Below are 72,089 nucleotides of genomic sequence, written 5' to 3'. Positions count from 1 at the left end.
CTATAAACCTGGAAATATCTACACCGCTAACTGTATGAACATGGAAATATCTACACCGCTATCTGTATGAACATGGAAATATCTACACAGCTATCTGTATGAACATGCAAATATCTACACCGCTATCTGTATGAACATGGAAATATCTACACTGCTATCTGTATAAACATGGAAATATCTACACCGCCACCTGTATGAACATGGAAATATCTACACTGCCATCCGTACGAACATGGAAATGTCTACACCGCCATTTGTATGAACATGGAAATATCTACACCGCCATCTGTATGAACATGGAAATATCTTCACGGCCATCTCTATGAACATGGATATATCTACAATGGCATCTGGATGAACAAGGAAATATCTACACCGCTTTCTGCATGAACATGGAAATATCTACACAGCTATCTGCATATACATGGAAATATCTACACAGATTTCTCTATAAATATGGAAATAACTACAGCGCTATCTCTATGAACTTCGAAATATCTACACCGCCATCAGTATGAACATGGAAATAACTACACCGCAATCTATACGAACACGGACATATCTACACCGCCATCTGTATTAAGATGGAAATATCTACACCGCTATCTGTATAAACATGGAAATATCTGCCAAACTATCTGTATAAACATGGAAATATCCGCACCGCTATCTGTATAAACATGGAAATATCTACACCGCTATCTGCATAAACATGGAAATATCCACACCGCTATCTGTGTAAACATGGAAATGTCTACACCGCTATCAGTATGAACATGGAAATATCTACACCGCTATCTGTATGAACACGCAAATATATACACAGCTATCTGTATATTAATGGAAATATCTACACTGCTATCTCTATAAACATGGAAATAACTACACTGCTATCTGTATAAACATGGAAATATCTACACCGCCACCTGTATGAACATGGAAATATCTACAATGCCATCCGTACGAACATGGAAATATCTACAACGCCATCTGTATTAGGATGGAAATATCTACACCGCTATCTGAATAAACATGGAAATATCTGCCAAACTATCTGTATAAACATGGAAATATCCGCTCCGCTATCTGTATAAACAAGGAATTATCTACACCGCTATCTGCATAAACATGGAAATATCCACACCGCTATCTGTGTAAACATGGAAATGTCTACACCGCTATCTGTATGAACATGGAAATATCTACACCGCCACCTGTATGAACATGGAAATATCTACAATGCCATCCGTACGAACATGGAAATATCTACACCGCCATCTGTATGAACATGGAAATATCTACACCGCCATCTCTATAAACATCTAAATATCTACACCGCTATCTGTATGAACATGGAAATATCTACACCGCTATGTGTATGAACATGGAAATATCTACACCGCTATCTGTATGAACATGTAAATATCTACACCGCTATCTGCATAAACATGGAAATATCCACGCCGCTATCTGTGTAAACTTGGAAGTGTCTACACCGCTTTCTGTGTAAACATGGAAATATCTACACCGCCATCTGTGTAAACATGAAAATATCTACACCGCCATCTCTATAAACATGGAATTATCTACAGCGCCATCTGTAGGAACATGGAAATATCTACACCGCCATCTGTATAAACGTGGAAATATCTACACCGCTATCTGTATGAACTTGGAAATATCTACAGTGCTATCTGTATAAAATTGGAATTATCTACACCACTATCTCCATAAACATGGAAATATCTACACCACTGTCTGTATAAACATTTAAATATCTACACCGCTATCTGTATAAAAATGGAAATATCTTCACCGCTATCTGTATAAACATGGAAATATCTACAACGCTGTCTCTATAAACTTGGAAATAACTACACCACTATCTCTATAAACATGGAAATATCTAGACGGCCATCTCTATAAACATGGAAATAACTACACCACCATCTGTATAAACATGGAAATATCTATACCTCTATCTGCATAAACATAGAAATATCTACACCGCCATCCCTATGAACATGGAAATATCAACACCGCCATCTGTACGAACATGGAAATATCTACACCGCCATCTGAATGAACATGTAAATATCTACACGGCCATCTGTATGAACATGTTAATATCTACACCGCTAACTGTATGAACATGGAAATATCTACACCGCTATCTGTATGAACATGGAAATATCTACACCGTTATCTGTATGAACATGGAAATATCTAAACCGCTATCTGTATGAACATGCAAATATCTACACAGCTATCTGTATATCAATGGAAATATCTACACTGCTATCTCTATAAACATGGATATAACTGCACTGCTATCTGTATAAACATGGAAATATCTAAACCACCACCTGTAAGAACATGGAAATATCTACACTGCCATCCGTACGAACATGGAAATATCTAGACCGCCATCTGTATGAACATGGAAATATCTTCACCGCCATCTGTATGAACATGGATATACCTACACCAGCATCTGGAAGAACATGGAAATATCTACACTGCTATCTGCATGAACATGGAAATATCTACACAGCTATCTGCATATACATGGAAATATCTACACAGATTTCTCTATATATATGGAAATAAATACAGCGCTATCTCTATAAACTTCGAAATATCTACACCGCCATCAGTATGAACATGGAAATATCTACACCGCAATCTATACGAACATGGACATATCTACACCACCATCTGTATTAAGATGGAAATATCTACACCGCTATCTGTATAAACATGGAAATATCTGACAAACTATCTGTATAAACATGGAAGTATCCGCACCGCTATCTGTATAAACATGGAAATATCTACACCGCTATCTGCATAAACATGGAAATATCCACACCACTATCTGTGTAAACATGGAAATGTCTACACCGCTATCTGTATGAACATGGATATATCTACACCGCTATCTGTATGAACACGCAAATATCTACACAGCTATCTGTATATCAATGGAAATATCTACACTGCTATCTCTATAAACATGGAAATAACTACACTGCTATCTGTATAAACATGGAAATATCAACACCGCCACCTGTATGAACATGGAAATATCTACAATGCCATCCGTAGGAACATGGAAATATCTACAACGCCATCTGTATGAACATGTAAATATCTACACCGCCATCTGTATGAACATGGAAATATTTACACCGCTAACTGTATGAACATGGAAATATCTACACCGCTATTGGTATGAACATGGAAATATTTACACCGCTTTCTGCATGAAGATGGAAATATCTACACAGCTATCTGCATATACATGGAAATATCTACACAGATTTCTCTATAAATATGGAAATAAATACAGCGCTATCTCGACAAACTTCGAAATGTCTAGACTGCCATCTGTATGAACAGGGAAATATCTACACCGCCATCTGTATGAACATGGACATATCTACACCGCCATCTGTATTAAGATTCATATTTCTACACCGCTATCTGCATAAACATGAAAATATCTGCACGGCTATCTGTATGAACATGGAAATAATTGCACCACTATCTGTATAAACATGGAAATATCTACACCGCTATCTGCATAAACACGGAAATATCCACACCGCTATCTGTGTAAACATGGAAATGTCTACACCGCTATCTGTGTAAACATGGAAATATCTACACCGCCATCTGTGTAAACATGAAATTATTTACACCGCCATCTCTATAAACATGGAAATATCTACACCGCTATCTGTATGAAAATGGAAATATCTACACCGCCATCTGTATGAACATGGAAATATCTACACCGCTCTCTGTATAAAATTGAAATTATGTACACCACTATCTATATAAACATGGAAATATCTACACTGCTATCTGTATAAACATGGAAATATCTACACCGCTATCTGTATAACCATGGAAATATCTTCACCGCTATCTGTATAAACATGGAAATATATAAAACGCTGTCTCTATAAACTTGGAAATAACTACACCACTATCTCTGTAAACATGGAAATATATAGACCGCCATCTCTATAAACATGGAAATAAATACACCACCATGTGTATAAACATGGAAATATCTATACCGCTATCTGCATAAACATGGAAATATCTACACCGGCATCTCTATGAACATGGAAATATCTACACCGCCATCTGTACGAACATGGAAATATCTATACCGCCATCTGTATGAACATGTAAATATCTACACCGCCATCTGTATGAACATGGAAATATCTACACTGCTAACTGAACATGGAAATATCTACACCGCTATCTGCATGAACATGGAAATATCTACACCGTTATCTGTATGAACATGGAAATATCTGCACCGCTATCTGTATGAGCATGGGAATATCTACAACGCTCTCTGTATGAACACGGAAATATCTACACCGCTATCTGTATGAACATGGAAATATCTACACCGCTATGTGTATGAACATGCAAATATCTACACAGCTATCAGTATATCAATGGAAATATCTACACTGCTATCTCTATAAACATGGAAATAACTACACTGCTATCTGGATAAACATAGAAATATCTACACCGCCATTTGTATGAACATGGAAATACCTACACCGCTAACTGAATGAACACGGAAATATCCACACCGCTATCTGTATGGACATGGAAATGTCTACACCGTTATCAGTATGAACATGGAAATATCTAAACAGCTATCTGTAAATAACATGGAAATATCTACACAGCTATCAGTATATCAATGGAAATATCTACACTGCTATCACTATAAACATGGATATAACTAAACTGCTATCTGTATAAACATGGAAATATCTACACCGCCATTTCTATGAACATGGAAATATCTACAACGCCATTTGTATGAACATGGAAATATCTACACCGCCATCTCTATGAACATGGAAATGTCTACACCGCCATCTGTATGAACATGGAAATATCTACACCGCCATCTGTATGAACATGGAAATATCTACACCGCCATCTCTATAAACGTGGAAATATCTACACCGCTAACTGTATGAACATGGAAATATCTACAACGCTATCTGTATGAACATGGAAATATCTACACTGCTATCTGTATGAACATGGAAATATCTACACCGCTATCTGTATGAACATGGAAATATCTACACCGTTATCTGTATGAACATGGAAATATCTATACCGCTATCTGCATAAACATGAAAATATCTACACCGCCATCTCTATAATCATGGAAATATCTACACCGCCATCTGTATGAACATGGAAATATCTACACCGCCATATCTATAAACGTGGAAATATCTACACCGCTATCTGTATGAACTTCGAAATATCTACACTGCTATCTGTATAAAATTGGAATTATCTACACCACTATCTCTATAAACATGGAAATATCTACACCGCTATCTGTATAAACATGGAAATATCTACACCGCTATCTGTATAAACGTGGAAATATCTTCACCGCTATCTCTATAAACATGGAAATATCTACAACGCTGTCCCTATAAACTTGGAAATAACAACACCACTATCTCTATAAACATGGAAATATCTAGACCGCCATCTCTATAAACATTGGAATATCTATATCACCATCTATATAAACATGGAAATATCTATACCGCTATCTGCATAAACATGGAAATATCTACACCGCCATCTCTATGAACATGGAAATATCTACACCGCCATCTGAACGAACATGGAAATATCTACACCGTCATCTGTATGAACATGTAAATATCTACATGCCATCTGTATGAACATGGAAATATCTACACCGCTTACTGTATGAACATGGAAATATCTGCACCGCTATCTGTATGAAGATGTAAATATCTACACCGTTATCTCTATGAACATGGAAATATCTACACCACTATCTGTACGAAGATGTAAATATCTACACCGCTATCTGTATGAACATGGAAATATCTACACCGCTATCTGTGTGAACATGCAAATATCTACACAGCTATCTGTATATCAATGGAAATATCTACACTGCTATCTCTATAAACATGGAAATAACTACACTGCTATCTGTATAAACATGGAAATATCTACACAGCCATCTTTATGAACATGGAAATATCTACACCGCCATCTGTATGAACATGGAAATATCTTCACCGCCATCTGTATGAACATGGATATATCTACACCGGCATCTGGATGAACATGGAAATATCTTCAACGTTATCTGCATGAACATGGAAATATCTACACAGATATCTGCCTATACATATAAATATCTACACAGATTTCTCTATAAATATGGAAATAACTACAGCGCTATCTCCATAAACTTCGAAATATCTACACAGCCGTCTGTATGAACATGGAAATATCTACACCGCCATCTCTATAAACGTGTAAATATCTACACCGCTATCTGTATAAACTTAGAAATATCTACACTGCTATCTGTATAAAATTGGAATTATCTAAACCACTATCTCTATAAACATGGAAATATCTACACCGCTATCTGTATAAACATGGAAATATCTACACGGCTATCTGTATAAACATGGAAATATCTTCACCGCTATCTGCATAAACATGGAAATATCTACAACGCTGTCTCTATAAACTTGGAAATAACTACACCACTGTCTCTATGAACATGGAAATATCTAGACTGCCACGTCTATAAACATGGAAATATCTACAACACCATCTGTATAAACATGGAAATATCTGTACCGCTATCTGCATAAACATGGAAATATCTACACCGGCATCTGTATTAAGCTGGAAATATCTACACCGCTATCTGTATAAACATGGAAATATCTGCACCACTATCTGTATAAACATGGAAATATCCGCACCGCTATCTGTATAAACATGGAAATATCTACACCACTATCTGCATAAACATGGAAATATCCACACCGCTATCTGTGTAAACATGGAAATGTCTACACCGCTATCTGTGTGAACATGGAAATATCTACACCGCCATCTGTGTAAACATGAAAATATCTACACCGCCATCTCTATAAACATGGAAATATCAACACCGCCATCTGTATGAACATGGAAATATCTACAGCGCCATATCTATAAACGTGGAAATATCTACACCGCTATCTGTATGAACTTGGAAATATCTACACTGCTATCTGTATAAAATTGGAATTATCTACACCACTATCTCTATAAACATGGAAATATCTACACCGCTATCTGTAAAAACATGGAAATATCTACACCGCTATCTGTATAAACATGGAAATATCTTCACCGCTATCTCTATAAACATGGAAATATCTACAACGCTGTCCCTATAAACTTGGAAATAACAACACCACTATCTCTATAAACATGGAAATATCTAGACCGCCATCTCTATAAACATGGAAATATCTATACCACCATCTATATAAACATGGAAATATCTATACCGCTATCTGCATAAACATGGAAATATCTACACCGCCATCTCTATGAACATGGAAATATCTACACCGCCATCTGAACGAACATGGAAATATCTACACCGTCATCTGTATGAACATGTAAATATCTACACGCCATCTATATGAACATGGAAATATCTACACCGCTTACTGTATGAACATGGAAATATCTGCACCGCTATCTGTATGAAGATGTAAATATCTACACCGTTATCTCTATGAACATGGAAATATCTACACCACTATCTGTACGAAGATGTAAATATCTACACCGCTATCTGTATGAACATGGAAATATCTACACCGCTATCTGTATGAACATGCAAATATCTACACAGCTATCTGTATATCAATGGAAATATCTACACTGCTATCTCTATAAACATGGAAATAACTACACTGCTATCTGTATAAACATGGAAATATCTACACAGCCATCTTTATGAACATGGAAATATCTACACCGCCATCTGTATGAATATGGAAATATCTTCACCGCCATCTGTATGAACATGGATATATCTACACCGGCATCTGGATGAACATGGAAATATCTTCAACGTTATCTGCATGAACATGGAAATATCTACACAGATATCTGACTATACATATAAATATCTACACAGATTTCTCTATAAATATGGAAATAACTACAGCACTATCTCTATAAACTTCGAAATATCTACACAGCCATCTGTATGAACATGGAAATATCTACACCGCCACCTCTATAAACGTGTAAATATCTACACCGCTATCTGTATAAACTTAGAAATATCTACACTGCTATCTGTATAAAATTGGAATTATCTACACCACTATCTCTATAAACATGGAAATATCTACACAGCTATCTGTATATCAATGGAAATATCTACACTGCTATCTCTATAAACATGGAAATAACTACACTGCTATCTGTATAAACATGGAAATATCTACACAGCCATCTTTATGAACATGGAAATATCTACACCGCCATCTGTACGAACATGTAAGTATCTACACCGCCATCTGTAGGAACATGGAAATATCTACAAAGCTATCTGTATGAACATGAAAATATCTACACAGCTATCTGTATATCAATGGAAATATCTACACTGGTATCTCTATAAACATGGAAATAACTACACTGCTATCTGTATAAACATGGAAATATCTACACCGCTACCTGTATAAACATGGAAATAACTACACCGCTAACTGAATAAACATGGAAATATCCACACCGCTATCTGTATGGACATGGAAATGTCTACACCGTTTTCAGTATGAACATGGAAATATCTAAACAGCTATCTGTATATAACATGGAAATATCTACACAGCTATCAGTATATCGATGGAAATATCTACACTGCTATCACTACAAACATGGATATAACTAAACTGCTATCAGTATAAACATGGAAATATCTACACCGCCATTTCTATGAAAATGGAAATATCTACAACGCCAATTGGATGAACATGGAAATATCTACACCGCCATCTCTATGAACATGGAAATGTCTACACCGCCATCTGTATGAACATGGAAATATCTACACCGCCATCTGTATGAACATGGAAATATCTACACCGCCATCTCTCTAAACGTGGAAATATCTACACCGTTATCTCTATGAACATGGAAATATCTACACCACTATCTGTACGAAGATGTAAATATCTACACCGCTATCTGTATGAACATGGAAATATCTACACCGCTATCTGTATGAACATGCAAATATCTACACAGCTATCTGTATATCAATGGAAATATCTACACTGCTATCTCTATAAACATGGAAATAACTACACTGCTATCTGTATAAACATGGAAATATCTACACAGCCATCTTTATGAACATGGAAATATCTACACCGCCATCTGTATGAACATGGAAATATCTTCACCGCCATCTGTATGAACATGGATATATCTACACCGGCATCTGGATGAACATGGAAATATCTTCAACGTTATCTGCATGAACATGGAAATATCTACACAGATATCTGCCTATACATATAAATATCTACACAGATTTCTCTATAAATATGGAAATAACTACAGCGCTATCTCTATAAACTTCGAAATATCTACACAGCCATCTGTATGAACATGGAAATATCTACACCGCCACCTCTATAAACGTGTAAATATCTACACCGCTATCTGTATAAACTTAGAAATATCTACACTGCTATCTGTATAAAATTGGAATTATCTACACCACTATCTCTATAAACATGGAAATATCTACACAGCTATCTGTATATCAATGGAAATATCTACACTGCTATCTCTATAAACATGGAAATAACTACACTGCTATCTGTATAAACATGGAAATATCTACATAGCCATCTTTATGAACATGGAAATATCTACACCGCCATCTGTACGAACATGTAAGTATCTACACCGCCATCTGTAGGAACATGGAAATATCTACACCGCTATCTGTATGAACATGAAAATATCTACACAGCTATCTGTATACCAATGGAAATATCTACACTGGTATCTCTATAAACATGGAAATAACTACACTGCTATCTGTATAAACATGGAAATATCTACACCGCTACCTGTATAAACATGGAAATAACTACACCGCTAACTGAATAAACATGGAAATATCCACACCGCTATCTGTATGGACATGGAAATGTCTACACCGTTATCAGTATGAACATGGAAATATCTAAACAGCTATCTGTATATAACATGGAAATATCTACACAGCTATCAGTATATCAATGGAAATATCTACACTGCTATCACTACAAACATGGATATAACTAAACTGCTATCAGTATAAACATGGAAATATCTACACCGCCATTTCTATGAAAATGGAAATATCTACAACGCCAATTGGATGAACATGGAAATATCTACACCGCCATCTCTATGAACGTGGAAATGTCTACACCGCCATCTGTATGAACATGGAAATATCTACACCGCCATCTGTATGAACATGGAAATATCTACACCGCCATCTCTCTAAACGTGGAAATATCTACACCGCTATCTGTATGAACATGGAAATATCTACAACGCTATCTGTATGAACATGGAAATATCTACACTGCTATCTGTATGAACATGGAAATATCTACACAGCTATCTGTATGAACATGGAAATATCTACACTGCTATCTGTATAAACATGGAAATATCTACACCGCCACCTGTATGAACATGGAAATACCTACACTGCCATCCGTACGAACATGGAAATGTCTACACCGCCATTTGTATGAACATGGAAATATCTACACCGCCATCTGTATGAACATGGAAATATCTTCACGGCCATCTCTATGAACATGGATATATCTACAATGGCATCTGGATGAACAAGGAAATATCTACACCGCTTTCTGCATGAACATGGAAATATCTACACAGCTATCTGCATATACATGGAAATATCTACACAGATTTCTCTATAAATTTGGAAATAACTACAGCGCTATCTCTATAAACTTCGAAATATCTACACCGCCATCAGTATGAACATGGAAATATCTACACCGCAATCTATACGAACACGGACATATCATCACCGCCATCAGTATTAAGATGGAAATATCTACACCGCGATCTGTATAAACATGGAAATATCTGCCAAACTATCTGTATAAACATGGAAATATCCACACCGCTATCTGTATAAACATGGAAATATCCACACCGCTATCTGTGTAAACATGGAAATGTCTAAACCGCTATCTGTATGAACATGGAAATATCTACACCGCTATCTGTATGAACATGGAAATATCTACACCGCTATCTGTATGAACATGGAAATATCTACACCGTTATATGTATAAACACAGAAATATCTACACCGTTATCGGTATAAACATGGAAATGTCTACACTGCTATCTGTATAAACATGGAAATATCTATACCGCTATCTGCATAAACATGGAAATATCTACACAGCTATCTGTATATCAATGGAAATATCTACACTGCTATCTCTATAAACATGGAAATAACTACACTGCTATCTGTATAAACATGGAAATAACTACACCGCCACCTGTATGAACATGGAAATATCTAAACTGCCATCCGTGCGAACATGGAAATATCTACACCGCCATCTATATGAACATGTAAATATCTACACCGCCATCTGTATGAACATGGAAATATCTACACCGCTAACTGTATGAACATGGAAATATCTACACCGCTATCTGTATGAACATGGAAATATCTACACCGCTATCTGTATGAACATGGAAATATATGCACCTCTATCTGTATGAACATGGAAATATCTACACTGCTATCTGAATGAGCATGGAAAGATCTACACCGCTATCTGTATGAACATGCAAATATCTACACAGCTATCTGTATATCAATGGAAACATCTACACTGCTATCTCTATAAACATGGAAATAACTACACTGCAATCTGTACAAACATGGAAATATCTACACCGCCATCTCTATGAACATGGAAATATCTACACCGCCATTTGTATGAACATGGAAATATCTACGCCGCCATCTCTACGAACATGGAAATATCTACACCGCCATTTGTATGAACATGGAAATATCTACACCGCCATCTGTATGAACATGGAAATACCTTCACCAACATCTGTATGAACATGGATATATCTACACTGGCATCTGGATGAACATGGAAATATCTACACGGCTATCTGCATGAACATGGAAATATCTACACAGCTATCTGCATATACATGGAAATATCTACAGAGATTTCTCTATAAATATGGAAATAACAACAGCACTATCTCTATAAACTTCGAAATATCTACACCGCCATCTGTATGAACATGGAAATATCTACACCGCCATCTGTACGAACATGGACACATCTACACCGCCATCTGTATTAAGATGGAAATATCTACACCGCTATCTGTATAAATATGGAAATATCTGCCCAACTATCTGTATAAACATGGAAATATCCGCACCGCTATCTGTATAAACATGGAAATATCTACACCGCTATCTGCATAAACATGGAAATATCCACACCGCTATCTGTGTAAACATGGAAATATTTCCTCCACCATCTGTGTAAACATGAAAATATCTACACTGCCATCTCTAAAAACATGGAAATATATACACCGCCATCTGTATGAACATGGAAATATCTACACCGCCATCTCTATAAACGTGGAAATATCTACACCGCTATCTGTATGAACTTGGAAATATCCACACTGCTATCTGTATAAAATTGAAATTATCTACACCACTATCTCTATAAACATGGAAATATCGACACCGCTATCTGTATAAACATGGAAATATCTACACCGCTATCTGTATAAACATGGAAATAACTTCACCGCTATCTGTATAAACATGGAAATATCTACAATGCTGTCTCTATAAACTTGGAAATAACTACACCAGTATCTCTATAAACATGGAAATATCTAGACCGCCATCTCTATAAACATGGAAATATCTACACCACCATCTATATAAACATGGAAATATCTATACCGCTGTCTGCATCAACATGAAAATATCTACACCACCATCTCTATGGACATGGAAATATCTAGACCGCCATATCTATGAACATGGAAATATCTACACCGCTATCTGTATGAACATGTAAATATCTACACCGCCATCTGTATGAACATGGAAATATCTACACCGCTAACTGTATGAACATGGAAATGTCTACACCGCTATCTGTGTAAACATAGAAATATCTCCACCGCCATCTGTGTAAACTTGAAAATATCTACACCGCCATCACTAAAAACATGGAAATATCTACACCGCCATCTGTATGAACATGGAAATATCTACACCGCTAACTGTATGAACATGGAAATAACTACACTGCTATCTGTATGACATGGAAATATATACACCGTTATCTGTATGAACATGGAAATATCTACACCGCTATCTGTATGAACATGGAAATATCTACACCGCTATCTGTATGAACATGGAAATATCTACACCGCTATCAGTATGAACATGCAAATATCTACACAGCTATATGTATATCAATGGAAATATCTACATTGATAGCTCTTTAAACATGGATATAACTACACTGCTATCTGTATAAACATGGAAATATCTACACCGCCACCTGTACTAACATGGAAATATCTACACTGCCATCCGTATGAACATGGAAATACCTACACCGCCATCTGTATGAACATGTAAATATCAACACAGCTATCTGTATATCAATGGAAATATCTACACGGCTGTCTCTATAAACATGGAAATATCTACACTGCTATCTGTACAAACATGGAAATATCTACACCGCCATCTGTATGAACATGGAAATATCTACACCGCTTACTGTATGAACATGGAAATATCTACACCGCTATCTGTATGAACATGGAAATATCTACACCTCTATCTGTAAAACATGGAAATATCTACAATGCAATCTGTACAAACATGGAAATATCTACACCGCCATCTCTATAAACTTCGAAATATCTACACCGCCATCTGTATGAACATGGAAATATCTACACCGCCATCTGTACGAACATAGACACGTCTACACCGCCATCTGTATTAAGATGGAAATATCTACACCGCTATCTGTATAAACATGGAAATATCTGCCCAACTATCTGTATAAACATGGAAATATCCGCACCGCTATCTGTATAAACATGGAAATATCTACACCGCTATCTGCATAAACATGAAAATATCCACACCGCTATCTGTGTAAACATGGAAATGTCTACACCGCTATCTGTGTAAACATAGAAATATCTCCACCGCCATCTGTGGAAACTTGAAAATATCTACACCGCCATCACTAAAAACATGGAAATATCTACACCGCCATCTGCATGAACATGGAAATATCTACACCGCCATCTCTATAAACGTGGAAATATCTACACCGATATCTGTGTGAACTTGGAAATATCTACACTGCTATCTGTATAAAATTGAAATTATCTACACCACTATCTCTATAAACATGGAAATATCTACACTGCTCTCTGTATAAACATGGAAATATCTACACCGCTATCTGTATAAACATGGAAATAACTTCACCGCTATCTGTATAAACATGGAATTATCTACAATGCTGTCTCTATAAACTTGGAAATATCTACACCACTATCTCTATAAACATGGAAATATCTAGACCGCCATCTCTATAAACATTGAAATATCTACACCACCATCTGTAAAAACATGGAAATATCTATACCGCTATCTGCATAAACATGGAAATATCTACACCGCCATCTCTATGAACATGGAAATATCTACACCGCCATCTCTACGAACATGGAAATATCTACACCGCCATCTGTATGAACATGTAAATATCTACACCGCCATCTGTATGAACATGGAAATATCTACACCGCTAACTGTATGAACATGGAAATATCTACACCGCTATCTGTATGAACATGGAAATATCTACACCGTTATCTGAATGAACATGGAAATATCTACACCGCTATCTGTACGAACATGGAAATATCTACCCCGCTATCTGTACGAACATGGAAATATCTACACCGCTATCTGCATGAACATGGAAATATCTACACCGCTATCTGTACGAACATGGAAATATCTACACCGCTATCAGTATGAACATGCAAATATCTTCACAGTTATGTATATCAATGGAAATATCTACACCGCTATTTCTATAAACATGGAAATATCTACATTGCTATCTGTATAAATATGGAAATATCTACACCGCCATCTCTATGAACATGGAAATATCTACACCGCCATCTGTATGAACACGGAAATATCTACACCGCCATCTGTATGAACATGGAAATATCTACACCGCCATCTGTATGAACATGGAAATATCTTCAACGCCATCTGTATGAACATGGATATATCTACACCGGCATCTGGATGAACATGGAAATATCTACACCGCTATCTGCAGGAACATGGAAATATCTACACCTCTATCTGCATATACATCTAAATATCCACACCGCTATCTGTGTAAACATGGAAATGTCTACACCGCTATCTGAATAAACATGGAAATATCTACACCGCCATTTGTGTAAACATGAAAATATCTACACCGCCATCTCTATAAAGGTGGAAATATCTACACCGCTATCTGTATGAACTTGGAAATATCTACACTGCTATCTGTATAAAATTGAAATTATCTACACCACTATCTCTATAAACATGGAAATATCTACACTGCTGTCTGTATAAACATGGAAATATCTACACCGCTATCTGTATAAACATGGAAATATCTTCACCGCTATCTTTATAAACATGGAAATATCTACAATGCTGTCTATATAAACTTGGAAATAACTACACCACTATCTCTATAAACATGGAAATATCTAGGCCGCCATCTCTATAAACATGGAAATATCTACACCAACATCTGTATAAACATGGAAATACCTATACCACTATCTGCATAAACATGGAAATATCTACACCGCCATCTGTATGAACATGTAAATATCTACACCGCCTTCTGTACGAACATGGAAATATCTACACCGCCATCTGTATGAACATGTAAATATCTACACCGCCATCTGTATGAACATGGAAATATCTACTCCACTAACCATATGAACATGGAAATATCTACAAGGCTCTCTGTATGAACATGGAAATATCTACACCGTTAACTGTATGAACATGGAAATATCTACACCGCTATCTGTAGGAACATGGAACTATCTACACCACTATCTGTACGAACATGGAAATATCTACACCACTATCTGTATGAACATGCAAATATCTACACAGCTACCTGTATAACAATGGAAATACCTACACTGCTATCTCTATAAACATGGAAATAACTACACTGCTATCTGTATAAACATGGAAATATCTACACCGCCACCTGTATGAACATGGAAATATCTACACCGCTATCTGTACGAACATGGAAATATCTACACCTCTATCAGTATGAACATGCTAATATCTACACATCCATATGTATATCAATGGAAATATCTACATTGCTATCTCTTTAAACATGGAAATAACTACACTGCTATCTGTATAAACATGGAAATATCTACACCGCCATCTCTACGAACATGGAAATAGCTACACTGCCATGTGCATGAACATGGAAATATCTACACCGCCATCTGTATGAACATGGAAATATCTCTACCGCCATCTGTATGAACATGGATATATCTACACCACCATCTGGATGAACATGGAAATATATACAACGCTATCTGCATGAACATGGAAATATCTACACAGCTATCTGCATATACATGGAAATATCTACAGAGATTTCTCTTTAAATATGGAAATAACTACAGCGCTATCTCTATAAACTTCGAAATATCTACACCGCCATCTGTATGAACATGGAAATATCTACACTGCCATCTGTACGAACATGGACATATCTACACCGCCATCTGTATTAAGATTGAAATATCTACACCGCTATCTGTATAAACATGGAAATATCTACCCAACTATCTGTATAAACATGGAAATATCCGCACCGCTATCTGTATAAACATGGAAATATCTACACCGCTATCTGCATAAACATGGAAATATCCACACCGCTATCTGTATAAACATGGAAATATCTACACCGCTATCTGCATAAACACGGAAATATCTCCACCGCCATCTGTGTAAACATGAAAATATCTACACCTCCATCTCTAAAAACATGGAAATATGTACACTGCCATCTGTATGAACATGGAAATATCTACACCGCCATCTCTATAAACGTGGAAATATCTACACCGCTAACTGTATGAACATGGAAATAACTACACCGCTATCTGTATGACATGGAAATATCTACACCGTTATCTGTATGAACATGGAAATATCTACACCGCTATCTGTATGAACTTGGAAATATCTACACCGCTATCTGTACGAACATGGAAATATCTACACCGCTATCAGTATGAACATGCAAATATCTACACAGCTATATGTATATCAATGGAAATATCTACATTGCTAGCTCTTTAAACATGGAAATAACTACACTGCTATCTGTATAAACATGGAAATATCTACACCGCCACCTGTACTAACATGGAAATATCTACACTGCCATCCGTATGAACATGGAAATATCTACACCGCCATCTGTATGAACATGTAAATATCAACACAGCTATCAGTATATCAATGGAAATATCTACACGGCTATCTCTATAAACATGGAAATAACTACACTGCTATCTGTACAAACATGGAAATATCTACACCGCCATCTGTATGAACATGGAAATATCTACACCGCTTACTGTATGAACATGGAAATATCTACACCGCTATCTGTATGAACATGGAAATATCTACACCGCTATCTGTAAAACATGGAAATATCTACACTGCAATCTGTACAAACATGGAAATATCTACACCGCCATCTCTATAAACTTCGAAATATCTACACCGCCATCTGTATGAACATGGAAATATCTACACCGTCATCTGTACGAACATAGACATATCTACACCGCCATCTGTTTTAAGATGGAAATATCTACACCGCCATCTGTATAAACATGGAAATATCTGCCCAACTATCTGTATAAACATGGAAATATCCGCACCGCTATCTGTATAAACATGGAAATATCTACACCGCTATCTGCATAAACATGAAAATATCCACACCGCTATCTGTGTAAACATGGAAATGTCTACACCGCTATCTGTGTAAACATAGAAATATCTCCACCGCCATCTGTGTAAACTTGAAAATGTCTACACCGCCATCACTAAAAACATGGAAATATCTACACCGCCATCTGCATGAACATGGAAATATCTACACCGCCATCTCTATAAACGTGGAAATATCTACACCGCTATCTGTATGAACTTGGAAATATCTACACTGCTATCTGTATAAAATTGAAATTATCTACACCACTATCTCTATAAACATGGAAATATCTACACTGCTCTCTGTATAAACATGGAAATATCTACACCGCTATCTGTATAAACATGGAAATAACTTCACCGCTATCTGTATAAACATGGAATTATCTACAATGCTGTCTCTATAAACTTGGAAATAACTACACCAGTATCTCTATAAACATGGAAATATCTAGACCGCCATCTCTATAAACATGGAAATAACTACACCACCATGTGTATAAACATGGAAATATCTATACCGCTATCTGCATAAACATGGAAATATCTACACCGCTATCTGTATGAACAAGCAAATATCTACACAGCTATCTATATATCAATGGAAATATCTACACTGCTATCTCTATAAACATGGAAATAACTACACTGCTATCTGTATAAACATGGAAATAACTACACCGCCACCTGTATGAACATGGAAATATCTACACTGCCATCCGTGCGAACATGGAAATATCTACACCGCCATCTGTATGAACATGTAAATATCTACACCGCCATCTGTATGAACATGGAAATATCTACAGCGCTAACTGTATGAACATGGAAATATCTACACCGCTATCTGTATGAACATGGAAATATCTACACCGCTATCTGTATGAACATGGAAATATATGCACCTCTATCTGTATGAACATGGAAATATCTACACTGCTATCTGAATGAGCATGGAAAGATCTACACCGCTATCTGTGTGAACATGCAAATATCTACAGAGCTATCTGTATATCAATGGAAATATCTACACTGCTATCTCTATAAACATGGAAATAACTACACTGCAATCTGTACAAACATGGAAATATCTACACCGCCATCTCTATGAACATGGAAATATCTACACCGCCATTTGTATGAACATGGAAATATCTACGCCGCCATCTCTACGAACATGGAAATATCTACACCGCCATGTGTATGAACATGGAAATATCTACACCGCCATCTGTATGAACATGGAAATACCTTCACCAACATCTGTATGAACATGGATATATCTACACTGGCATCTGGATGAACATGGAAATATCTACACCGCTATCTGTATGAACATGGAAATATCTACACAGCTATCTGCATATACATGGAAATATCTACAGAGATTTCTCTATAAATATGGAAATAACAACAGCGCTATCTCTATAAACTTCGAAATATCTACACCGCCATCTGTATGAACATGGAAATATCTACACCGCCATCTGTACGAACATGGACACATCTACCCCGCCATCTGTATTAAGATGGAAATATCTACACCGCTATCTGTATAAATATGGAAATATCTGCCCAACTATCTGTATAAACATGGAAATATCCGCACCGCTATCTGTATAAACATGGAAATATCTACACCGCTATCTGCATAAACATGGAAATATCCACACCGCTATGTGTGTAAACATGGAAATATTTCCTCCGCCATCTGTGTAAACATGAAAATATCTACACCGCCATCTCTAAAAACATGGAAATATATACACCGCCATCTGTATGAACATGGAAATATCTACACCGCCATCTCTATAAACGTGGAAATATCTACACCGCTATCTGTATGAACTTGGAAATATCCACACTGCTATCTGTATAAAATTGAAATTATCTACACCACTATCTCTATAAACATGGAAATATCGACACCGCTATCTGTATAAACATGGAAATATCTACACCGCTATCTGTATAAACATGGAAATATCTTCACCGCTATCTGTATAAACATGGAAATATCTACAATGCTGTCTCTATAAACTTGGAAATAACTACACCAGTATCTCTATAAACATGGAAATATCTAGACCGCCATCTCTATAAACATGGAAATACCTACACCACCATCTATATAAACATGGAAATATCTATACCGCTATCTGCATAAACATGAAAATATCTACACCACCATCTCTATGGACATGGAAATATCTAGACCGCCATATCTATGAACATGGAAATATCTACACCGCTATCTGTATGAACATGGAAATATCTACACCGCTATCTGTACGAACATGGAAATATCTACACCGCTATCAGTATGAACATGCAAATATCTACACAGCTATATGTATATCAATGGAAATATCTACATTGCTAGCTGTTTAAACATGGAAATAACTACACTGCTATCTGTATAAACTTGGAAATATCTACACCGCCACCTGTACTAACATGGAAATATCTACACTGCCATCCGTATGAACATGGAAATATCTACACCGCCATCTGTATGAACATGTAAATATCAACACAGCTATCTGTATATCAATGGAAATATCTACACGGCTATCTCTATAAACATGGAAATAACTACACTGCTATCTGTACAAACATGGAAATATCTTCACCGCCATCTCTATGAACATGGAAATATCTACACCGCTTACTGTATGAACATGGAAATATCTACACCGCTATCTGTATGAACATGGAAATATCTACACCGCTATCTGTAAAACATGGAAATATCTACACTGCAATCTGTACAAACATGGAAATATCTACACCGCCATCTCTATAAACTTTGAAATATCTACACCGCCATCTGTATGAACATGGAAATATCTACACCGCCATCTGTACGAACATAGACATATCTACACCGCCATCTGTATTAAGATGGAAATATCTACACCGCTATCTGTATAAACATGGAAATATCTGCCCAACTATCTGTATAAACATGGAAATATCCGCACCGCTATCTGTATAAACATGGAAATATCTACACCGCTATCTGCATAAACATGAAAATATCCACACCGCTATCTGTGTAAACATGGAAATGTCTACACCGCTATCTGCGTAAACATAGAAATATCTCCACCGCCATCCGTGTAAACTTGAAAATATCTACACCGCCATCACTAAAAACATGGAAATATCTACACCGCCATCTGTATGAACATGGAAATATCTACACCGCTAACTGTATGAACATGGAAATAACTACACTGCTATCTGTATGACATGGAAATATCTACACCGTTATCTGTATGAACATGGAAATATCTACACCGCTATCTGTATGAACATGGAAATATCTACACCGCTATCTGTACGAACATGGAAATATCTACACCGCTATCAGTATGAACATGCAAATATCTACACAGCTATCTGTATATCAATGGAAATATCTACATTGCTAGCTCTTTAAACATGGAAATAACTACACTGCTATCTGTATAAACATGGAAATATCTACACCGCCACCTGTACTAACATGGAAATATCTACACTGCCATCCGTATGAACATGGAAATATCTACACCGCCATCTGTATGAACATGTAAATATCAACACAGCTATCTGTATATCAATGGAAATATCTACACGGCTATCTCTATAAACATGGAAATAACTACACTGCTATCTGTACAAACATGGAAATATCTACAACGCCATCTGTATGAACATGGAAATATCTACACCGCTTACTGTATGAACATGGAAATATCTACACCGCTATCTGTATGAACATGGAAATATCTACACCGCTATCTGTAAAACATGGAAATATCTACACTGCAATCTGTACAAACATGGAAATATCTACACTGCCATCTCTATAAACTTCGAAATATCTACACCGCCATCTGTATGAACATGGAAATATCTACACCGCCATCTGTACGAACATAGACATATCTACACCGCCATCTGTATTAAGAAGGAAATATGTACACCGCTATCTGTATAAACATGGAAATATCTGCCCAACTATCTGTATAAACATGGAAATATCCGCACCGCTATCTGTATAAACATGGAAATATCTACACCGCTATCTGCATAAACATGAAAATATCCACACCGCTATCTGTATAAACATGGAAATGTCTAAACCGCTATCTGTGTAAACATAGAAATATCACCACCGCCATCGGTGTAAACTTGAAAATATCTACAACGCCATCACTAAAAACATGGAAATATCTACACCGCCATCTGCATGAACATGGAAATATCTACACCGCCATCCCTATAAACGTGGAAATATCTACACCGCTATCTGTATGAACTTGGAAATATCTACACTGCTATCTGTATAAAATTGAAATTATCTACACCACTATCTCTATAAACATGGAAATATCTACACTGCTCTCTGTATAAACATGGAAATATCTACACCGCTATCTGTATAAACATGGAAATATCTACACTGCTCTCTGTATAAACATGGAAATATCTACACCGCTATCTGTATAAACATGGAAATAACTTCACCGCTATCTGTATAAATATGGAATTATCTACAATGCTGTCTCTATAAACTTGGAAATATCTACACCACTATCTCTATAAACATGGAAATATCTAGACCGCCATCTCTATAAACATGGAAATATCTACACCACCATCTGTATAAACATGGAAATATCTATACCGCTATCTGCATAAACATGGAAATATCTACACCGCCATCTCTATGAACATGGAAATATCTACACCGCCATCTCTACGAACATGGAAATATCTACACCGCCATCTGTATGAACATGTAAATATCTACACCACCATCTGTATGAACATGGAAATATCTACACCGCTAACTGTATGAACATGGAAATATCTACACCGCTATCTGTATGAACATGGAAATATCTACACCGTTATCTGAATGAACATGGAAATATCTACACCGCTATCTGTACGAACATGGAAATATCTACACCGCTATCTGTACGAACATGGAAATATCAACACCGCTATCTGCATGAACATGGAAATATCTACACCGCTATCTGTACGAACATGGAAATATCTACACCGCTATCAGTATGAACATGCAAATATCTTCACAGCTATATGTATATCAATGGAAATATCTACACCGCTATCTCTATAAACATGGAAATATCTACATTGCTATCTGTATAAATATGGAAATATCTACACCGCCATCTCTATGAACATGGAAATATCTACACCGCCATTTGTATGAACACGGAAATATCTACACCGCCATCTGTATGAACATGGAAATATCTACACCACCATCTGTATGAACATGTAAATATCAACACAGCTATCTGTATATCAATGGAAATATCTACACGGCTATCTCTATAAACATGGAAATAACTACACTGCTATCTGTACAAACATGGAAATATCTACAACGCCATCTGTATGAACATGGAAATATCTACACCGCTTACTGTATGAACATGGAAATATCTACACCGCTATCTGTATGAACATGGAAATATCTACACCGCTATCTGTAAAACATGGAAATATCTACACTGCAATCTGTACAAACATGGAAATATCTACACCGCCATCTCTATAAACTTCGAAATATCTACACCGCCATCTGTATGAACATGGAAATATCTACACCGCCATCTGTACGAACATAGACATATCTACACCGCCATCTGTATTAAGAAGGAAATATGTACACCGCTATCTGTATAAACATGGAAATATCTGCCCAACTATCTGTATAAACATGGAAATATCCGCACCGCTATCTGTATAAACATGGAAATAACTACACCGCTATCTGCATAAACATGAAAATATCCACACCGCTATCTGTGTAAACATGGAAATGTCTAAACCGCTATCTGTGTAAACATAGAAATATCTCCACCGCCATCGGTGTAAACTTGAAAATATCTACACCGCCATCACTAAAATCATGGAAATATCTACACCGCCATCTGCATGAACATGGAAATATCTACACGCCATCCCTATAAACGTGGAAATATCTACACCGCTATCTGTATGAACTTGGAAATATCTACACTGCTATCTGTATAAAATTGAAATTATCTACACCACTATCTCTATAAACATGGAAATATCTACACTGCTCTCTGTATAAACATGGAAATATCTACACCGCTATCTGTATAAACATGGAAATAACTTCACCGCTATCTGTATAAATATGGAATTATCTACAATGCTGTCTCTATAAACTTGGAAATATCTACACCACTATCTCTATAAACATGGAAATATCTAGACCGCCATCTCTATAAACATGGAAATATCTACACCACCATCTGTATAAACATGGAAATATCTATACCGCTATCTGCATAAACATGGAAATATCTACACCGCCATCTCTATGAACATGGAAATATCTACACCGCCATCTCTACGAACATGGAAATATCTACACCGCCATCTCTATAAAGGTGGAAATATCTACACCGCTATCTGTATGAACTTGGAAATATCTACACTGCTATCTGTATAAAATTGAAAGTATCTACACCACTATCTCTATAAACATGGAAATATCTACACTGCTATCTGCATAAACATGGAAATATCCACACCGCTATCTGTGTAAACATGGAAATGTCTACACCGCTATCTGTGTAAACATGGAAATATCTACACCGCCATCTGTGTAAACATGAAAATATCTACACCGCCATCTCTATAAACATGGCAATATCTACACCGCCATCTGTATGAACATGGAAATATCTACACCGCCATCTCTATACAGGTGGAAATATCTACACCGCTATCTGTATGAACTTGGAAATATCTACACTGCTATCTGTATAAAATTGAAATTATCTACACCACTATCTCTATAAACATGGAAATATCTACACTGCTGTCTGTATAAACATGGAAATATCTACACCGGTATCTGTATAAACAGGGAAATATCTTCACCGCTATCTTTATAAACATGGAAATATCTACAATGCTGTCTCTATAAACTTGGAAATAACTACACCACTATCTCTATAAACATGGAAATATCTAGGCCGCCATCTCTATAAACATGGAAATATCTACACCAACATCTGTATAAACATGGAAATACCTATACCACTATCTGCCTAAACATGGAAATATCTACACCGCCATCTGTATGAACATGTAAATATCTACACCGCCTTCTGTACGAACATGGAAATATCTACACCGCCATCTGTATGAACATGTAAATATCTACACCGCCATCTGTATGAACATGGAAATATCTACTCCGCTAACCATATGAACATGGAAATATCTACAAGGCTCTCTGTATGAACATGGAAATATCTACACCGTTAACTGTATGAACATGGAAATATCTACACCGCTATCTGTAGGAACATGGAAATATCTACACCACTATCTGTACGAACATGGAAATATCTACACCACTATCTGTATGAACATGCAAATATCTACACAGCTATCTGTATAACAATGGAAATACCTACACTGCTATCTCTATAAACCTGGAAATAACTACACTGCTATCTGTATAAACATGGAAATATCTACACCGCCACCTGTATGAACATGGAAATATCTACACCGCTATCTGTATAAACATGGAAATATCTTCACCGCTATCTTTATAAACATGGAAATATCTACAACGCTGTCACTATAAACTTGGAAATAACTACACCACTATCTCTATAAACATGGAAATATCTAGGCCGCCATCTCTATAAACATGGAAATATCTACACCACCATCTATATAAACATGGAAATATCTACACAGCTATCTGCATATACATGGAAATATCTACAGAGATTTCTCTATAAATATGGAAATAACTACAGCGCTATCTCTATAAACTTCGAAATATCTACACCGCCATCTGTATGAACATGGAAATATCTACACTGACATCTGTACGAACATGGACACATCTACACCGCCATCTGTATTAAGATGGAAATATCTACACCGCTATCTGTATAAATATGGAAATATCTGCCCAACTATCTGTATAAACATGGAAATATCCGCACCGCTATCTGTATAAACATGGAAATATCTACACCGCTATCTGCATAAACATGGAAATATCCACACCGCTATCTGAGTAAACATGGAAATGTATACACCGCTATCTGTGTAAACAGGGAAATATTTCCTCCGCCATCTGTGTAAACATGAAAATATCTACACCGCCATCTCTAAAAACATGGAAATATCTACACCGCCATCTGTATGAACATGGAAATATCTACACCGCCATCTCTATAAACGTGGAAATATCTACACCGCTATCTGTATGAACTTGGAAATATCTACACTGCTATCTGTATAAAATTGAAATTATCTACACCACTATCTCTATAAACATGGAAATATCGGCACCGCTATCTGTATAAACATGGAAATATCTACACCGCTATCTGTATAAACATGGAAATATCTTCACCGCTATCTGTATAAACATGGAAATATCTACAATGCTGTCTCTATAAACTTGGAAATAACTACACCAGTATCTCTATAAACATGGAAATATCTAGACCGCCATCTCTATAAACATGGAAATATCTACACCACCATCTATATAAACATGGAAATATCTATACCGCTATCTGCATAAACATGAAAATATCTACACCACCATCTCTATGGACATGGAAATATCTACACCGCCATATCTATGAACATGGAAATATCTACACCACCATCTGTATAAACATGGAAATATCTATACCGCTATCTGCATTAACATGGAAATATCTACACCGCCATCTATATAAACATGGAAATATCTACACCGCTATCTGTATAAACATGGAAATATCTACACCGCTATCTGTATAAACATGAAATATCTACAACGCTGTCTCTATAAACTTGGAAATAACTACACCAGTATCTCTATAAACATGGAAATATCTAGACCGCCATCTCTATAAACATGGAAATATCTACACCACCATCTGTATAAACATGGAAATATCTATATCGCTATCTGCATAAACATGAAAATATCTACACCGCCATCTCTACGAACATGGAAATATCTACACCGCCATCTGTATGAACATGTAAATATCTACACCGTTATCTGTATGAACATGGAAATATCTACACTGCTAACTATATGAACATGGAAATATCTACACCGCTATCTGTATGAACATGGAAATATCTACACCGCTATCTGTACGAACATGGAAATATCTACACCGTTATCTGTATGAATATGGTAATATCTACACCGCTATGTGTATGAACATGGAAATATCTACACCGCTATCTGTATGAATATGGAAATATCTGCACCGCTATCTCTATGAACATGCAAATATCTACACAGCTATCTGTATATCAATGGAAATATCTACACTGCTATCTCTATAAACATGGAAATAACTACACAGCTATCAGTAAAAAGATGGGAATATCTACGCCGCCACCTGTATGAACATGGAAATATCTACAGTGCCATCCGTACGAACATGGAAATATCTACACCGCCATCTGTTTGAACATGTAAATATCTACACCGCCATCTGTATGAACATGGAAATATCTACACCACCATCTGTATGAACATGGAAATATCTACACAGTTATCTGTATGAACATGGAAATATCTACACCGCTATCAGTATGAACATGGAAATATCTACACCGCTATCTGTATGAACATGCAAATATCTACACAGCTATCTGCATATCAATCGAAATATCTACACTGCTATCTCTATAAACATGGAAATAACTACACTGCTATTTGTATAAACATGGAAATATACACACCGCCATCTCTATGAACATGGAAATATCTACACCGCCATTTGTATGAACATGGAAATATCTACACTGCCATCTCTATGAACATGGAAACATCTACTCCGCCATGTGTATGAAAATGGAAATATCTTCGCCGCCATCTGTATGAACATGGAAATATATTCACCACCTTCTGTATGAACATGGATATATCTACACCGGCATCTGGATGAACATGGAAATATCTACACCGCTATCTGCATGAACATGGAAATATCTACACCTCTATCTGCATATACATGGAAATATCCACACCGCTATCTGTGTAAACATGGAAATGTGTACACCGCTATCTGTGTAAACATGGAAATATCTACACCGCCATCTGTGTAAACATGAAAATATCTACACCGCCATCTCTATAAACATGGAAATATCTACACCGCCATCTGTATGAACATGGAAATATCTACACCGCCATCTCTATAAAGGTGGAAATATCTACACCGCTATCTGTATGAACTTGGAAATATCTACACTGCTATCTGTATAAAATTGAAATTATCTACACCACTATCTCTATAAACATGGAAATATCTACACTGCTGTCTGTATAAACATGGAAATATCTACACCGCTATCTGTATAAACATGGAAATATCTTCACCGCTATCTTTATAAACATGGAAATATCTACAACGCTGTCTCTATAAACTTGGAAATAACTACACCACTATCTCTATAAACATGGAAATATCTAGACCGCCATCTCTATAAACATGGACATATCTAAACCACCATCTGTATAAACATGGAAATACCTATACTGCTATCAGCATAAACATGGAAATGTCTACACCGCCATCTGCATGAACATGGAAATATCTACACCGCTAACCGTATGAACATGGAAATATCTACAAGGCTATCTGTATGAACATGGAAATATCTACACCGTTATCTGTATGAACATGGAAATATCTACACCGCTATCTGTAGGAACATGGAAATATCTACACCACTATCTGTACGAACATGGAAATATCTACACCGCTACCTGTATGAACATGCAAATATCTACACAGCTATCTGTATATCAATGGAAATATCTACACCGCTATCTCTATAAACATGGAAATAACTACACTGCTATCTGTATAAACATGGAAATATCTACACCACCACCTGTATGAACATGGAAATATCTACACTGCCATCCGTGCGAACATGGAAATATCTACACCGCCATCTGTATGAACACGGAAATATCTACACCGCTAACTGTATGAACATGGAAATATCTACACCGCTATCTGTATGTACATGGAAATATCTACACCGCTATCTGTATGAAAATGGAAATATCTGCACCGCTCTCTGTATGAACATGGAAATATCTTCACCACTATCTGTATGAGCATGGAAATATCTACACCGCTATCTGTATGAACATGCAAATATCTACACAGCTACCTGTATATCAATGGAAATATCTACACTTCTATCTCTATAAATATGGAAATAACTACACTGCTATCTGTACAAACAATGAAATATCTACACCGCCATCTCTATGAACATGGAAATATCTACAACGCCATTTGTATGGACATGGAAATATCTACACCGCCATCTCCATGAACGTGGAAATATCTACACCGCCATGTGTATGAACATGGAAATATCTACACCGCCATCTGTATGAACATGGAACTATCTTCACCGCCATCTGTATGAACATGGATATATCTACACCGGCATCTGGATGAACATGGAAATATCTACAACGCTATCTGCATGAACATGGAAATATCTACAGAGCTATCTACATATACATGGAAATATCTACAGAGATTTCTCTATAAATATGGAAATAACTACTGCGCTATCTCTATAAACTTAGAAATATCTACACCGCCATCTGTATGAACATGGAAATATCTACACCGCCATCTGTACGAACATGGACATATCTACATCGCCATCTGTATTAAGATGGAAATATCTACACCGCTATCTGTATAAACATGGAAATATCTGCCCAACTATCTGTATAAACCTGGAAATATCCACACCGCTATCTGTATAAACATGGAAATATCTACACCGCTATCTGCATAAACATGGAAATATCCACACCGCTATCTGTGTAATCATGGAAATGTCTGCACCGCTATCTGTGTAAACATGGAAATATCTCCACTGCCATCTGTGTAAACGTGAAAATATCTACACCGCCATCTCTAAAAACATGGAAATATCTACACCGCCATCTGTATGAACATGGAAATACCTATACCGCAATCTGCGTAAACATTGAAAGATCTACACCGCCCTCTCTATGGACATGGAAATATCTACACCGCCATCTGTACGAACATGGAAACATCTACACCGCCATCTGTATGAACATGTAAATATCTACACCGCCATCTGTATGAACATGGAACTATCTACACCGCTCACTGTATTGACATGGAAATATCTACAAGGCTATCTGTATGAACATGGAACTATCTACACCGTTATCTGTATGAACATGGAAATATCTACACCGTTATCTGTATGAACATGGAAATATCTACACCGCTATCTGGCTATCTGTACGAACATGGAAATATCTACACCGCTATCTGTTTGAACAAGCAAATATCTACACAGCTATCTGTATATCAATGGAAATATCTACACTGCTATCTCTATAAACATGGAAATAACTACACTGCTATCTGTATAAACATGGAAATATCTTCACCGCCACCTGTATGAACATGGAAATATCTACACTGCCATCCGTGCGAACATGGAAATATCTACACCGCCATCTGTATGAACATGTAAATATCTACACCGCCATCTGTATGAACGTGGAAATATCTACACCGCTAACTGTATGAACATGGAAATATCTACACCGCTATCTGTATGAACATGGAAATATCTACACCGCTATCTGTATGAACATGGAAATATATGCACCTCTATCTGTAAGAACATGGAAATATCTACACCTCTATCTGAATGAGCATGAAAATATCTACACCGCTATCTGTATGAACATGCAAATATCTACACAGCTATCTGTATATCAATGGAAATATCTACACTGCTATCTCTATAAACATGGAAATAACTACACTGCTATCTGTACAAACATGGAAATATCTACACCGCCATCTCTATGAACATGGAAATATCTACACCGCCATGTGTATGAACCTGGAAATATCTACACCGCGATCTGTATGAACATGGAAATATCTTCACCGCCATCTGTATGAACATGGATATATCTACACCGGCATCTGGATGAACATGGAAATATCTACACCACTATCTGCATGAACATGGAAATATCTACACAGCTATCTGCATATACATGGAAATATCTACAGAGATTTCTCTATAAATATGGAAATAACTACTGCGCTATCTCTATAAACTTCGAAATATCTACACCGCCATCTGTATGAACATGGAAATATCTACACCGCCATCTGTACGAACATGGACATATCTACACCGCCATCTGTATTAAGATGGAAATATCTACACCGCTATCTGTATAAACATGGAAATATCTGCCCAACTATCTGTATAAACCTGGAAATATCCACACCGCTATCTGTATAAACATGGAAATATCTACACCGCTATCTGCATAAACATGGAAATATCCACACCGCTATCTGTGTAATCATGGAAATGTCTGCACCGCTATCTGTGTAAACATGGAAATATCTCCACTGCCATCTGTGTAAACGTGAAAATATCTACACCGCCATCTCTAAAAACATGGAAATATCTACACCGCCATCTGTATGAACATGGAAATACCTATACCGCAATCTGCGTAAACATTGAAAGATCTACACCGCCATCTCTATGGACATGGAAATATCTACACCGCCATCTGTACGAACATGGAAACATCTACACCGCCATCTGTATGAACATGTAAATATCTACACCGCCATCTGTATGAACATGGAACTATCTACACCGCTCACTGTATTGGCATGGAAATATCTACAAGGCTATCTGTATGAACATGGAACTATCTACACCGTTATCTGTATGAACATGGAAATATCTACACCGTTATCTGTATGAACATGGAAATATCTACACCGCTATCTGGCTATCTGTACGAACATGGAAATATCTACACCGCTATCTGTTTGAACAAGCAAATATCTACACAGCTATCTGTATATCAATGGAAATATCTACACTGCTATCTCTATAAACATGGAAATAACTACACTGCTATCTGTATAAACATGGAAATATCTTCACCGCCACCTGTATGAACATGGAAATATCTACACTGCCATCCGTGCGAACATGGAAATATCTACACCGCCATCTGTATGAACATGTAAATATCTACACCGCCATCTGTATGAACGTGGAAATATCTACACCGCTAACTGTATGAACATGGAAATATCTACACCGCTATCTGTATGAACATGGAAATATCTACACCGCTATCTGTATGAACATGGAAATATATGCACCTCTATCTGTATGAACATGGAAATATCTACACCTCTATCTGAATGAGCATGAAAATATCTACACCGCTATCTGTATGAACATGCAAATATCTACACAGCTATCTGTATATCAATGGAAATATCTACACTGCTATCTCTATAAACATGGAAATAACTACACTGCTATCTGTACAAACATGGAAATATCTACACCGCCATCTCTATGAACATGGAAATATCTACACCGCCATGTGTATGAACCTGGAAATATCTACACCGCGATCTGTATGAACATGGAAATATCTTCACCGCCATCTGTATGAACATGGATATATCTACACCGGCATCTGGATGAACATGGAAATATCTACACCACTATCTGCATGAACATGGAAATATCTACACAGCTATCTGCATATACATGGAAATATCTACAGAGATTTCTCTATATATATGGCAATAACTACAGCGCTATCTCTATAAACTTCGAAATATCTACACCGCCATCTGTATGAACATGGAAATATCTACACCGCCATCTGTACGAACATGGACACATCTACACCGCCATCTGTATTAAATGGAAATATCTACACCGCTATCTGCATAAATATGGAAATATCTGCCCAACTATCTGTATAAACATGGAAATATCCGCACCGCTATCTGTATAAACATGGAAATATCTACACCGCTATCTGCATAAACATGGAAATATCCACACCGCTATCTGTGTAAAGATGGAAATGTCTACACTGCTATCTGTGTAAACATGGAAATATTTCCTCCGCCATCTGTGTAAACCTGAAATTATCTACACCGCCATCTCTAAAAACATGGAAATATCTACAACGCCCTCTGTATGAACATGGAAATATCTACACCGCCATCTCTATAAACGTGGAAATATCTACACTGCTATCTGTATGAACTTGGAAATATCTACACTGCTATCTGTATAAAATTGAAATTATCTACACCACTATCTCTATAAACATGGAAATATCTACACCGCTATCTGTATAAACATGGATATATCTACACCGCTATCTGCATAAACATGAAAATATCAACACCACCATCTCTATGAACATGGAAATATCTAGACCGCCATATCTATGAACATAGAAATATCTACACCGCCATCTGTATGAACATGTAAATATCTACACCGCCAACTGTATGAACATGGAAATATCTACATCGCTAACTGTATGAACATGGAAATAACTACACCACTATCTGTATGAACATGGAAATATCTACACCGTTATCTGTATGAACATGGAAATATCTACACCGCTATCTGTATGAACATGGAAATATCTACACCGCTATCTGTATGAACATGGAAATATCTACACCGCTATCAGTATGAACATGCAAATATCTACACAGCTATATGTATATCAATGGAAATATCTACATTGCTATCTCTTTAAACATGGAAATAACTACACTGCTATCTGTATAAACATGGAAATATCTACACCGCCACCTGTACTAACATGGAAATATCTACACTGCCATCCGTATGAACATGGAAATATCTACACCGCCATCTGTATGAACATGTAAATATCAACACAGCTATCTGTATATCAATGGAAATATCTACACTGCTATCTCTATAAACATGGAAATAACTACACTGCTATCTGTACAAACATGGAAATGTCTACACCGCCATCTCTATGAACATGGAAATATCTACACCGCCATTTGTATGAACATGGAAATATCTACACCGCCATCTCTGCGAACATGGAAATATCTACACCGCCATGTGTATGAACATGGAAATATCTACACCGGCATCTGGATGAACATGGAAATATCTTCACCGCCATCTGTATGAACATGGATATATCTACACCGGCATCTGGATGAACATGGAAATATCTACACCGCTATCTGCATGAACATGGAAATATCTACACAGCTATCTGCATATACATGGAAATATCTACAGAGATTTCTCTATAAATATGGAAATAACTACAGCGCTATCTCTATAAACTTCGAAATATCTACACCGCCATCTGTACGAACATGGACATATCTACACCGCCATCTGTATTAAGATGGAAATATCTACACCGCTATCTGTATGAACAAGCAAATATCTACACAGCTATCTGTATATCAATGGAAATATCTACACTGCTATCTCTATAAACATGGAAATAACTACACTGCTATCTGTATAAACATGGAAATATCTACACCGCCACCTGTATGAACATGGAAATATCTACACTGCCATCCGTGCGAACATGGAAATATCTACACCGCCATCTGTATGAACATGTAAATATCTACACCGCCGTCTGTATGAACGTGGAAATATCTACACCGCTAACTGTATAAACATGGAAATATCTACACCGCTATCTGTATGAACATGGAAATATCTACACCGCTATCTGTATGAACATGGAAATATATGCACCTCTATCTGTATGAACATGGAAATATCTACACCGCTATCTGAATGAGCATGAAAATATCTACACCGCTATCTGTACGAACATGCAAATATCTACACAGCTATCAGTATATCAATGGAAATATCCACACTGCTATCTCTATAAACATGGAAATAACTACACTGCTATCTGTACAAACATGGAAATATCTACACCGCCATTTGTATGAACATGGAAATATCTACACCGCCATCTCTACGAACATGGAAATATCTACACTGCCATGTGTATGAACATGGAAATATCTACACTGCCATCTGTATGAACATGGAAATATCTTCACCGCCATCTGTATGAACATGGATATATCTACACCGGCATCTGGATGAACATGGAAATCTCTACTCCGCTATCTGCATGAACATGGAAATATCTACACAGCTATCTGCATATACATGGAAATATCTACAGAGATTTCTCTATAAATATGGAAATAACTACAGCGCTATCTCTATAAACTTCGAAATATCTACACCGCCATCTGTATGAACATGGAAATATCTACACCGCCATCTGTATGAACATGGACACATCTACACCGCCATCTGTATTAAGATGGAAATATCTACACCGCTATCTGTATAAATATGGAAATATCTGCCCAACTATCAGTATAAACATGGAAATATCTGCACCGCTATCTGTATAAACATGGAAATATCTACACCGCTATCTGCATAAACATGGAAATATCCACACCACTATCTGTGTAAACATGGAAATGTCTACACTGCTATCTGTGTAAACATGGAAATAATTCCTCCGCCATCTGTGTAAACCTGAAAATATCTACACCGCCATCTCTAAAAACATGGAAATATCTACACCGCCATCTGTATGAACATGGAAATATCTACACCGCCATCTCTATAAACATGGAAATATCTACACCGCTATCTGTATGAACTTGGAAATATCCACACTGCTATCTGTATAAAATTGAAATTATCTACACCACTATCTCTATAAACACGGAAATATCTACACCGCTATCTGTATAAACATGGAAATATCTACACCGCTATCTGTATAAACATGGAAATATCTACAATGCTGTCTCTATAAACTTGGAAATAACTACGCCAGTATCTCTATAAACATGGAAATATCTAGACCGCCATCTCTATAAACATGGAAATATCTACACCACCATCTACATAAACATGGAAATATCTATACCGCTATCTGCATAAACATGAAAATATCAACACCACCATCTCTATGAACATGGAAATTTCTAGACCGCCATATCTATGAACATTTAAATATCTACACCGCCATCTGTATGAACATGTAAATATCTACACCGCCATCTGAATGAACATGGAAATATCTACACCGCTAACTGTATGAACATGGAAATAACTACACCGCTATGTGTATAAACATGGAAATATCTACACCGTTATCTGTATGAACATGGAAATATCTACAAGGCTACCTGTATGAACATGGAAATACCTACACCGTTATCTGTATGAACATGTAAATATCTACACCGCCATCTGTATGAACATGGAAATATCTACACCATCTGTATGAACATGGAAATATCTACACAGCTATCTGTATATCAATGGAAACATCTACACCGCTATCTCTATAAACATGGAAATATCTACATTGCTATCTGTATAAACATGGAAATATCTACACGGCCATCTCTATGAACTTGGAAATATCTACACCGCCATTTATATGAACACGGAAATATCTACACGGCCATCTGTATGAACATGGAAATATCTACACCGCTATCTGTATGAACATGCCAATATCTACACAGCTATCTGTATATCAATGGAAATATCGACATTGCTATCTCTATAAACATAGAAATAACTACACTGCTATCTGTATAAACATGGAAATATCTACACCGCCACCTGTATGAACATGGAAATATCTACACTGCCATCCGTACGCACATGGAAATATCTACACCGCCATCTGTATGAACATGTAAATATCTACACCGCCATCTGTATGAACATGGAAATATCTACACCGCTAACTGTATGAACTTGGAAATATCTACACCGCTATCTGTATGAACATGGAAATATCTACACGGCTATCTGTATGAGCATGGAAATATCTACACCGCTATCTGTATGAACATGCAAATATCTTCACAGCTACCTGTATATCAATGGAAATATCTACACTGCTATCTCTATAAACATGGAAATAACTACACTGCTATCTGTACAAACAATGAAATATCTACACCGCCATCTCTATGAACATGGAAATATCTACAACGCCATTTGTATGAACATGGTAATATCTACACCGCCATCTCTATGAACTTGGAAATATCTACACCGCCATGTGTATGAACATGGAAATATCTACACCGCCATCTGTATGAACATGGAAATATCTTCACAGCCATCTGTATGAACATGGATATATCTACACCGGCATCTGGATGAACATGGAAATATCTACACAGCTATCTGCATGAACATGGAAATATCTACACAGCTATCTGCATATACATGGAAATATCTACACAGATTTCTCTATAAATATGGAAATAACTACAGCGCTATCTCTTTAAACTTCGAAATATCTACACCGCCATCTGTATGAACATGGAAATATCTACACCGCCATCTGTACAAACATGGACATATCTACACCGCCATCTGTATTAAGATGGAAATATCTAAACCGCTATCTGTATAAACATGGAAATATCTGCCCAACTATCTGTATAAACATGTAAATATCCGCACCGCTATCTGTATAAACATGGAAATATCTACACCGCCATCTGTTTGAACATGTAAATATCTACACCGCCATCGGTATGAACATGGAAATATCTACACCGCCATCTGTATGAACATGGAAATATCTACACCGTTAACTGTATGAACATGGAAGTATCTACACCGCTATCAGCATGAACATGGAAATATCTACACCGCTGTCTGTATGAACATGCAAATATCTACACTGCTATCTGTCTATCAATGGAAATATCTACACCGCTATCTGTTTGAACATGCAAATATCTACACAGCTATCTGTATATCAATGGAAATATCTACACTGCTATCTCTATACACATGGAAATAACTACACAGCTATCTGTAAAAACATGGGAATATCTACACCGCCACCTGTATGAACATGGAAAGATCTACACTGCCATCCGTACGAACATGGAAATACCTACACCGCCATCTGTTTGAACATGTAAATATCTACACCGCCATCTGTATGAACATGGAAATATCTACACCGTTATCTGTATGAACATGGAAATATCTACACCGTTAACTGTATGAACATGGAAATATCTACACCGCTACCAGTATGAACATGGAAGTATCTACACCGCCATCTGTATGAACATGGAAATATCTACACCGCCATTTGTATGAACATGGAAATATCTACACCGCCATCTCTATGAACATGGAAATATCTACACCGCCATTTGTATGAACATGGAAATATCTACACCGCCATCTCTATGAACATGGAAATATCTACACCGCCATGTGTATGAACATGGAAATATCTACACCGCCATCTGTATGAACATGGAAATATCTTCACCGCCATCTGTATGAACATGGATATATCTACACCGGCATCTGGATGAACATGGAAATATCTACACTGCTATCTACATGAACATGGAAATATCTACACCGCTATCTGCATATACATGGAAATATCCACACCACTATCTGTGTAAACATGGAAATGTCTAAACCGCAATCTGTGCAAACATGGAAATATCTACACCGCCATCTGTGTAAACATGAAAACATCTACACTGCAGTCTGTATAAACATGGAAATATCTACACCGCTATCTGTATAAACATGGAAATATCATCACCCTATCTTTATAAACATGGAAATATCTCCAATGCTGTCTCTATAAACTTGGAAATAACTACACCACTATCTCTATTAACATGGAAATATCTAGACCGCCATCTCTATAAACATGGAAATATCTACACCACCATCTATATAAACATGGAAATACCTATACCGCTATCTGCATAAACATGGAAATATCTACACCGCCATCTCTACGAACATGGAAATATCTACACCGCCATCTGTACGAACATGGAAATATCTACAACGCCATCTGTATGAACATGTAAATATCTACACCGCCATCTGTATGAACATGGAATTATCTACACCGAAATGTGTATGAACATGGAAATATCTACACCGCCATCTCTATGAACATGGAAATATCTACACCGCCATCTGTACGAACATGGAAATATCTATACCGCCATCTGTATGAACATGTAAATATCTACACCGCCATTAATATGAACATGGAAATATCTACACCACCACCTGTATAAACATGGAAATACCTATACCGCTATCTGCATAAACATGGAAATATCTACACCGCCATCTCTATGAACACGGAAATATCTACACTGAATTCTGTACGAACATGGAAATATGTACACTGCCATCTTATTGAACATGTAAATATCTACACCGCCATCTGTATGAACATGGAAATATCTACACCGCTAACCGTATGAACATGGAAATATCTACAAGGCTACCTGTATGAACATGGAAATACCTACACCGTTATCTGTATGAACATGTAAATATCTACACCGCCATCTGTATGAACATGGAAATATGTACACCGCCATCTGTATGAACATGGAAATATCTACACCGCTAACTGTATGAACATGGAAATATCTACACCGTTATCTGTATGAACACGGAAATATCTACACCAATATCTGTACGAACATGGAAATATCTACACCGCTATCAGTATGAACATGCAAACATCTACACAGCTATATGTATATCAATGGAAATATCTACATTGCTATCTCTATAAACATGGAAATAACTACACTGCTATCTGTATAAACATGGAAATATCTACACCGCCACCTGTACGAACATGGAAATATCTACACTGCCATCCGTACGAACATGGAAATATCTACACCGCCATCTGTATGAACCTGTAAGTATGTACACAGCAATCTGTATATCAATGGAAATATCTACACTGCTCTCTCTATGAAAATGGAAATAACTACACAGCTATCTGTATGAACATGGAAATATCTACACCGCGACTTGTATGAACATGGAAATAACTACACTGCCATCCGTACAAACATGGAAATGTCTACAACGCCATCTGTATGAACATGGAAATACTTACACCGCTTACTGTATGAACATGGAAATATCTACACCGCTATCTGTATGAACATGGAAATATCTACACCGCTATCTGTAAAACATGGAAATATCTACACCGCCATCTGTATGAACATGGAAATATCTACACCGCAATCTCTATAAACGTGGAAATATCTACACCGCTATCTGTATGAACTTGGAAATATCTACACTGCTATCTGTATAATATTGAAATTATATACACCACTGTCTCTATAAACATGGAAATATCTACACGGCTATCTGTATAAACATGGAAATATCTACATCGCTATCTGTATAAACATGGAAATACCTTCACCGCTATGTGCGTAAACATGGAAATATCTACAATGCTGTCTCTATAAACTTGGAATTAACTACACCAGTATCTCTATAAACATGGAAATATCTAGACCGCCATCTCTATAAACATGGAAATATCTACACCACCATCTGTATAAACATGGAAATATCTATACCGCTATCTGCATAAACATGAAAATATCTACACCGCCATCTCTATGAACATGGAAATATCTACACCGCCATCTCTACAAACATGGAAATATCTACACCGCTATCTGTATGAACATGTAAATATCTACACCGCCATCTGTATGAACATGGAAATATCTACACCGCTAACTGTATGAACATGGAAATATCTACACCGCTATCTGTATGAACATGGAAATATCTAAACCGTTATCTGTTTGAACATGGAAATATCTACACCGCTATCTGTATGAACATGGAAATATCTACACCGCCTTCTGTACGAACATGGAAATATCTACACGGCTATCAGTATGAACATGCAAACATCTACACAGCTATATGTATATCAATGGAAATATCTACATTCCTATCTCTATGAACATGGAAATAACTACACTGCTATCTGAATAAACATGGAAATATCTACACCGCCACCTGTACGAACATGGAAATATCTACACTGCCAACCGTATGAACATGGAAATATCTACACCGCCATCTGTATGAACATGTAAGTATCTACACAGCTATCTGTATATCAGTGGAAATATCTACACTGCTCTCTCTATAAACATGGAAATAACTACACTGCTATCTGTATGAACATGGAAATAACTACATCGCAACCTGTACAAACATGGAAATATCTACACCGCCATCTGTATGAACATGTAAATATCTACACCGCCATCTGTATGAACATGGAAATATCTACACCGCTTACTGCATGAACATGGAAATATCTACACCGCTATCTGTATGAACATGGAAATATCTACACCGCTATCTGTATGAACATGGAAATATCTACACAGCTATCTGTATATCAGTGGAAACATCTACACCGCTATCTCTATAAACATGGAAATATCTACATTGCTATCTGTATAAACATGGAAATATCTACACCGCCATCTCTATGAACTTGGAAATATCTACACCGCCATTTATATGAACACGGAAATATCTACACCGCCATCTGTATGAACATGGAAATATCTACACCGCCATTAGTATGAACATGGAAATATCGACACCACCATCTGTATAAACATGGAAATACCTATACCGCTATCTGCATAAACAGGGAAATATCTACACCGCCATCTCTATGAACACGGAAATATCTTCACTGAATTCTGTACGAACATGGAAATATCTACACTGCCATCCGTACGAACATGGAAATACCTACACCGCCATCTGTATGAACATGTAAATATCTACACCACCATCTGTATGAACATGGAAATATCTACACCGCTAACTGTATGAACTTGGAAATATCTACACCGCTATCTGTATGAACATGGAAATATCTACATATCTACACGGCTATCTGTATGAGCATGGAAATATCTACACCGCTATCTGTATGAACATGCAAATATCTTCACAGCTACCTGTATATCAATGGAAATATCTACACTGCTATCTCTATAAACATGGAAATAACTACACTGCTATCTGTACAAACAATGAAATATCTACACCGCCATCTCTATGAACATGGAAATATCTACAACGCCATTTGTATGAACATGGAAATATCTACATCGCCATCTCTATGAACATGGAAATATCTACACCGCCATGTGTATGAACATGGAAATATCTACACCGCCATCTCTATGAACATGGAAATATCTTCACAGCCATCTGTATGAACATGGATATATCTACACCGACATCTGGATGAACATGGAAATATCTACACCGCTATCTGCATGAACATGGAAATATCTACACAGCTATCTGCATATACATGGAAATATCTACACAGATTTCTCTATAAATATGGAAATAACTACAGCGCTATCTCTTTAAAGTTCGAAATATCTACACCGCCATTTGTGTGAACATGGAAATATCTACACTGCCATCTGTACGAACATGGACATATCTACACCGCCATCTGTATTAAGATGGAAATATCTACACCGCTATCTGTATAAACATGGAAATATCTGCCCAACTATCTGTATAAACATGGAAATATCCGCACCGCTATCTGTATAAACATGGAAATATCTACACCGCTATCTGCATAAACATGGAAATATCCACACCGCTATCTGTGTAAACATGGAAATGTCTGCACTGCTATCTGTGTAAACATGGAAATATCTCCACCGCCATCTGTGTAAACGTGAAAATATCTACACCGCCATCTCTAAAAACATGGAAATATCTACACCGCCATCTGTATGAACATGGAAATACCTATACCGCTGTCTGCATAAACATGGAAATATCTACACCGCCATCTCTATGGACATGGAAATATCTACACCGCCATCTGTATGAACATGGAAATATCTACACCGCCATCTGTATGAACATGTAAATATCTGCACCGCCATCTGCATGAACATGGAAATATCTACACCGCTAACTGTATGAACATGGAAATATCTACAAGGCTATCTATATGAACATGGAACTATCTACACCGTTATCTGTATGAACATGAAAATATCTACACCGCTATCTGTATGAACATGGAAATATCTACACCGCTATCTGTACGAACATGGAAAAATCTACACCGCTATCTGTATGAACATGCAAATATCTACACAGCTATCTGTATATCAATGGAAATATCTACATTGCTATCTCTATAAACATACAAATAACTACACTGCTATCTGTATAAACATGGAAATAACTACACCGCCACATGTATGAACATGGAAATATCTACACTGCAATCCGTGCGAACATGGAAATATCTACACCGCCATCTGTATGAACATGTAAATATCTACACCGCCATCTGTATGAACATGGAAATATCTAAACCGCAAACTGTATGAACATGGAAATATCTACACCGCTATCTGCATGAACATGGAAATATCTACACCGCTATCTGTATGAACATGGAAATATCTACACCGCTATCTGTATGAACATGGAAATATCTACACCGCTATCTGTATGAACATGCAAATATCTACACAGCTATCTGTATATCAATGGAAATATCTACACTGCTATCTCTATAAACATGGAAATAACTACACTGCTATCTGTACAAACATGGAAATATCTACACCGCCATCTCTATGAACATGGAAATACCTACATCGCCATTTGTATGAACATGGAAATATCTACACCGCCATCTGTATGAACATGGAAATATCTACACCGCCATTTGAATGAACATGGAAATATCTACACCGCCATCTGTATGAACATGGAAATATCTTCAACGCCATCTGTATGAACATGGATGTATCTACACCGGCATCTGGATGAACATGGAAATATCTACACCGCTATCTGCATAAACATGTAAATATCTACAGCGCTAACAGTATGAACATGTAAATACCTACACCGCTATCTGTGTGAACATGGAAATATCTACACCGCTATCTGTATGAACGTGGAAATATCTCCACAGTTATCTGTATGAACATGGAAATATCTACACCGCTATATGTATGAACATGGAAATATCTACACCGCTATCTGTATGAACATGGAAACATCTACACCGCTATCTGTATGAGCATGCAAATATCTACACCGCTATCTGTATGAACATGCAAATATCTACACTGCTATCTCTATAAACATGGAAATAACTACACAGCTATCTTTAAAAACATGGGAATATCTACACCGCCACCTTTATGAAAATGTAAATATCTACACTGACATCCGTACGAACATGGAAATATCTACACCGCCATCTGTTTGAACATGTAAATATCTACACCGCCATCGGTATGAACATGGAAATATCTACACCGCCATCTGTATGAACATGGAAATATCTACACCGTTAACTGTATGAACATGGAAGTATCTACACCGCAATCATCATGAACTTGGAAATATCTACACCGCTGTCTGTATGAACATGCAAATATCTACACTGCTATCTGTCTATCAATGGAAATATCTACACCGCTATCTGTATGAACATGCAAATATCTACACAGCTATCTGTATATCAATGGAAATATCTACACTGCTATCTCTATACACATGGAAATAACTACACAGCTATCTGTAAAAACATGGGAATATCTACACCGCCACCTGTATGAACATGGAAATATCTACACTGCCATCCGTACGAACATGGAAATACCTACACCGCCATCTGTTTGAACATGTAAATATCTACACCGCCATCTGTATGAACATGGAAATATCTACACCGCTATCTGTATGAACATGGAAATATCTACACCGCTATCTGTAAAACATGGAAATATCTAAACCGCCATCTGTATGAACATGGAAATATCTACACCGCCATCTCTATAAACGTGGAAATATCTACACTGCTATCTGTATGAACTTGGAAATATCTACACTGCTATCTGTATAAAATTGAAATTATATACACCACTGTCTCTATAAACATGGAAATATCTACACCGCTATCTGTATAAACATGGAAATATCTACACCGCTATCTGTATAAACATGGAAATACATTCACCGCTATGTGTATAAACATGGAAATATCTACAATGCTGTCTCTATAAACTTGGAATTAACTACACCAGTATCTCTATAAACATGGAAATATCTAGACCGTCATCTCTATAAACATGGAAATACCTACACCACCATCTGTATAAACATGGAAATATCTATACCGCTATCTGCATAAACATGAAAATATCTACACTGCCATCTATATGAACATGGAAATATCTACACCGCCATCTCTACGAACATGGAAATATCTACACCGCTATCTGTATGAACATGTAAATATCTACACCGCCATCTGTATGAACATGGAAATATCTACACCGCTAACTGTATGAACATGGAAATATCTACACCGCTATCTGTATGAACATGGAAATATCTAAACCGTTATCTGTTTGAACATGGAAATATCTACACCGCTATTTGTATGAACATGGAAATATCTACACCGCTATCTGTATGAGCATGGAAATATCTACACCGCTATCTGTATGAACATGCAAATATCTTCACAGCTACCTGTATATCAATGGTAATATCTACACTGCTATCTCTATAAACATGGAAATAACTACACTGCTATCTGTACAAACAATGAAATATCTACACCGCCATCTCTATGAACATGGAAATATCTACAACGCCATTTGTATGAACATGGAAATATCTACACCGCCATCTCTATGAACATGGAAATATCTACACCGCCATGTGTATGAACATGGAAATATCTACACCGCTATCTGCATGAACATGGAAATATCTACACCGCTATCTGCATGAACATGGAAATATCTACACAGCTATCTGCATATACATGGAAATATCTACACAGATTTCTCTATAAATATGGAAATAACTACAGCGCTATCTCTTTAAACTTCGAAATATCTACACCGCCATCTGTATGAACATGGAAATATCTACACCGCCATCTGTACGAACATGGACATATCTACAACGCCATCTGTATTAAGATGGAAATATCTACACCGCTATCTGTATAAACATGGAAATATCTGCCCAACTATCTGTATAACCATGTAAATATCCGCACCGCTATCTGTATAAACATGGAAATATCTACACCGCTATCTGCATAAACATGGAAATATCCACACCGCTATCTGTGTAAACATGGAAATGTCTGCACCGCTATCTGTGTAAACATGGAAATATCTCAACCGCCATCTGTGTAAACGTGAAAATATCTACACCGCCATCTCTAAAAACATGGAAATATCTACACCGCCATCTGTATGAACATGGAAATACCTATACCGCTGTCTTCATAAACATGGAAATATCTACACCGCCATCTCTATGGACATGGAAATATCTACACCGCCATCTGTACAAACATGGAAATATCTACACCGCCATCTGAATGAACATATAAGTATCTGCACCGCCATCTGCATGAACATGGAAATATCTACACCGCTAACTGTATGAACATGGAAATATCTACAAGGATATCTATATGAACATGGAACTATCTACACCGTTATCTGTATGAACATGAAAATATCTACACAGCTATCTGTATGAACATGGAAATATCTACACCGCTATCTGTATGAACATGGAAAAATCTACACCGCTATCTGTATGAACATGCAAATATCTACACAGCTATCTGTATATCAATGGAAATATCTACATTGCTATCTCTATAAACATAGAAATAACTACACTGCTATCTGTATAAACATGGAAATAACTACACCGCCACCTGTATGAACATGGAAATATCTACACTGCCATCCGTGCGAACATGGAAATACCTACACCGCCATCTGTATGAACATGTAAATATCTACACCGCCATCTGTATGAACATGGAAATATCTACACCGCAAACTGTATGAACATGGAAATATCTACACCGCTATCTGCATGAACATGGAAATATCTACACCGCTATCTGTATGAACATGGAAATATCTACACCGCTATCTGTATGAACATGGAAATATCTACACCGCTATCTGTATGAACATGCAAATATCTACACAGCTATCTGTATATCAATGGAAATATCTACACTGCTATCTCTATAAACATGGAAATAACTACACTGCTATCTGTACAAACATGGAAATATCTACACCGCCATCTCTATGAACATGGAAATACCTACATCGCCATTTGTATGAACATGGAAATATCTACACCGCCATCTGTATGAACATGGAAATATCTACACCGCCATTTGAATGAACATGGAAATATCTACACCGCCATCTGTATGAACATGGAAATATCTTCAACGCCATCTGTATGAACATGGATGTATCTACACCGGCATCTGGATGAACATGGAAATATCTACACCGCTATCTGCATGAACATGTAAATATCTACAGCGCTAACTGTATGAACATGGAAATACCTACACCGCTATCTGTGTGGACATGGAAATATCTACACCGCTATCTGTATGAACGTGGAAATATCTACACCGTTATCTGTATGAATATGGAAATATCTACACCGCTATATGTATGAACATGGAAATATCTACACCGCCATCTGTATGAACATGGAAACATCTACACCGCAATCTGAACATGCAAATATCTACACCGCTATCTGTATGAACATGCAAATATCTACACTGCTATCTCTATAAACATGGAAATAACTACACAGCTATCTTTAAAAACATGGGAATATCTACACCGCCACCTTTATGAAAATGTAAATATCTACACTGACATCCGTACGAACATGGAAATATTTACACCGCCATCTGTATGAACCTGGAAATATCTACACCGCCATCTCTATAAACGTGGAAATATCTACACCGCTATCTGTATGAACTTGGAAATATCTACACTGCAATCTGTATAAAATTGAAATTATCTACACAACTATCTCTATAAACATGGAAATATCTACACTGCTATCTGTATAAACATGGAAATATCTACACCGCTATCTGTATAAACATGGAAATACCTTCACCGCTATCTGTATAAACATGGAAGTATCTACCATGCTGTCTCTATAAACTTGGAAATAACTACACCACTATCTCTATAAATATGGAAATACCTAGACCGCCATCTCTATAAACATGGAAATATCTACACCACCATCTGTATAAACATGGAAATATCTATACCGCTAGCTGTATAAACATGGAAATATCTACACCGCCATCTCAATGAACATGGAAATATCTACACCGCCATCTGTACGAACATGGAAATATCTACACCGCTAACTGTATGAACATGGAAATATCTACACCGCTATCTGTATGAACATGGAAATATCTACACCGTTATCTGTATGAACATGGAAATATCTACACCGCTATCTGTATGAACATGGAAATATCTACACCTCTATCTGTACGAACATGGAAATATCTACACCGCAATCTGTATGAACATGCAAATATCTACACAGCTATCTGTATATCAATGGAAATATCTACATTGCTATCTCTATAAACATGGAAATAACTACACTGCTATCTGTATAAACATGGAAATATCTATACCACCACCTGTACGAACATGTAAATATCTACACTGCCATCCGTACGAACATGGAAATATCTACACCGCCATCTCTATGAACTTGGAAATATCTACCCCGCCATGTGTATGAACATGTAAATATCTACACCGCCATCTGTATGAACATGGAAATATCTTCACCGCCATCTCCATGAACATGGAAATATCTACACCGCCATCTCTATGAACATGGAAATATCTACACCGCCATCTGTACGAACATGGAAATATCTACAACGCCATCTGTATGAACATGTAAATATCTACACCGCCATCTGTATGAACATGGAAATATCTACACCGCTAACTGTATGAACATGGAAATATCTACACCGCCATCTGTATGGACATGGAAATATCTACACCGTTATCTGTATGAACATGGAAATATCTACACCGCTATCTGTATGAACATGGAAATATCTACACCGCCATCTGTATGAACATGTAAATACCTACACCGCTATCTGTATGAACATGCAAATATCTACACAGCTGTATGTATATCAATGGAAATATCCACATTGCTATCTCTATAAACATGAAAATAACTACACTGCTATCTGTATAAACATGGAAATATCTACACCGCCACCTGTATGAACATGGAAATATCTACACCGCCATCCGTATGAACATGGAAATATCTACACCGCCATCTGTATGAACATGTAAATATCTACACCGCCATCCCTATGAACATGGAAATATCTACACCGCTATCTGTAAGAACATGGAAATATCTACACCGCTATATGTATGAACATGGAAATATCTACACCGCTGTCTGTAAAACATGGAAATAACTACACCGCTATCTGTATGAACATGGAAATATCTACACCGCTATCTGTATGAACATGGAAATATCTACACCGCTATCTGTATGAACATGCAAATATCTACACAGCTATCTGTATATCAATGGAAATATCTACACCACTATCTCTATAAACATGGAAATATCTACATTGCTATCTGTATAAACATGGAAATATCTACACCGCCATCTCTATGAACATTGAAATATCTACACTGCCATTTGTATGAACACGGAAATACCTACACCGCCATCTGTATGAACATAGAAATATCTACTCCGCCATTTGTATGAACATGGAAATATCTACACTGCCATCTGTATGAACATGGAAATATCTTCACTGCCATCTGTATGAACATGGATATATCTACACCGGCATCTGTATGAACATGGAAATATCTACACCGCTAACTGTAGGAACATGGAAATATCTACACCGCTATCTGTATGAACATGGAAGTATCTACACCGTTATCTGTATGAACATGGAAATATCTACACCGCTATCTGTATGAACATAGAAATACCTACACCACTATCTGTACAGAGATGGAAATATCTACACCGCAATCAGTATGAACATGCAAATATCTACACAGCTATATGTATACCAATGGAAACATCTACATTGCTATCTCTATAAACATGGAAATAACTACACTGCTATCTGTATAAACATGGAAATATCTACACTGCCACCTGTACGAACATGGAAATATCTACACCGCCATCTGCATGAACATATAAATATCTACACAGCTATCTGTATATCAATGGAAATATCTACACTGCCATCCGTAAGAACAGGGAAATATCTACACCGCCATCTGTGTGAACATGGAAATATCTACACCGCCATCTCTATGAACATGCAAATATCTACACAGATATCTTCATATCAATGGAAATATCTACACTGCTATCTCTATAAACATGGAAATAACTACACTGCTATGTGTATAAACATGGAAATATCTAAACTGCCATCTCTATTAACACGGAAATATCTACACCGCCATTTGTATGAACATGGAAATATCTACACCGCCATCTCTATAAACATGGAAATATCTACACCGCCATTTGTATGAACATGGAAATATCTACACCGCCATCTGTATGAACATGGAAATATCTTCACCGCCATCTGTATGAACATGGATATATCTACACCGACATCTGGATGAACATGGAAATATCTACACCGCTATCTGCATGAACATGGAAATATCTACACAGCTATCTGCATATACATGGAAATATCTACACAGATTTCTCTAAAAATATGGAAATAACTGCAGCGCTATATCTATAAACTTCGAAATATCTACACCGCCATCTGTATGAACATGGAAATATCTACACCGCCATCTGTATGAACATGGATATATCTACACCGACATCTGGATGAACATGGAAATATCTACACCGCTATCTGCATGAACATGGAAATATCTACACAGCTATCTGCATATACATGGAAATATCTACACAGATTTCTCTAAAAATATGGAAATAACTGCAGCGCTATATCTATAAACTTCGAAATATCTACACCGCCATCTGTATGAACATGGAAATATCTACAACGCCATCTGTATGAACATAGACATATCTAAACCGCCATCTGTATTAAGATGGAAATATCTACACCGCAATCTGTATAAACATGGAAATATCTGCCCAACTATCTGTATAAACATGGAAATATCCGCACCGCTATCTGTATAAACATGGAAATATCTACACCGCTATCTGTGTGAACATGGAAATATCTACACCGCTGTCTGTATGAACATGGAAATATCTACACCGCTATCTGTGTGAACATGGAAATATCTACACCGCTGTCTGTATGAACATGGAAATACCTACACCGCTATCTGTATGAACATGCAAGTATCTACACAGCTATATGTACATCAATGGAAATATCTACACTGCTATCTCTATAAACATGTAAATAAATACACAGCTATCTGTAAAAACATGGGAATATCTACACCACCACCTGTATGAACATGGAAATATCTACACGGCCATCCGTACGAACATGGAAATATCTACACCGCCATCTGTATGAACATGTAAATATCTACACCGCCATCTGTATGAACATGGAAATATCTACACCGCCATCTGTATGAACATGGAAATATCTACACCGCTAACTGAATGAACATGGAAATATCTACACCGCTATCAGTATGAACATGGAAATATCTACACCGCTCTCTGTATGAACATGCAAATATCTACACAGCTATCTGTATATCAGTGGAAATATCTACACTGCTATCACTATAAACACGAAAATAACTACACTGCTATGTGTATAAACATGGAAATATCTACACTGCCATCTCTATGAACACGGAAATACCTACACCGCCATTTTTATGAACATGGAAATATCTACACCGCCATCTGTATGAACATGGAAATATCTACACCGCCATGTGTATGAACATGGAAATATCTACACAGCCATCTGTATGAACATGGAAATATCTTCACCGCCATCTGGAAGAACATGGAAATATCTACACCGCTATCTGCATGAACATGGAAATATCTACACAGCTATCTGCATATACATGGAAATATCTAAGCTGATTTCTCTATAAATATGGAAATAACTACAGCGCTATCACTATAAACTTCGAAATATCTACACCGCCATCTGTATGAACATACAAATATCTACACAGCTATCTGTCTATCAATGGAAATATCTACACTGCTATTTCTATAAACATGGAAATAACTACACTGCTATCTGTATAAACATGGAAATATCTACACCGCCACATGTATAAACATGGAAATATATACAATGCCATCCGTGCGAACATGGAAATATCTTCACCGCCATCTGTATGAAACATGGATATATCTACACCGGCATCTGGATGAACATGGAAATATCTACACCGCTATCTGCATGAACACTGAAATATCTACACAGCTATCTGCATACACATGGAAATATCTACAGAGTTTTCTCTATAAATATGGAAATAACTACAGCGCTATCTCTATAAACTTCGAAATAACTACACCACCATCTGTATGAACATGGAAATATCTACACCGCCATCTGTACGAACATGGACATATCTACACCGCCATCTGTATTAAGATGGAAATATCTACACCGCTATCTGCATAAGCATGGAAATATCCACACCGCTATCTGTGTAAACATGGAAATATCTACACCGCCATCTGTGTAAACATGGAAATATCTACACCGCCATCTCTATAAACATGGAAATATCTACACCGCCATCAGTATGAACATGGAAATATCTACACCGCCATCTGTATAAAAGTGGAAATATCTACACCGCTATCTGTATGAACTTGGAAATATCTACACTGCTCTCGGTATGAAAATGAAATTATCTACACCACTATCTCTATAAACATGGAAATATCTACACTGCTATCTGTATAAACATGGAAATATCTACACCGTTATCTGTATAAACATGGAAATATCTTCACCGCTATCTGCATAAACATGGAAATATCTACAACGCTTCTCTATAAACTTGGAAATAACTACACCACTATCTCAGTAAACATGGAAATATCTAGACCGCCATCTCTATAAACACGGAAATATCTACACCACCATGTGTATAAACATGGAAATATCTAAACCGCTATCTGCGTAAACATGGAAATATCTACACTGCTATCTGTATAAACATGGAAATATCGGCACAGCTATCTGTATAAACATGGAAATATCTACACCGCTATCTGTATAAACATGGAAATATCTACACTGCTATTTCTATAAATATGGAAATATCTACATCGCTATCTGTATGAACATGGAAATATCTACACCGCTATCTGTACGAACATGGAAATATCTACACCGCTATCTGTATGAACATGCATATATCTACACAGCTATCTGTCTATCAATGGAAATATCTACACTGCTATTTCTATAAACATGGAAATAACTACACTGCTATCTGTATAAACATGGAAATATCTACACCGCCACCTGTATAAACATGGAAATATATACAATGCCATCCGTGCGAACATGGAAATATCTTCACCGCCATCTGTATGAAACATGGATATATCTACACCGGCATCTAGATGAACATGGAAATATCTACACCGCTATCTGCATGAACACTGAAATATCTACACAGCTATCTGCATACACATGGAAATATCTACAGAGTTTTCTCTATAAATATGGAAATAACTACAGCGCTATCTCTATAAACTTCGAAATAACTACACCACCATCTGTATGAACATGGAAATATCTACACCGCCATCTGTACGAACATGGACATATCTACACCGCCATCTGTATTAAGATGGAAATATCTACACCGCTATCTGCATAAGCATGGAAATATCCACACCGCTATCTGTGTAAACATGGAAATATCTACACCGCCATCTGTGTAAACATGGAAATATCTACACCGCCATCTCTATAAACATGGAAATATCTACACCGCCATCAGTATGAACATGGAAATATCTACACCGCCATCTGTATAAAAGTGGAAATATCTACACCGCTATCTGTATGAACATGGAAATATCTACACTGCTCTCGGTATGAAAATGAAATTATCTACACCACTATCTCTATAAACATGGAAATATCTACACTGCTATCTGTATAAACATGGAAATATCTACACCGTTATCTGTATAAACATGGAAATATCTTCACCGCTATCTGCATAAACATGGAAATATCTACAACGCTTCTCTATAAACTTGGAAATAACTACACCACTATCTCAGTAAACATGGAAATATCTAGACCGCCATCTCTATAAACACGGAAATATCTACACCACCATGTGTATAAACATGGAAATATCTAAACCGCTATCTGCGTAAACATGGAAATATCTACACTGCTATCTGTATAAACATGGAAATATCGGCACAGCTATCTGTATAAACATGGAAATATCTACACCGCTATCTGTATAAACATGGAAATATCTACACTGCTATTTCTATAAATATGGAAATATCTACATCGCTATCTGTATGAACATGGAAATATCTACACCGCTATCTGTATGAACATGGAAATATGTACATTGCTATCTGTATAAAAATGGAAATATCTACACCGCTATCTCTATAAACATGGAAATATCTACACCACTATCTCTATAAACTTGCAAATATCTATACCGCCATCTCTATAAACATGGAAATATCTACCCCGCCATCTGTATCAGCATGGAAATATCTACACCGCTATCTGTATGAACATGGAAATACCTACACCGCTATCTGTATGAACATGCAAATATCTACACAGCTATCTGTATATCAATGGAAATATATATACTGCTATCTCTATAAACATGGCAATAACTACACTTCTATCTGTATAAACATGGAAATATCTACACTACCATCTCTATGAACATGGAAATCACTACACCGCCACTTGTATGAACATAGAAATATCTACACCTCCAACTCTATGAACATGGAAATTTCTACACCGTGATTTGTATGAACATGGAAGTAACTACACCGCAATCTGTATGAACATGGAAATATCTTCACCGCCATCTGTATGAACATGGATATACCTACACCGGCACCTGGATGAACATGGAAATATCTACACCGCTATCTGCATTAACATGGAAATATCTGCACAGCAATCTGCATATACATGGAAATATCTACACAGCTTTCTCTATAAACATGGAAATAACTACTCCGCTATCTCTATAAACTTCGAAATATCTACACCACCATCTGTATGAACATGGAAATATCTACACCACCACCTGTAGGAAAATGGAAATATCTACAGCGCCATCTGTATTAAGATGGAAATATCTGCACCGCTATCTGTAGAAACATGGAAATATCTACACCGCTATCTGTAGAAACATGGAAATATCTACACCGCTATCTCTATAAACTTGGAAATATCTGCAACGCTATGTGTATCAACATGGAAATATCTACACCACCATCTGTATAAAGATGGAAATAAATATCTACTCCGCAATCAGTATGGACGTGGAAATATCCACACCACTATCTGTATAAACATTTAAATATCTACACCGCTATCTGCGAAATCATGGAAATATCTACACCGCTTCCTCTGTTAACATGGAAATATCTACACCGCTATCTGTTTAAACAAGGAAATATCTACACTGCCATCTCTATAAACATGGAAATATCCACACCGCTATCTGTATGAACATGAAAATATCTACAGCACCATCTGTATAAACATGGAAGTATCTACACGGCTATCTCTATAAACATGAAAATAAACCGCCATCTCTCTAAAAACGGAAATATCTACACCGCCATCTTTATAAACACGGAAATATCTATACGCCCCTCTGTATGAACATGGAAATATCTCCAACGCCATCTCTATAAAGATGGAAATATGCACACCGCCATCTGTATAAACATGGAAATATCTACACCGCTATCTCTATAAACATAGAAATATCTACAACGCTATCTGTGTATACATGGAAATATCTACACTGCCATCTGTGTAAACATGGAAATAGCTACACCGACATCTGTATGAACATGGAAATATCTACATGGCCATCTGTATAAACATGGAAATATCTACACCGCTATTTCTATAAACTTGGAAATATCTGCACCGCTATGTGTATCAAGATGAAAATATCTACACCGCTTTCTCTGTAAACATGGAAATATCTACACCGCCATCTGTATGACCATGGAAATATCTACACCGCCATCTGGATGAACATGGAAATATCTACACCGCTACCTGTATAACTTGGAAATATCTACACCGCTATCTGTATAAACATACAAATATCTACACCGCTTTCTGTATGAAGAAGGAAATAGCTACACTGCCATCTCTATAAACATGGAAATATCTACACTGCCATCTGTAAAACATGGAAATATCCACACCGCTATCTGTATATACATAGAAATATCTACACCCCTACTGTATGAACATGGAAAAATCTACACCGCTGTATGTATAAACATCTAGATATCTACACCGCTATCTCTATAAACATGGAAATATCTACACCGCCATCTGTAGAAACATGGAAATATCTACACTGCCATCTCTATAAATATTTAAATATCTCCACAGCCATCTGTGTGAATATGGAAATATCTACACCACCGTCTGTATAAAGAGGGAAATAAATATTTACCCCGCAATCAGTATGGACATGGTAATATCTACACCGCTATATGTATAAACATTTAAATATCTACACCGCTATCTGCATAAACATGGAAATATCTACACCGCTACCTCTGTAAACATGGAAATATCTACACAGCTATCTGTATAAACATGGAAATATCTACACCGCTATCTCTATAAACATGGAAATATCAACAACGGTATCTGTGTAAACATGGAAATGTCTACACCGCTATCTGTGTAAACATGGAAATTTCTACACCGCCATATGTTTGAACATGGAAATATCCACAGCCCCGTCACTATAAAGATGGAAATACCTTCACCGCTATCTGTATAAACATGGAAATATCTACACCACTAAGTGTATAAGCATGGAAATATCTACAACGCTATGTGTATAAACATAGAAATATCTACACCGCTATCTGTATAAACATGGAAATATGTACACCGCTATCTGTATAAACATGGAAATATCTTCACCGCTATCTGTATAAACATGGAAATATCTACACCGCTATCTCTATAAACATGGAAATATCTACACTGCTATCTGCAAAACGGGGAAATGTCTACACCACTATCTCTATAAACATGGAGATATCTACACAACCATCTGTATAAACATGGAAATATCTACACCGCCATCTGTATGTACATGGAAATATCTACACTGCTATCTGTATAAAAATGGAAATATCTACACCGCTATCTGTATAAACATGGAAATATCTACACCGCTATGTGTATAAACATGGAAATACCTACACCGCTATCTCTATAAACTTGGAAATATCTACACCACTATCTCTACAAACATGGAAATAACTAGACTGCCATTTCTACAAACATGGAAATATCTACACCGCCATCTGTATAAACATGGAAATATCCATACCGCTATCTGTAGAAACATGGAAATATCTACACCGCCATCTCTATAAACTTGGAAATATCTGCACCGCTATGTGTAACAACATGGAAATATCTACACCGCTATCTCTGTAAACATGGAAATATCTACACCGCCATCTGTATGACCATGGAAATATCTACACCGCCATCTGGATGAACATGGAAATATCTACACCGCTATCTGTATGAACATGGAAATATCTACACCGCTATCTCTATAACTATGCAAATATCTACACCACTATCTGTATAAACAAGGAAATAGCTACACCGCCATCTCTATAAACATGGAAATATCTACACTGCCATCTGTAAAAGCATGGAAATATCCACATCGCTATCAGTATATACATAGAAATATCTACACCGCTACTATATGAACATGGAAATAACTACACCGCTATCTCCTTAAACATGAAAGTATCTAGACCGCCATCTCCATAAACATGGAAATACCTACACCACCATCTGTATAAACATGGAAATATCTACACCGCCATCAGTTTAAACATTTAAATATCTACAAGGCTATCTGTAAAAACATGGAAATATCTACACCGCTATCTGTATAAACATGAAAATACCGAAACCGCTATCTGTATGAACATGGAAATATCTACACCGCTATCTTTATAAACATGGAAATATCTTCACAGCTATCTGTGTAAACATGGAAATATCTACACCGCTATCTCTGTAAACATGGAAATATCTACAACGGTATCTGTGTAAACATGGAAATGTCTACACCGCTATCTGTGTAAACATGGAAATTTCTACAGCGCCATCTGTTTGAACATGGAAATATCCACAGCGCCATCACTATAAAGATGGAAATACCTACACCGCTATCTGTATAAACATGGAAATATCTACACCGCTAAGTGCATAAGGATGGAAATATCTAAACCGCTAAGTGTATAAGCATGGAAATATCTACAACGCTATCTGTATAAACATGGAAATATCTACACCGCTATCTGTATAAACATGGTAATATCTACACTGCTATCTGCAAAACAGTGAAGTGTCTACACCACTATCTCTATAAACATGGAGATATCTACACTACTATCTGTATAAACATTGAAATATCTACACCGCCATCTGTATGAACATGGAAATATCTACACGGCTATCTGTATGAACATGGAAATATCTACACCGCCATCTGTATAAACATGGAAATATATACACCGCCATCTGTATAAACATGGAAACATCAACACCGCCCTCTCTATAACCATGGAAATATCTACACCGCCATCTGTATGAACATTATATATCTACGCCGCCAAATGCATAAAGATGCAAATATCTACACCGCTATCTGTATGAACATCTAAATACCTACACTGCTATCTGTATAAACATGGAAATATCTACAGCGCTATCTCTATGAACATGGAAATATCTTCACCGCTATCTGTATAAACAAGGAAATATCTACTCCGCCATCTCTATAAACATGGAAATACCTACACCGCTATCCGTATGAAAATGAATATATCTACAGCGCCATCTGTATAAACATAGAGGCATCTTCAACGCTATCTCTATAAACATGGCAATAACTACCCCGCCATCTGAATGAACATGGAAGTATCTACACCGCTATCTGTATGAACATGGAAATATCTACACCGCTATCTGAATGAACATGGAAATATCAACTCCGCTATCTCTCTAAACATGGAAATAACTACACCGCTATCTCCTTAAACATGAAAGTATCTAGACCGCCATCTCCATAAACATGGAAATACCTACACCGCCATCTGTATAAACATGGAAATATCTACACCGCCATCTGTATAAACATGGAAATATCTACAAGGATATCTGTAAAAACATGGAAATATCTACACCGCTATCTGTATACACATGAAAATACCTAAACCGCTATTTGTATGAACATGGAAATATCTACACCGCTATCTTTATAAACATGGAAATATCTTCACAGCTATCTGTATAAACATGGAAATATCTACACCGCTATCTCTATAAACATGGAAATATCTACAACGGTATCTGTGTAAACATGGAAATGCCTACACCGCTATCTGCGTAAACATGGAAATTTCTACAGCGCCATCTGTTTGAACATGGAAATATGCACAGCGCCATCACTATAAAAATGGAAATACCTACACCGCTATCTGTATAAACGCGGAAATATCTACACCGCTAAGTGTATAAGCATGGAAATATCTACAACGCTATCTGTATAAACATGGAAATATCTACACCGCTATCTCTATAAACAAGGAAATAGCTACTCCGCCATCTCTATAAACATGGAAATATCTACACTGCCATCTGTAAAAACATGGAAATATCCACACCGCTATCTGTATATACATACAAATATCTACACCGCTACTGCATGAACATGGAAATATCTACACCGCTGTATGTATAAACATCTAGATATCTACACCGCTATCTCTATAAACATGGAAATATCTACACCGCCATCTGTAGAAACATGGAAATATCTACACTGCCATCTCTATAAACATTTAAATATCTCCACAGCCATCTGTGTGAATATGGAAATATCTACACCACCGTCTGTATAAAGATGGATATAAATATCTCCACCGCAATCAGTATTGACATGGAAATATCTACACCGCTATCTCTATAAACATTTAAATATCTACACCGCTATCTGCATAAACATGGAAATACCTACACCGCTACCTCTGTAAACATGGAAATATCTACACCGCTATCCGTATAAACAAGGAAATATCTACACCGCCATCTCTATAAACATGGAAATATCTACACAGCTACCAGTATGAACATGAAAATATCTGCAGCGCCATCTGTATGAACATGGAAGTATCTACACGGCTATCTCTGTAAACATGAAAATATCTAAACCGCCATCTCTATAAACACGGAAATATCTACACCGCCATCTTCATAAACACGGAAATATCTATACCGCCCTATGAACATGGAAATATCTACAACACCATCACTATAAAGATGGAAATATGTACACCGCCATCTGTATAAACATGGAAATATCTACACCGCTATCTCTATAAACATAGAAATATCTGCAACGCTATCTGTGTATACATGGAAATATCTACACTGCCATCTGTGTAAACATGGAAATATCTACACCGTCATCTGTATGAACATGGAAATATCTACACTGCCATCTGTATAAACATGGAAATATCCACACCGCCATCTCTATAAACATGGAAATATCTACAACGCCATCTGTATAAACATGGAAATATCTACACCGCCATCTGTATACACATGGAAACATCAACACCGACCTCTCTATAATCATGGAAATATCTACACCGCCATCTATATGAACATTTAAATATCTACACTGCCACCTGCATAAAGATGCAAATATCTACACCGCTATCTGTATGAACATGGAAATACCTACACTGCTATCTGTATAAACATGGAAATATCTACACCGCTATCTCTATGAACATGGAAATATCTTCACCGCTATCTCTATGAACAAGAAAATATCTACACCGCCATCTCTATAAACATGGAAACACCTACACCGCTATCTGCATGAACATGAAAATATCTACAGCGCCATCTGTATAAACATGGAGGCATCTACAACGCTATCTCTATAAACATGGAAATAACTACTCCACCATCTGAATGAACATGGAAGTATCTACAACGCTATCTGTATGAACATGGAAATATCTACACTGCTATCTGTATGAACAGGGAAATATCTACACCGCCATCTGTATGAACATGGAAATATCTACACCGCTAACTGTATGAACATGGAAATACCTACACCGCTATCTGTATGAACATGGAAATATCTACACCGCTATCTGTATAAACATGGAGATATCAACACTGCTATCTGTAAAACAGGGAAGTGTCTACACCGCTATCTCTATAAACATGGAGATATCTACACTACTATCTGTATGAACATTGAAATATCTACACCGCTATCTGTAGAAACATGGAAATATCTAGAATGCTATCTCTATTAACATGGAAATGTCTACACCGCTGTCTCTATAAACATGGAAATATTTACACCGCTATGTTCATAAACATGGAAATATCTACACCGTTATCTCTATAAACATGGAAATATCTGCACCGCCATCTGTATAAACATGGAAATATCTACACCACCATCTCTATAAACATGGAAATATCTAAACCGCTATCTGTATGAACATGGAAATATCTACACCGCTATCTCTATAAAGATGGAAATATCTTCACCACAATCTGTATGAACATGGAAATATCTACACCGCTATCTGTATAAATTGGAAATATTTACACCGCCATCTGAATAAAAATGGGAATATCTACACGGCCATCTGTATAAACATGGAAATATCTTCACCGCAATCTCTATAAACATGGAAATATCTACACCGCCATCTGTATGAACATGGAAATATCTACACCGCCATCTGTATGAACTTGGAAATATCTACCGCGAAATCTGCATGAACATGGAAATATCCACACCACCATCTGTATGATCATGGAAATATGTACACATACATCTGTATGAACATGCAAATATCTTCACCGTCATCTGTATGAACATGGAAATACCTACACCGCCATCTGTAGGAATATGGAAATATCTACACCGCCATCTCTATAAACATGGAAATATCTACACTGCCATCTGTATAAACATGGAAATATCTACACCGCTATCTGTATATACATGGAAATATCTGCACCGCTGTCTGTATAAACATGGAAATATCTATACCGCTATCTTTATAAACATGGAAATATCTACACCACTATCTGCATAAACATGGAAATGTCCACACCGCTATCTGTATAGACATGGAAATATCTACACCGCTAACTGTATAAACATTGAAATATCTACACCGCTATCGGTATAAACATCCGTATTTGCTCTTAATTTATACCCAAGGCTGGGATGTTTCATATGAAAAAAGACCAAGTACATAATTAGTCTATATTTGGTCTGGCAATTGATCTCTGCAATAATCAAACCTCAAAGACAATCAAATCTGAAATCTAAGCTACATATTAAGTAGCTTGGTTTTTAGGTAGCACGTTGCTGTGTATGCTGGCTTCGTAGAACATGCAAGTAGCAATGGCCATTTTTTAATAGTCATTAGCCTTCAAGTTCTCCTAATTTTGAATCACATAGTAATAGAAATCTAATCTCACTAGATTTTTTTTTTTGAAACAGTGTCTGGCTTCGTTGCCCAGGGTGAAGAGCAGGGCATGATCTTGGCTCACACCTCTGCCTCTCAGACTCAAGCCATCCACCCACCTCAGACTTGGGGTAGCTGGGACCACAGGCATGTGCCACCATATCCAGCTAATATTTTTATTTTTGTACTAATGGGGTTTGTCATCTTTCCCACGCAGGCCTCAAACTCCAAGACTCAAGAAATCCACCTGCCTTGAATTCCCAAAGTACTGGGTTTACAGGTGACAGCCATTACGCCCAGCAACTAAACTTCTAAAAATCAATTTTACATAAAATTATCTAAGCGTGCAAGGAAAGATAAGAAGCCTAAGGAACCAGTGAGTTGAAGAATAAATGCAGTTTAAATCATACATGTAAACAACATGATGTGATGTGGTAGGAATCATCTAACATGCTTTAAAGCATGAGTAAAAGGTCTTTTCTTAGAAAACTGGATCTTAGTTTAGGATATCTTTAGATAAGAGTATGAAAAGTCATATCACATTGATAAGTGAAGTGCTTCCTTTGGCTAATTTTAGGGATAGGACATTTACTTTCATATAATTCATAGGAATCTTAGACTTAAAAATAAAATTTCCCTTCTCAAATCCTTACTTTCATACATTTTTTGCATTTCTTTCACTTTTGTGTTAATGGCCTATGTCTCAACATATTCTATTAAGCCTTCTGGAAACACATACTTTGTTTCCAGCCTCTTCAGAGAACCATCACTCCACTTCCTAGGCTTCTGAAGAAGCAGACCCAAGCTTATAGTTATTACATATTTCTAAATCTAGGTGACCAAGAAAAATTGATACTTTTCCCATCATACCTTTAAGTTAATAATCAGGTGAATGCTGAGAGGTAAAGACCCAAGAGTGTTGGTTGTCTAATTGTGCAGCTGTATAAACAAATCTTAATGCTTGAAAATATTCAAAGGTTATTCTCACGTTGATTGTTGGTAACTATGTGTAACAACATGAAAAGAAAAAAATCAAAGAATTACGTCTGAGGATAATACACAATCTCTAAGGGTAAGAAGAGCAACAAAAATTCTGCTTCAATTACCACTGAAATAATATATTTATCCTGTAAAATCTATGGTGGCTGGTTGTAAAAATTAGGCTTTAGCAAACTGATAAAGACTTTTTAATGAAAACATTATGAAACATAGTTTTTAAAAAGTTAAATACACCCACACCAGTTTTTCACATTCTTTGGGCTGCTTTAATGCTGCCATTAAATAATTGATTTAGTTGTGACATAGATCCTATGTTCCATTGAGTCTACCATTCATAAAGATGCAATGTAAGGTAACAAAAGTATAAATTGTGTGTGTGAGGGGGAGAAGTCAAGAGTATTTTTATGTGACAGAAGTTAAGTTGTTATCAGTGTAAAATAGTCTGTTACAAATACAGGACTCTGTATGTTAGTTTCACTTACCAGAAAGAAATAAATTACAGCAGATACACACACACACACCAAAAAAGGGAAAAGAAACAAAGCTTAGCACCACAGAAAACCACCAAACTAGAGAGATGAAAAATAAGAAAGGAAGAAGTGAACAAGTAATCTAAAAAACAAGTAATGAAATGGTAGAAGGAAGTCCTAATTTATCAATAATAAACTTGAATAGAAGTGGATTAAACTCTACTTAAAAGATATAAAGTGGATGAATGGATTCAGATAGCAAAACCCACCTATGTGCTGCCTACATGATACTTACCTCACTATTAAAGACAAATAGACTGAAAGTGAAGAGATGGAAAAATATATATTATGCAAACAAATGAAAAGCAAGCAGGAGTAGCCACAGTCATGTCATATTTTAAAAGGCTTTAAATAAAAAAACTATATAAAAAAAGAATGTCACTGTATAATGAAATGATAAAAGGTCCAATTCAATAAGAGGACGTAACATATATGTTACTTAAGTGTAACTATATATGTACCCAACACCAAAACAACCAGATATGTAAAGCAAATATTAGATTTAAAGGTAGAGATAGACTGCAATACAATATTAGTAGGAAATTTCAACACTCCACTTTAAAAATGGACAGATTATATGAAGAGAAAATCAACCAAAAAATGACAGACTCAAACTATACCATAGACCAAATGGACCTAGCAGGTAAAGAAGATCTCACCTGATATGGTTTGGCTGTATATCCCCACCCAAATCTCATCTTGATTATAGCTCCCATAATTCATACATGTTGTGGGAGGGAACCAGTGGGAGATAATTGAATCATGGGGGCGGTTTCCCCCATACTGTTCTTGTGGTAGTGAATACGTCTAACAAGATCTGATGGTTTTATAAGGGGGAACCCTTTCACTTGGTTCTCAATTCTATTTTGTTTGCTACCATGTAAGATGTGCCTTTCGCCTTCCATCATGATTGGGAGACCTCCCCAGCCACGTGGAACTATGAGTCCACTAAACCTCTTTTTCTCTGTAAATTACCCAGTCTCGGGTATGTCTTTATCAGCAGTATGAAAACAGACTAATACATCATCCAGCAGCTGCAGAATACAAATTATTCTCAACTGTACACCAAACATTCTCTAGGACCAATCATACATTATGACACATAATAAGTCTTAACAAACTTAAGAAGACAGATATCATATGAAGTATCTTTTCTGATTACAGTGATATAAAGCCGGAAATCAACAACAGGAAAGCCCTTGGAAATTTTATAAAAGCATGGAAATTAAATAGCATGCACCCAAGAAATCAATAGGTCTCATTAAGACATTAATAGGAAAATTTCAAAAGTCACTGAGACAAGTAAGAATGAAAATCCAACATACACAAACCTATGGAACGTAGCAAAAGCAGTTCTAAGAGGGAAATTTATAGCAATAAAAGCCTACACCAAAAATGAAGAAAGATTTTCAAATCACAAAGCAAAATTATACACTTCAAGTAACTAGAACATCAAAAACAAACTAAACCCAAAATTCGTAGAAGGAAGGAAATAATAAAGCTCACAGCAGATATAAAGGAAACAGACAATAAAAAATATTTCAAAAGATAAATAAGACAAAGTGTAAAGGTAAAACTGACAAACCTTTAGCTAAACTAAGACAAAAGGAGAGAAAATTCAAATAAATAAAAGATGAAAAAGGAGACATTACAACTGATACACCACAGAAATATAAGGGATTGTAAGACATTACTCATAACTATATGCCAACAAATTTGATAATGTAGAATAAAATGAATAAATTTCTGCACACATACAACTACCCAGATTAAATTGTGAGGAAATACAACATCTGAACACATCAATAATGAGTTTGGAAATTGAATCAATAATAAAACATCTTCCATCAAAACAACAACAACAACAACCAACACCCAGGACCTGATGTCTTCACTGCTGAATTCTACCAAACAGTTAAAGAATAACTACCAATTCTCCACAAACTTTTCCACAAAAGTAATGAGGAAGGAATACTTCCATACTCATCTTATGAGGCTCGCAATATCCTGATTCTAAAACCAGACAAAGACACGCACAAAATGAAAATAACAGGCCAATATTCCTGAAGAACATAGATACAAAAATTCTCAACAAGATACAAGTGAACTGACTTCGACAGCACACTAAAAAGAGTATTCACTATAATCAAGTGGGATTCATCCCAGGGATGAAAGGATGGCTTAACATGCACAAATCAGTAAATATGATACACCACCACAATAGAAAGAAAAACAAAAACCATGTGATCATTTCAACAGATGCAAAAAGAACACTTGACAAAAGTCAACATTCCTTTATGATAAAAACTGTCAAGAAAGTAGGTATAGGAGTGTACCTCAACGCAGTAAAGGCCATATGTGACAAACCCACAGCTAACATCTTATTTATGGTGAATAGTTAAATGCTTTTCCTCTATGATATGGAGGAAGACAAGGATGTCAACTTCTACCACTTCTATTTAGCATAGTACTGGAGGTCAGAGCCAGAGCAATTAGACAAAAGAAATAAATAAGAGGGATCCAAACTGGAAAGAAGGAAGTCAGATTGTTTCTCTTTGTAGAAAATGTGATCTCACATACATATGTATACATCTATATATATGATCATATAGATATATATGATCTCTCTCTCTTTAGGGTTCTTTCTATATATACTTATATAGAGTGAGAACCCTAAAGACTTGACCAAAAACTACTAGAAATCATAAATAAATTCAGTAAAGTTGTAGTATACAAAATCAACACAGAAAATTCAGTGGTGTTTCTATACACTAATAGTGAACTATCTGAAAAAGTCATCAAGAAAGGAATTCCATTTACAATAGCTACCAAGAAATCTGCAGATAAATTTAATCAAGGTCGTGAAAGAGCTCTTCAATGAAAACTATAACACACTGATGGAAAAATTTACAATACACAAAAAATGGACACTATATACTCATGGAATGGAAGAATTGATACTATTGAAATGACCATACTAACAAAATGTCCTACAGATTCAATGCAATCCCTATCAAAATAACAATGAAATTCTTCACAGAAATAGAAAAAAATACCCTAAAATTTGTATGAAACCAGAAAAGACCCCAAATAACCAAAGCAATCTTGTGCAAAAATAACAAAGCTGGAGGCACCACACTACCTGACTTCAAAATATACTACAAAGCCATAGTAAGCAAAACAGCATGGCACTGCCATAAAGCAAACACATAGACCAATGGAAGAGAATATACAGCTCAGAAATAAATTCTCATACCTAAAGTCAACTGATTTTCAAAAAAGGAGTCAAGAGCACACACAGGGGTAAAGACAGTGTCTTCATTAAATGGTACTGAGAAGATTGGATATCTATATGTGGGATAATGAAATCAGACCCCTATCTTTTACCTTATACAAAAATCAACTCAAATGCGATTAAAGACCTAAAGGTAAGATTGAAAACTATGAAAAACTACTAGAAGATAACATGTGGGAAATTCTCTATAACTTTGGGTTGTACAAGGATTTTTTAAATGAGACGTCAAAAGCACAGGCAACAAAAGCAAAAATAGATAAATGGGGTTTCATCAAACTAAAATGCTTTTGCACAGCAAAGGAAACTTAACAGAGTGAAAAAACAACTTACAGAATGGGATACAATATTTGCAAACTATACATCTGCTAAGGAGTTAATGCCCAGATTATATAAGAAACTTAAACAACTCAACAGCAAAAACATAAATAACTTATTTAAAAATGGGCAAAACTGGGAGGCTGAGGCAGGTGGATTGCCTGAGGTCAGGAGTTTGAGACCAGCCTGACCAATATGGTGAAATCATTTCTCTACTAAAAATACAAAAATTTATCCAAACATGATGGCGTGTGCCTGTAACCCCGGCTACTCAGCAGGCTGAGGCAGGAGAATTGCTTGAACCAGGGAGATGGAGGTTGCCGTGAGCCCCGATTGCACCACTGTACTCCAGCTTGGGCAACAGAGCAAGACTCCTTCTCAAAAAAAAAAAAAAAAAGGACAAAATAAACTAAAAGACATGCCACAAGAGAAAATATAGAAATGGTCAAGACGAATATATAATAAAATCATGTTCAACATCACTAACCATCAGGGAAATGCAAATCAAAACCACAATGAGATACCAGTTCACCCATTAGAATGGCTATTACCAAAAAGGTAAAAGATAACAAGAGTTGGCAAGGAAGTGGAGAAAAGGGAACACTTACACACTGTTGATGGGGTTGTAAACTAGTACAACCATTAAGCAAAACTTTATGGAAATTCGCTAAAAAATAAAAAAAAAAACAAAAAAACAATCATTCGATCACATAACCCAGCAATCCCACTACTGGGTATACATCCATAGGAAATGAAATCATTGTGTTTGAAAAATATCTGCACTCTTATGTTTACTGTAGCACTATTTCTAATAATCAGATATGGAATCAATCTATGTGTCTAAAAACAAACAAGTGAATTATATATATACAATATATATTATGTATATTATATATAATATATATTATGTATATTATATATAATATATATTATGTATATTATATATAATATATATTATGTATATTATATATAATATATATTATGTATATTATATGTAATATATATTATGTATATTATATATAATATATATTATGTATATTATATAATATATATATTATACATAATATATATTATATATATAATATATAATATATACTATGTATATTATATATAATATATATTAAGTATATTATATAATATATATGATGTATAATATATATAATATATTATGTATATTATATATAATATATATTATGTATATTATATATAATATATATTATGTATACTATACATAATATGTCATGTATATTATATACATAATATATATTATGTATATAATATACATAACATATTATGTATATTATATATAATATATAATGTATAATATATATACATACATATATAATACATATATACATATATAATTTACATAACGTATATTATGTATAATATACATAACGTATATTTTGTATATTATATATATTACATATAATATATATTATTATATTTATACATATAATTATAATTATAATTATATATAATTTTATGTGTAATTATAATTATACATAAAATTAATTATATATATATATATGTATATGGACACACACACAATGAACTACTATTCAGCCATAAAAAAAGAATGAAATTCTGCCAGTTGCAACAACATGGATGACCCTGCAGGATACAATGTTAAGTGAAATAAGCCAGACACGGAAAGCAAATACCGCATGATCTCTCTCATATGTGAAATCTTAAAAAAAAAAAGTTAATAGAGAAGTAGAGTAGAATAGTGGTTACCAAACAGTGAGGAAGAAGTGGGGAGGGCAAAATGGAGATAGATTGGTTAACAGTTATGAAATCACAATTATATAGGAAGAATAAGTTGAAGTGTTCTTTGCAAAGCAGGGTGACTATAGTTAGTAAAGTATTGTATATTACAAAGTATCTAGAAGAAAGGATTTTGAAATTTCTTATTAAAAAGAAATGATGAATGCATGAGGTAATTAATACACTAAGTATCCTTATTGGATCATTAGACAACATACATATTCATTGAAACATCAAATTGTATCCTATAAATCTATATAATTACAATGTGAAAATTTTTTAAAAATAAATTAATGAATTAAATAACAATTTTAAAATGTTCTCAATCACCAACACAAAGTTTGGGAGCTTTGTTCTTGACTGAGCCTTAAGACTGAAAACTAATGTGTTAGAAATATTTGTAGATCCTCTCAATTTTGAAAGAATCCTAGCTAAACTACTGAAACATAAAATATATTCTATGTAATATGCTCTTAGGTATATTCTTAGGTGAACTCTGCTTTTAGATGAAGCTTATAAAAAGGAAAAACGTTTCTGAAATAAAATTTTAAAGTATTTGGAAAATTACAGCTTAATCTATTAAAGACAAATTTTTTATACAGTAACCTTTTTATATGCTTTTGAAATGGGATATACAATTATTTTCCCTGATGTGAAACAAAATATAGAAAGTTGGCATTTTATCTAAGAAGTTAACTTAGGAAGAAAGAGTGAGAGGCAGTGGAATGAGGGAAGAAAGGAAGGCTGATGATGGGATACCTTATCAAGTTGCCTAATGCTGTATTGGAACCTAATAGGCCTTCTAAGGAGTTTTATTACATAATGCAAGACTCCTCAATCTGGGAGGAGGAAAGGGCTTTATTTTTGAGTGGTCACAGGTTGCCCCATGGGCATAAACTCTACCAAGCTTCTAGGTTACACCTACATGAGCATCCCACCTGCTTAAGTGAGAGCAGCCACAAACTGTGGGCCATTCCAGGTAAGTGTCATATCACACCTGCACCAACTAGTCAAAGCCTGGGTCAAAGCCTGTGCAGAACTGATTGCTACAGCAGAGGCTAAAATAAGAAATGGGGCGAAGAGAATGAAAAGCAGTGCCCATATGTATCCAAAAACAGGTTGAAGATATCTTTAGGAAGGAACAGATAATTTTTTTTATTCATACAATAACAGATGCATATGAACTCCTCGAGTAGTCACCCATTCCTGTCAGCCCTTGGGCTTCATAACTAAATCATTCTTCCTTTGTAATCCAGTCCCACATTTTCAGCTATCTCTCTATGTTTATTATCTTAAATATTTCTTTGCTCTATACTCTTCCCCTAGTCTTCAACCAATTTCTTTCTTTATTGTCCCAACCCACAGACTGTTATTTCCACTTCGATGTCCCATAGAAGCTTCAAGGGTTTGAAATACCTAAAAAAAACTCATCTTTCTCCCTAAAACTCCCTCTCCTTCTCCCACTTCAAAATTTCAACTAATGGCTCCCCCTGTTATTCCCACCAGAATCCTGAATGATCCGTTTCTCCTCATTCACTCCATACATGTAAATCTCATTAACGTTACTTTCTAGATATTTCATGAATCCTTTCCATTCATTCTGTACTAGAAAGTGTTCCCAGTTTAGACCCTGGTGGTTGGTGGCCTGTTACCGAGGCGCTCTCTCTCTCTCTCTCTCTGTGGGTGTGGATGTGTGTGTGTGTGTCCTGAGAATTTATTTACTTCTGGTTTTTGTTTGTTTTTTAGTATACAGAATCTACAGGGAACTTAAATCAAATAGAAAAAAAATAACCCAATTAAAAAATGGGCAAAGGACATGAACAAACACTTCTCAAAAGAACATATACAAATGGCCAGCAAATACACGAAAAAAAAAATGCTTAGAATCACTAATCATCAGAAAAATGCAAATCAAAACACAATGAGATACCATTTCATACCGGTTGGAATGGCTATTACTAAAAAGTCAAAATACAACAGATGCCAGCAGGGCTGTAGACAAGAGGAAGTGTCTGTATATTTTTAGCTATAGCCCTACTTCAAACGTGTCCCCCTTACAGCCAAAAGAGCGGCCTATCTAAAGGACTGTTCTGATCAGCTCACTTACCTGACTGAAACCTTCAGTGACTCCCATGGCCTGCAGGTCAATGCACTAATTCATGACTATAACATCTGAGATATCCTTGATCTGGCTACTGGTCTAGCCCTCTCTGACTCACGCTTTATAAACCATGCATTCTGGAACTTTTTAGTTGTTTCCCACATCAGCATGCTACTTCCCATCCATGTAGATTTGCAGAGACCTCCTCATCTTTTTAATTCCCAGTTCCCACTCTCAACATGGGCCATCTCCTACCCACACTTCAAAACCTAAGCAAAACAACACCTTCCGTGACACCTCCATGCTGAGTCAGATGCCATCCCCTTTGTATTGTAGTTC

Source organism: Gorilla gorilla, chromosome 19, assembly GCF_029281585.2.
Source record: "Gorilla gorilla gorilla isolate KB3781 chromosome 19, NHGRI_mGorGor1-v2.1_pri, whole genome shotgun sequence".
NCBI lineage: Eukaryota > Metazoa > Chordata > Mammalia > Primates > Hominidae > Gorilla > Gorilla gorilla.
This window is presented reverse-complemented; position numbering follows the sequence as displayed.